The 60,948-nt window shown below is 47.7% G+C and overlaps 12 non-coding genes and 1 pseudogene across 12 annotated transcripts; 12 read left to right on the top strand and 1 right to left on the bottom strand.

Annotated features, from left to right (window-relative positions):
* The first annotated feature begins 23,506 nt into the window (after positions 1-23,506).
* On the top strand, positions 23,507-23,579 carry Trnak-uuu (transfer RNA lysine (anticodon UUU)). Its single transcript has one exon. It is a non-coding gene; the product is annotated as a tRNA-Lys (tRNA).
* A 72-nt stretch (positions 23,580-23,651) lies between these two features.
* Trnak-uuu (transfer RNA lysine (anticodon UUU)) lies at positions 23,652-23,724 on the top strand. The gene has a single exon. It is a non-coding gene; the product is annotated as a tRNA-Lys (tRNA).
* A 202-nt stretch (positions 23,725-23,926) lies between these two features.
* On the top strand, positions 23,927-23,999 carry Trnak-uuu (transfer RNA lysine (anticodon UUU)). The gene has a single exon. It is a non-coding gene; the product is annotated as a tRNA-Lys (tRNA).
* A 72-nt stretch (positions 24,000-24,071) lies between these two features.
* Positions 24,072-24,144, top strand: Trnak-uuu (transfer RNA lysine (anticodon UUU)). The gene has a single exon. It is a non-coding gene; the product is annotated as a tRNA-Lys (tRNA).
* Positions 24,145-24,215: 71 nt separating this feature from the next.
* Trnak-uuu (transfer RNA lysine (anticodon UUU)) lies at positions 24,216-24,288 on the top strand. The gene has a single exon. It is a non-coding gene; the product is annotated as a tRNA-Lys (tRNA).
* Positions 24,289-24,359: 71 nt separating this feature from the next.
* Trnak-uuu (transfer RNA lysine (anticodon UUU)) lies at positions 24,360-24,432 on the top strand. The gene has a single exon. It is a non-coding gene; the product is annotated as a tRNA-Lys (tRNA).
* Positions 24,433-24,503: 71 nt separating this feature from the next.
* On the top strand, positions 24,504-24,576 carry Trnak-uuu (transfer RNA lysine (anticodon UUU)). The gene has a single exon. It is a non-coding gene; the product is annotated as a tRNA-Lys (tRNA).
* A 215-nt stretch (positions 24,577-24,791) lies between these two features.
* Positions 24,792-24,864, top strand: Trnak-uuu (transfer RNA lysine (anticodon UUU)). Its single transcript has one exon. It is a non-coding gene; the product is annotated as a tRNA-Lys (tRNA).
* A 343-nt stretch (positions 24,865-25,207) lies between these two features.
* On the top strand, positions 25,208-25,281 carry Trnak-uuu (transfer RNA lysine (anticodon UUU)). Its single transcript has one exon. It is a non-coding gene; the product is annotated as a tRNA-Lys (tRNA).
* Positions 25,282-25,351: 70 nt separating this feature from the next.
* Positions 25,352-25,424, top strand: Trnak-uuu (transfer RNA lysine (anticodon UUU)). Its single transcript has one exon. It is a non-coding gene; the product is annotated as a tRNA-Lys (tRNA).
* A 1,080-nt stretch (positions 25,425-26,504) lies between these two features.
* On the top strand, positions 26,505-26,577 carry Trnak-uuu (transfer RNA lysine (anticodon UUU)). Its single transcript has one exon. It is a non-coding gene; the product is annotated as a tRNA-Lys (tRNA).
* Positions 26,578-48,895: 22,318 nt separating this feature from the next.
* Positions 48,896-60,948, bottom strand: part of LOC119397596 (nuclear factor NF-kappa-B p110 subunit-like) — a 13,923-nt pseudogene continuing 1,870 nt past the window's right edge.
* Trnak-uuu (transfer RNA lysine (anticodon UUU)) lies at positions 54,294-54,366 on the top strand. Its single transcript has one exon. It is a non-coding gene; the product is annotated as a tRNA-Lys (tRNA).

The following is a 60,948-nucleotide window of genomic DNA, read 5'->3' as shown; positions in this document are numbered from 1 at the left end:
GAAAATTTTCTCGCCAGGTGCTGATATTTCATTCAAAGATAACTGTCATAGGAATATTGCGCGTTTATTCTGCCGATTGTATTTCTTCATTCAGAAAAATGCCGCGACTTTCTCAATGACAGCCAGTGACACGTGTTTCGAGTTGTATCCATCCGCGTTTGAGCTGTACCCTACGCGACTCACACAAGCGGGCCACCGGGAACGGGGTAAACTGGATTCCCACTGCCGCCGCAGCCTCCACTTAGTGACGTGAGCACTTTGAATGCGGAGAGCACTCCGGCCTTAGAGTCTAGAAGGTGTTGGTTGACCCACTTAGTCGTACCTGGACGGGATAAGACCAGACTGGTGAGAGGGTCTGCACGGCGTCGCAGAGACGACACTGCAGGTGCGCGGAACGCTATTGTTTCTCCCCTCCATCCCGCTCAAAAATGTTGCTCTCAATCGCTGAAAGGCGTGGGAGAACGGCGACTGGCGTCGGCGGTCGGGGCCGGCAAGGCAATTGCACAACAGTGCATAGGTGGCGAACCGTCTATGCCACTTTGACAATAGTTGTTTTGTTAAATCGGAGTAAACCTTGTATAATCATGAATTCAACCACCTTTTGGAACATTTTTGTGCCTAAATGTCGCATGTATCCTGCACTTGCCAGAACGAAACGTCCCTGGCCAGCTGTCAAAAATGACCACCCCCTTTTTCTGCCCTCCACTAGCTGGATAATATCCTTTCATGTTCAAGATGTCCCCGCCGCAACTGCGTAGTGACAATACCGTCTCTATACCTTAGTGCCAAGCTTCCGGCTAGTCAACAATGGTTACTCATTCGCGGTAGCACGGCTCATCGTGGGGGAGCAAAGCCCGTTAATCAGCGTGTCGCTGCGTCGCAAAATGGCAATCCACGGCGCTACGCCTCTGTTTGCAGGGCATTTCTGACGGTCTTGCGCTGCGTAGCCAGTTACAGGGACGCCATGGGCGCAGCGAGGACAGCCAGTCAAATCAGCAGTGTTCGCACCTAAGTGGCTTTTCGACCGTGAAAATAAATTCTAGAAAAAATCCAGGATGACTTCAGGCACAGGTGGCTGTTTTGGTAAGCGGTATAGACCTCGAGAGTTGGTATGGTGGCGCTGCTGCTCTCGCCCTCTGTCGGAACAGTGGCGCATTGTTAGGATTGTCGCCTACGGGCCCGTCTGCATGTTTCAAGGCGGTGGCGACGGTTGCGGCGGCCGCTGTTCTCCAAGAACGGCAACCGTAGTTTTTTTTTTTTTCTGCGTATATAAGTACGCTGTGCTAACCTATGTTTATGTTTTTCTTCCTGTCTGAAAAACCTCTCAAACTACAGCCGTTTAAAGCTGTAGCCGAAAAACCAGCGTGCAGCGACTCTTGTTAACGTAAGCATTCAACGAAACTTAGTCTTCTTTTCGCCTCAAGCCAATCGAGAAAGACAGACCCACCTCAGTCCTTTTCGCTGAAAAACGAATTGCGAGCGCTACTAAAAAACGGAGAAAAAGAGAAAACACAACTGCTTGCGCCGGAAACAAGTTCTGTTCCGTCCCTTGGGAAGAGTAGACCCTTCCCCCCCACACACAAACACGCTCACAACAGTCACAACGCATACACACACACACACTTTTACAGACAGTGAGACTGCAAGCGCCCATCAGTTCGTCAGTGGTTGTCGTCTGCTAGGAAAGCGCATCGCCAGCCATGGCCGCCAGCCCGCGCGTGAACGTGAGGACAAGAAGCGACGATCCTGTGTTGTTCTGCGGTTACGGTAGGATTGAAATTGCAATAACATGTATTTCAAAATGAGTTGTACGAAGTGCACGCGAGTGGTCAGTGTGTGGTCTGAAAGAAGAATTGATGTGCGCGATGGAATCTTCGGACCTTATTGGGAAATGCATAGTGCAATGGAAACCGTGGATTACGTCACACCAGTGGAGGTGAGCTTTTGATTTGTCAATGCTCTACGCGTGCTGAGCCATATCGAACTCTTTTCGTTCCCAACGAAGAAGACGCTGCAAATACGTGTCTGATTCTGCACCTGCTACCCCTGCTCGCCGTTCTGGCTGGCAAGAAATCACGCGTGAGAGCAGAAAGACGAAGACAGGCACATTGCCCCTCTAGGTGGCTGTTGTCAGCCTGCTATCTTCCTATTTCTTTGAGCCTTTTAAGTTTGTGAATACATTTAAAATAAATAATAAAAGGCAAAAAAGCGCAAGAGAGTGAGGACACTTATGGACGGAATTCGAGGCGCTGCTTACGCGCCGCACAGCTGCGGTAGAGTTCCCATGTGAAACTTTTGCTACTGCTTCTTACTGGTCCCAGTTCAACTGGCTTATCAGCCAATTCGCTGTTGGTGCTGGGACCAGTAGCTACTGGGACCAGTTGGTGCTGGGACCAGTTGCTAGTGGGACCAGTTGCTACTGGGACCAGTTACTACTGGGACCAGTTGGTGCTGGGACCAGTTGGTGCTGGGACCAGTTGCTAGTGGGACCAGTTGCTACTGGGACCAGTTACTACTGGAACCAGTTGCTACTGGGACCAGTTGCTACTGAGACCAGTTGCTACTGGCACCAGTTGTTGGTGCTGGGACTGACTGCTGCAGCAGCCGACTGGCCATAGGCCTCAAAAATACATTAGAGGCAATGTCCTGTTTGCCGTGTTTATTGGCCTTCGGTGCGACGCTTTGACTTCAGAATATCCTCAATTTTCTCAGTCAGGAGGCGGTTGATCTTTTCCACTGTTTGGCCGACGTCCTCCCCTGTTTTGGCACCCCAATGCTTCACCATGGCTGTGAAAAGTAACACCAAATGTAAAAGCACAATAATGACAGCCCTCACAATAAACTAAGCACAAGCTTGAATGGAAATATACAATTCACCGGATTTTTTGATAACTAAACTGCCGCCACATGTGTAAGTTACCAATACAAGCAACAGCTGGTGTTTTATCAGTTGTTACCTGCTACGACGGCACCTTCTTTGTTGTAAGTGGCTCCTTCGCCGCCTCTCCATGGCGTTTCTTGCTCGGCGCCACGGTTCCAGTCACACTCTTCGTGTCAAGAACTTCCCGACCCCAGACAAGCGTTGCCTTCTTGTTCCTCATGATTTTACTCGCTGCATCAGCGAGTATTACTATCCCCATGGCCAGGTGAAACTGCAAGGAAAAAGAAAATAACGTATACATGATTTATTCTTGCGCTTCGTATTACGAGAGAGGGACTACAGGACAAGTGGTACCCTGTCTTGTCGCAATCTCAAAGCGCAAGAAATCGTGACCTACCAATTAGCCCAATTCATCGCTCTGTTAAATAATGTATACAAATTCATATCAATGTAAGAAATAAAAAAGGAAGTGAAATAAGCATTAAGAGTAGGAAGCATCAACTTTCTGTTTAAGACATCAAGATGTGTCTGTTGGAATTGTGTTAATTGGCTAATAATTTGCATGAACTCACGGTGGCATCCGCCATGTAGGCAAAATCACGGGCTGCTTCTGCATTGCTGCCACTGTCTTCTGCAAAAAGAATTACACATACAAACACATATATCAGTGGCGTACCCAAGGGGGTGGTGTTAATGTTAATGTTGGTGGTGTTCAGTTGAAAATCCCACATCCACATGCAGCATCTTCGTTTGATCAGCACAGGGAATTGTGTCCCTGTTGTTGCTTTCATCGAAGTGAAGATTGGACACAAGTGTAAGCATACCACAGATGTGCAGCTCAGCCTGAGTTCCTTCCAGTTCAGTTACCTGCTGTTCTCCAGCTTCAACACTTTGCTTTGGTAAGCTTGGGATGGACTGGGCTGAAATGCATCAATTTTTGCAGGTCAAACATACATTGAAAGAAGTTAAAGAGGCAATCGCAAGAGCACCCAGACGTAGGCGGCTAGCCCTTTCGGCCCTGGCGGTGTCAATTGACACCATCACACAACAATTGCCCTAGCACCTCGGAAATGAAACCAAAACTGCCGATTCTTGGGGGACTACTACTTCAATCATCCCCACTGCGATTGACACCAAAATATTGATATGCTTGCGGAGCTGGGAGCCGCAGAGAAGAAGAAGCTTGACCGAAGTCATGGGTGACGCCGAGGCGGGTCAGCTCAGGCGGGTGAGCGCCATTTTCGGATCGACGTACCGAAGCTGTTTCAATGAGTACCACATTGAAAAATGAGACGTGGTTCACATTTTGTGTACTCCAGTGAATAGCGGGAAAAAAGATGTCATTTTTCTCATTTCGCAACCGCTGAGCCCTGATGACCTAATTTGATGTCATGTCTGTAAATCCATTAATACTTGCACCACTGGCTCAGTTTTTCGTTTGTGGTCTTCTGAGGCCACAACTATTAGGAAAACACGCACAAAAAAGTTCCCCGACCAAAATAAAAAATCCAGGGCTGAAAGGGCTAGTAGATAGAAACGCTCAAAGTGTCAGTAGTGCGCTAAGAAATGTTTTGCACTTAATAACAAAAGAGCAAATTTTTGCCACTGCTGGGACCATCTGTGGGTGTCTCTCTTCCACTATAAGTCTGTGGCAGTCTGTTTTCCACTATAAGAAAGATAGTTATAGGATAAGCACTGCTGCACTCAAGCTTCGCTACTGAATGAATTTAGAAGTCAAATGCCAGACTTACATTAAAAAACTTGCTCATAAGGCATCTTTCAAGCCTTGTTACTCTCTCCCTGAGGAAATCATGCTCCTCTTTTATTTCCGCAGGTTTTGATCTCCACATCATCTTCTCCGTCATTTCTTTCAGTTCGCTGCGAGCACACAGAGTCCGAGTTACTGTCGGAGCTCTCTGACACCACGTGGGCAGCATGGCTCTGTTTGCGCTGAAGCAAACAATAGGCAAACAACTATACTGGTAATGACGTCATCATAAAAAAATCACAGCATATCCACGGAGTGAATGATGATGAGTGGGCGAAGCTGCGGAGGTTCATCGGTAAACCGTGAATCTTCCGTGAATTCTGCCCAGTACATCATCACCGACGTGAGATCGGGCGCGTTTATACTAAAGGTTCGATGAGTTATGACGACTTGCAGCTCACTTTAATTTTACATGTACGCTGTGAATTTTCATTGTTTAGAAAACCATTGCTTTAAAAAACATCTGGCGTCTTTTCGTTTTGCTTTAGATGTCTGGCGTTCTTTCGTTTTGCTTTTACAAAACATCTGGCGTCTTTCGTTGGTTTATTTCATCAATCAACGGCGTTTTGAACAAAATTTTTATTGTTTAATCACGCACAGGAGAAATCTCACCAGGCACTACCTTGGAGGTAAACAATGGCTGCTAATGGGAATGAGAGACAGAAGAAGTCGGCTTTTAGCTAACACTTACACTTCTACTTCTACTAACGTTTCCTACTGGAACATGCCAATGGCTGCTAATGGGGAATGAGAGACAGAAGAATTCGGCTTTTAGTTAACGCGCACGCTGCGAATTTTTTATTGTTCAACAACGCACAGGAAAAATCTCCCACCGGCACCACCTTGGAGGTCAAGATCTGGTACTAGCGTTACTACTGGTTACGCACTACTACTACTACTACGACTACGAGGGACGAACGGGTGCCGCCTTAAGGAGCTTCGCCCCTAAAAATTTAAACCAAAGAGTTAGCTTACATCTCATGCCAACTTACGCATTTTCTACTGCCACCTTTAGTCTTCCCCGTCGGACGCTGGGCCTTCTCTACGCTGTTATGCGCATCGTCAAGTGTGTTGGCTAATATTTTGTGATACAGGGCCCCTTTTTCACTTTCTCTGTTCTGCTTTTGCTTCTGTGATATGCATGTAAAGAATTTGAAAACATTGAAATTCAAATTAGATACACAATTCTGTAGCAAAATGTGCACATCACTGCAATGACATAGATATTCTGAAATTTGTTTTGCTGTACTGCAGACATACACTAACATTTTTTAAAGACTATAGTCTTTCTTGGGGAACTTAAACGCAGGAATTTTGGTCTGTCTTTCTATTTGTCGGCACGTCACTCGATTCAGCCACCCGGCAAAAGTTGAACCACTTGCTTACCGCCCACCCATCGTGAACTGGTACGGCTGTTCCTACTTGTGAACGTTGTCGATCAAAAAGTAAATATTACGCATATCTGAGGCGCAACATCATTAGGTAAGTATTAGGTGGTGTGTTCCTTTAGTAGAAAATACATAGGTACGCAATTTTAAAGACCCTACTTTCTTAAGCTGCGCTGAAACTTGTCTTCCTCCGTGCCCTCTGCACAAGCTCATGTTGTGTTTCGGTTTCGGTTCAGTATTGCATTGTACGAATGACAGGGCCAAAGACTATCGTCTTTCGACGACATTTGCAGCGAAGCACGCAGATACGCGGCCAATTTTTCCGCTTTCTTTTTTAAATGCGAAGCATTTCTTAGCGAACTTCTGCGATTTTGAGCGTATCTATCTGTTTAACTATCTACCTAGCCGCCTACGACTTTCAGCTATCCTTGTCGTTTCGTAATCGTATGTATACCAAAATTGGTGTGGCATAACATGACCTTATTACGAACATAAATAACAGGTCATGACATGAAAATCATCACATGAATGTGATGAACAGCATGATTTACATTCCACGGCCTTGGCGTTCTTGCGGCCGTTCCTTTAATTTCATTTATACCAAAATTGGCATGGCGTGACAAGAGTTCATGACGAACATAATGAAAGGTCCTAATGTGCAAATCACGACACGCGTGTCATGTGCAGCATGATTTACATGACATGGTCTCGGGGCGCTCGCGGCCGTTTAAATGAATGAATATATAAGAAAACTGGTATGACGAGACATTTCTGTATGACGAACATAACTGACACGTGGTAACATGAAAATCATGACATGCAGGCCATGTACGCCATGATTTACATGCCACGCTCATGGCGCACTCGCGGCCGTTTCGCTAGATTGATATACACCAAAATTGATATTGTGAGATGTGACTGTATGAAGAACATGAATAACAGGTGGTAACATGAAAACCATGACATGCATGTCATGTATGTTATGAATTACATGCCACGCTCATGGTGCATTCGTGGCCGTTTCGCTTGCTTGATATACACCAAAATTGGTATTGCGCAATGTGGCTGTACAAAGAACATGAATAACAGGTGGTAAGATGAAAACCATGACATGCATGTCACGTATGCCGTGATTTACATGCCGCGCTCATGGTGCATTCGCGGCCGTTTCGCTAGCTTGATATACACCAAAAACTGGTCGCGACTGTATGACGAACGCATATGAAAGGTGGTAACATGAAAATCATGACATGGAACTCATGTACGACATGATTTACATCCCACGCTCATGGTACATTCGCGGCCGATTCGCTAACTTGATATACATCAAAATTGGTATTGCGTGACAAGACTGTATGACGAACGCAAATGACAGGTGGTAACACGAAAACCATGACATGCAAGTCATGTACGACATGATTTACATGCCACGCTCATGATTAATTCGCGGCCGTTTCGCTAGCTTGATATACACCAAAATTTGTATTGCGCGACGCGGCTGCATGACGAACGTAAATGAGAGGTGGTAACATGAAAATCACGACACGCAAGTCATGTACGACATGATTTACATGCCTCGCTCGTAGTGCGCTCGCGGCCGTTTGGCTGGCTTGATAACACCGAAATTGGTATTGCGCGACGTGACTGTATGACAAACATAAATGACAGTTGGTAACTTGAAAATCATGATATGCATATCATTTACGGCATGATTTATATGCCACACTCATTGTCCGATCGCGGCCGTTTCGCTCGCTTGATGTACACAAAAACTGGTATTGCGCGATGTGACTTTATCATGAACATAAGTGACAGGTGGTAACATGAAGACCATGATATGCATGTCATGTATGGCATGATTTACGTGCCATGCTCATGGTGCACTCGCGGCCATTTCGCTCGTTTGCTATACACGAAAATTAGTATTGCGCGATGTGACTGCATGACGGGCATAAATGACAGGTCTTAACATGCGAATCATGTTATGCATCTCATGTACGGTATGATTTACATGACACCGTCATGGTGCGCTTCCGGCCGTTTTGTTAACTGGATATATACTAAAATTGGTATGGCATGACACGAGTGCGTGATGAACATAAATGACAGGTCATGCATATACATTTCAATGGCATGGTATATATCAGATTGTGCATGCATGCGTGCATGGCAAACATGCGATATATGGTGAACTAGATGCCATGGCATGAATGGTTTCATTTGGCTCAAAGACAAACCAGGCGATGTATGCAGCTCTTTGCTGGCTGCTTCGCATTACATCGATTCCCACAGTGAAAGGGACCTGCCCAATTTTTTATGTGCCGGCTCCCCTTCATCCGAGCTGCCACTCTGATTTCGCTGGATCTTTGGGGCTGGCACTCTTTTGCTCTCCATGCGCTCTTGCGCTTCAGCTTCACTTCCTGAAGAACCCAGAGAGAGTAATAGTAAAGAACAATTTATTTACTGGTTAGTTGGTGCATATCTACAACTTTAAAGCACAATAGATACATCAAAAGAAATGTGCAAGTATGAGACACTGCTATAAACTGATGTTGCATTACTGTCACATTTGCAGAAAAGCAGACGAGAAGTGCATATGCAATCATAGCAGACAAATCGCGAGAAAAATTTATTCAACAGACATTAATCTAAAGAAAGAAATGCTTGAGTAGTGCAAAGCTTAGATCGGTAAGAAACATAGACACAATCTGATCTTAGTATTGTTCCGGCAGCCACGAGTACTTTTGAATTCCTAAAGAGGAGCATCTTGGGCTTGTTGGTACATAATAAGTGGAATAGCATAGACAAAAGCCAGGCCTAGTGGGCGCCAGTACGTTTTTAAATGCGAAGCATTTTTTAGCGAACCTTTGGCACTTTGAGCGTCTATCTACGTATCTATCTATCTATCTCTCTAGCAGCCTACGTCTGGGTGCTCTCATGACCGCCTCCTTAACTTGGTGTAGACCAAAATTGGCATGGGCGGGTAAGAGGTTTGACGAATATGACTGTTGGGTCATGACATAACGTGAAAATCCTGTCGCGTACGTCGTCAAACCCTTTCCTCCAGACACGTGTGGCATATACCCGTTTACCACGGGCCGCGGTGTACGGGTACGCGCCACAGGTGATTGACAGTTTATATCTACCCAGGAACGGCGAGAACAGACAATGGTAAGTAAATGCGAGAACATTAGGAAAAACCGACATCGGCAGCGTTGAATCGACGAATGTAAAGAATGAAAATTCGGATGCCAGCAGTAATCGAAACCAAGCATTCTGCGTTTCAATCGGGTATTCTACCACAGAGCCACGCCAGGTCTATAAACTGGTTTGGAAAAACAGCCTACGCAGCTGTAATGTAGGTGCAACGTCAATTGTGCTCGTGCTGCCGGCTATCTAATTTTGCAAGAAAGCAATAAACACTACACGATAGTCTTACGATGGGCACTCCTACGATACAGGCGTCATATCAGATTAACGCCTGTGGTTCCAGTGTTGGCTCCGCTTTTATAGCAGTTTAATAAACATTACAGTTGCATTCCTGTGATCCAGCAAGCTATATTGAAGTATTGCTCGATCCCGAGGAATACATCAACGAAAGTTACGTATGATATTAACATCATCGTACCGTAAAGTTCACTTAGTCCGCCAGAACGACGCAGTGCCATCTTCATTTCTTGCGAGGCTGGGCGATGGCCTCATGCTGACCGAGGATGGTGCCTGATTGACAGACAGCCGCTTTGTAGACTAGGCCATGTAGGTCACATATGCCCAGATAGCCTACGAATACGACAAGCGCCATCCACTGATGTGTGTCTACCTAGCACTATCCAGGCCTACCAGCCTCGACGGCCTATACCTCATCAACGCGAACGGTGACTTCAGGTTGCGACATGTCGCCAGCTCTATCGACAAACAATTTGTCGACGAAATGACCGAGCCATCCACGATTTTCAACAGCTGTACTGTACCTCATACTTCACTACACATGGACCCCTCGTCATTGCGATCACGACCGAATCAAATAAGTCATGACCAGCTGGTGGTGCTCACTGACCGCGGTGATGATGACCTTGTTCAAGAACTGTCAAGAACTTCCACACATGCACTCGGGTTCGTGAAACGTGCGTGCGTTCTCCATCATAAAGCACAAGTATAGGCACTACATATAAGCTTACCGCTTTTGGTGTTGGTAATACCCACGTTGCCGTTGGCAGCGTTGCCCAATTGTAAACAACTGGTTATATAACACATATGCGGCTCTTCAACCTAAATGTGTGCGTATAAAATTTATACAAATTTTTAGCGTCATTTTGTAACGTTTCACTCAGTAAAAAAATTGGCCGCGTATCTGCTTGCATGGCTGCAAATGTCGTCGAAAGACGATAGTCTTGTACCGGCCGTACCACACGAGTTCTCCTCCTCTATGTTGAACCGCCGCATCTGGCTCGTAGCGTCGCATCTTCAGCGCAGCCTAAGAAACACTAGCATTTTCAGCGCAGCCTAAGAAACATTAGGGTCTTTAGAATTACTTATCTATGTATTTTCTAGTAAAAGAACACACCACCTAATACTTACGTATTGATGTTGCGCCTCAGATATGCGTAATAGTTGCTTTTTGATCATTAATGTTCACAAGTATGAACGGCCGTACCAGTTCATGATGGCTGGGCGTTCGGAAAGTGGTTAAACTTTGGCCGGGTGGCTGAATCGGGTGACAGACAGACAAACAAAAAGACAGAGAGACCAAAATTTCTGCCTTTAAGTTCCCCAAGAAAGACTATCGTCTTTAAAATACGCCACTGTCCCCGTCCTGCCGCATGCTTCGCATAACATCGACTCCCACGGTACGTGGGATCTGCCGAATTTTTTTCTTCTTTGCGTTAAAATGTGGCACCTCTATGTTCAACTGCTCAAGACATAAGACGCGCACTATTATGGAATCCAAAGCACGCACCTGCCAACATTATAATCTGGGCGTTGTAGAATCCAGTGTCTTCATCATCCAACGGGTCGCGCCAGAATGCAGTATTGGTAGCGCGTTTATCGAAGTCAGAGTCGTTTGCGGGCCTGAAATCTTTGATGTCTGTGACCGGAATGACGTGACGTTTCTCGTCAAAATCATGTAAAAATCTAACCACCGCAAACATCTTGACGACGGAACAAAAACCGCAAGATATTGGCAATGTAGGCGCGATCGAAGCACAACGACGTTAGGCACATGGGCACACAAAGCTCAACTGGATTGGCTAGGATTGGATTGACGCGCTTAACAATAGTGATCATACTGGGACCCCAAGTTATTTAACACAACTGCTAGGAAAACTTTATAGGTGGATGTAAAATATTTACATGCCAATAAAATAAATGAAGATGATTGGTGATACGTTTTAACAGAGCTATCCGCTTTTGCCAAATGTGGACAGGTCTTTTTCGTAATCACAATCCAACGCGACGTGCGTTTGCACGAGGCACCGATGACAACCGAAGCGGCATCAATGCTGTGCCGGCTCCAGATGTGCCTTGTGGAGACGACGACTATGTGGAAAGCGGTATTGCCGCTGAAAAATGCCGCAAGACGACAACTCTGTACCTGAGACTAACGATGAACATTCGGCTCAAGACTTGCTGTTAATGGTACTGAACTTTGCGCTGGAGTTCAGCTTGTCTTGGAAGGCTGTTGAAGCTCTGCAGAGGCTGATTGTGCATATACTTGACAGGCACGACGTTCCGACATCAAAGTGCATGCTGCGAACGAGCTACCACCACAGTTGAGGTGCAAAAACATTATAGTAAGTGCGTTGTGGTACGGCCAGTCGCATCCATGACTTTACTTCTTGAAAGCTTTGTACAGCAAATTAGAGACATCAATGCCAACCAAGGTGTGACTTGGACGGCTGGCAGCAGAACAGTGTGTTCGCAGGTGAGTAAAAACCCCATTTTAGTCATTACTCCACACCTGGGGTTAGCTAGTGTCAGGCCCAGATGAGTACTGTTTGAAGCATATCTTAATTGCGTATGCCCAAATGAAGAAAATATGACATCTAAAATGTGGTAAATTAATTGGCTGCTTTAATACAAACTTAAATGTTCTACTGACAGGGCTTTAAAAACTGTGCATTAAAAATAGAATGAGGAATACGGGTAGATTGGGCAACACGTGTGGCAAAGGAAGGAGTCACACACATGGTGCTGAACTTGCAACTGGGACGAATGTATTGTTTTGACAATGAGCATGCGCACTTGCTTTTTGCTTAAAAACTAACGTGCCATTTTTTCAATAAACCCAGGTGCAAATTCAGCGCCGTGTGTGTCATTTCTTCATTTGTCCCATGTGCTCAGCACTATGTTATATCTATCATAAAAATAGTATGTCTGTTTTAAGATGAAAACAATAGAACAACTTAAGTAAAGTGCACTGAGGGCACTGCATGGTTTTAACTACATATCTGCTTGTTGCAGCTGTACTGCGTCAGCGGTTGTCCTGATTCTCCGGCCCGAGCAGCACTGCAAAATTTCATGCAGTATAATGGCTATTATGGCTGTGGATAGTGCCTACATCAAGGGAAGACCGTGGATGGCGAGTAGAGCTTGTGACAAATTTTGCTGTTTTATGGACACTTCAACATTCAAGCACAGTTTTCACATTTTTGTGGCCAAGTTCTAATGACCTTCTAGCAAACAATTTATGCATATATATGGGCAGGTTAAATGTTCATTTGCAAGCAATAACTGTATTGTTTCTAAAATTTTGTTTATTTGGAAAAATGCTGCCTTTTGAGCCACCATGATAATAATTCACATCTTAACGTTATATGGGAAAATCCTGTGCTGCTTAGAATCTACAATGAAGAGGTTTTGGGATGTTGAGTAGTAACTGCATCCACTGCGCACTGGCTGTGGCATTTTACTGCCAAGCATGATGTAGCAGAATTAATTCTAGGTTGCAGTGGCTGCATTCTGACAAGAACAGCAAGTGAAAATGCCCATGCTTTTTATGCATTTATTTAAGGTAGGTTTTCAGAATCTGTCCGAGGCATTTATTACAGAAAACCATTCTTAAACCTTAGTTGTTAGCATATAATGAACTGGACAGACAGTTTTTTTTCATGTTTTTTTGTATTTTTTCTTGCTTTGCCAAACAGGAACTGTCAAGTACCCACTGGATCTGACAGTCAAGCATGAAATAAATGCAGAAAAGACTAAAAAAACACATGGAGAAGGCATCTATTCTACACCAAGTATAAAAAGGTGTGAAAGGCCCAGCACCTCTCGTTAACCTACCATACTTCTATGTTATTTGGGGTTTCACCCCAGATGACATGCATTGTGTACTTTTAGGTGTAGCACGGCATTTCACAGAGCTGTGGCTGTCTGCTGTGAATGAGCCATATTACGTTGGCTCGCCATAAGTTTTATCTGACATTGACGAGCGCCTTTGTGCAACTAAGCCCCATCAATCTGTGTCACGTCTACCTCGCTCTCTTTCAGTGCGAAAATATTGGAAGGCTAGTGATTGGCAGAAGTGGCTGTTATACGTTTCGCTACCATGCCTTGAGGGGCTTTTGCCGGCACAGTTTTTCAAGCATTTTTCGCTTCTCGTACAAGGCATTGCACTGTTACTGCAAGACACAGTGAGCACAGCTGAAATTACTGCTAGTACGAACTGCCTTGCACGGTTTGTTGTTGATGTGCAGTTCTTATATGGCGAGAAGCGCATGACGTACAATGTCCATCAGCTGATACACATTTCGAAAAGTGTGGTACAGCAAGGTACCCTCTGGACACACTCGTGCTTTAGCTTTGAGTCGAACATTGGTCACCTTAAAGAACTAGTACTATTGTGTCTCTTCTTTCGTGTCCTTTGTAAAAGTTGTGCGCTTCCTACCAAAATGGATCCATGCCAATTGGCCTGATATAAATTTTGTTTATTAGTATTATCAGCTGAGGGTGTGCCAATTCAAATAGTGGAAGGCATCTTGATGGAAGCAGCTACAAAAGCATATGTGCGCAAGCAAGTCCACGCACTCTAAGTTTCTTGGTAAAGCCTGGCCTCTCGAGCACTGGAGCTGTTACCCTTGTTAGCAAGCTACAAGAAGTATCTCAACCACAGCTTGGCTTTGTTAAAAATCAGCTTGACAACATCATCTGTGGGCCTGTTGTAGAGCATGACATAGTAATTGTAGTTGGGACCATGTTCCACAGCGAACAATACACAAGACCGAGCAAAGCGGACAGCACTGCCCTTGTGGCTTGGCAAGGAGAACGCCTAAAAATCACGCACATTGTTTCAAAGATGTTACAAACTCTGTAAGAATATTTATTTTTTCACATAGGTTCTATTCTGAGTGTGCCTGTAATACAAGTCATGTATTTGAATGCCAAAGAGTAAATCAGTTAATTTTAGCAGAACTGCCAACAAATGTTACTCCTTGCACCTATGTAGAGTGTGGCAGAAAAATATTTTTTGTAAGGCTGGCACAGGAAACACTGTTGGCAAACTAAATTGGCAGCCATTCATGTGTGTCGAAATTCTACACCATTTTTAAGCTGAAATAATAGCGAGGTTTTAAGGAGCACATACACTTCTTACGCAGTTTTTCTTTAAGGGACCCCTGACAACAAATTTGTAAACTCAAGATGCTTGTGTTTTTTTATAGTCCTGCATGCGTGGGCACTTCTGAACGATTATAAGTAACGAATGTTGCCTTTAAGATGTTTTAATTTGGTTTTACAGAATGAATGAGTGCTCATCTGAGTTTTCAGTACCTCGCGTCAGTGCCACTATATAGGGAAGGGAAGGCATCGTTGCCTTCACCCAAAAGAGAGGTTGAACAATATTTTGCTTCAATAAAACTCTGCCATGTTTTGTTTTCTATGTGGGCCTCTATTTAAGAGGTTGTGGACAAATTCTCTCAAATGCAATGTAGTTGTAGAATTTTGTAGCATCCTTTCTTTGATCATTTAGTGATTTCATTTGTTTGAATAGGGTATGAGAAGCAGTGTGTATTTGTTTCCTCATTACCTTATAACTGTGTAAATAGTACCTGTGTGTTAACATATTGAAGTCTTTTTATGGAATGAATGTTACACATGTGCCCTGGTCTTCCCTGTATGCCAACTCCTGCTGTGATGAAGGACTTTTAGTATGAACGTATGCGTGTTTTCAACAGCTTTGCCACCTGAAGGACCGCCAACAAAGTGCTGCAAATAAAAAGTTCTGAAACCTAGCAGTATAACCTTTTCAGCCTGGTATACCTTAAAATCTTGGCATATGTTAATAGTAAATATGCATACTTTATTATGTGTGTTACAGATCTCTTAATGTACAAACACACTGTTCCCATACCAACAAAACACAAAACAGCACGTGCCTTTAGCATTCGTTGAACACAGGCAATATTCATTTAATTGATTTACCACTTTCAAGAAATGCTTGCAATGGTGAGTGATAATCGCCATTTAGCTAAAATGTATGTTTACGAAAGTTTACTTCATACTTGATCCCTTGAATACACTAACTTCACAATGCGTGCAATCCCTCTTATAAAGACAGTAGCTTAAAGTTCTGCTGGAACTAAGTCAAGCTAGTACACTACCGTTTTTTAAGACAAGTGTTTTATTTTGCGTTGGGACTAGAGCACTGCACGGGCTCGGGCCTGCCCGAAAACCCGGGCCCGGCCCGGCCCGTGGGCCGGGCCGGGCCGGGTAAAGTAGTTTTCACGGCGGGCCCGGGCCGGGCTCGGGTCTGAAGCTCCGGGCTTAGGGCCGGGCCCGGGTTTGAGGTGGCGGGCTTGGGTCGGGCCGGGCTTGGACTTTGCTCAGTCCTTAAAGGGGCACTAAAGTGATGCAATGAATCGGTTCAGACTGATAAAGTGTACTCTGTGAATTCGAATATAATTAGTTTCACCATCATAAGGAGAAAATCAAGGTCAAAGTTCCATTTTTAAAGTTCGCGGCGAAATCTCCGCGCGTGACGTCACGGATTTCAAACTGTATTTGTCGCATTTTGGGGACATTGGTTCAGCGAAACTTCATGAAACTTGGTATGTCAAGTTTATGGCCCTCTCAGAGGTCAATGTACTTAAATTTTACCGATTAGGAACTACGTACATCCCAGTAGACGCCGTCAGAATCTATGACGTCACGGTGTTTGTTGCGCGATTTTCAAGGTGGCGTCGGCAATCGCATTTTTTTTGCTCGTGTTTCTCGTTTACTAAGACTCTTGTCGCAGCGAGCTTGGTGATTATGAAATTTTACGAGTAATTTACTGATAATAGAAGAATTGTTTTTTTAGTGTCTGTCCATTTCAAATGTGTTCCTCATACGTTGCGCGTACATATGCGTTCCACATTTTATCTGGATAAAACGATTTTTTTATGTATGTGGGGCAAGCTATTTGAAGAAGTTTTATGAGCGACAGGTACTCATCTTCTTTCGCTTTTTGCATATGGAGCTATTTGATTTATCTGAAACAGGCGAGCTGAAAGTAAGTAGACCAGGCGCTTATACAGCTAACAACTCGCTATTCCGTGCTTTATTTGCATTCATGATTACTTTATATTCCAAATATTAGTCTGTAATCGCAGTAATAAATGTAACATCATAAATTTATACCTACAACTTATCATCGCAAGTGCGATCACGGAGCTCTAAGGCGGGGAAACGTTCTTCCAAGTTCCAGCCCTCCACTAAAACGAAAAGACTGCGCGCAGTCTCGTTGCATAAAATCCCTATAAAGACATTTTTAAAGACGATAGTCTTTCTTGGGGAACTTAAACGCAGAAATTTTGGTCTGTCTTTCTGTCTGTCTGCCTTTCTGTTTGTCGGCACGTCCCTCGCTTCAGCCACTCGGCCAAAGTTGAACCACTTGCCCAAGGCCCAGCCATCGTGAACGGCTGACTAGGTTCATACTTGTGTACATTGTTGATCAAAAAGCACACATTACGCATATCTGAGGCACAACATCACTAGGTAAGTATTAGGCGGTGTGTTCCTTTAATAGAAAATACATAGATACGTAATTCTAGAGACCCTAGTTTCTTAAGCTGCGCTGAAAATGCGACTGCGCCGAAACTTGGCTTCCTCCGTGCCCTCTGCACGAGCTCATTGTTGTGTTTCGGTTTCGGTTCAGTATTGCACGGTACGAATGCCATGGGGCGCCGCTCTGGCATTCCTGCTTTACCCAGGCGACGTGAATATAAAAGAGTGTGTGGAGAGTACTCGTTGAGTGCGGACGTTTCTTCTGCTTTGGCGCTTCGCGCCAAACCGCGTGTTCGGGCTGGCTGGCGTCCCCGCCGGTCGCGTTGGTCACCGCCGGTCTTCGCCTGCTGCTGCGCCGGGACTAGCCCGCAACACAGCATTCACGTTTCCCGACGTATTGCCAGATGGCGTTCATATCTCACGCAGCGCCTCTTCTATCGTCCTTAGACGACATTTGCAGCGAAGCACGCAGATACGCGGCCAATGTTTTTCCCGTGGCTCGGTCTAGGCTCCCAGTGGTCATGTGAGGCGAGATGGACATGCACAGCCTGCTTTGTTTGCCCACATTGTTAACGTCTGAACGTTCATCTTGTTCTGCTATATCAGCGGTCTCAAACTCACCTCGGCTAACGGGCCGCATTCACGAAAATTTACTTCCGCAAGGGCCAGGACAGTGACGAAGGTAGGAGTGAAGGGAGGGGGAGGGGCAGGGGGGGGAAATCGGCTCTGCTTGATGTAAGCTAACGTTGCTATATTAAAGACCTCTTTAAGATTTCATGTATGGGTCATTTCTGAAGGGTATTTGGCGGCAAGTTTCCACCAATATATCGATACCTATCTCCAAAATGACTAAAATCTGGACGCCAATTATACAATATACAGTTTTGTTTCACGGTTATGTATCAACACGCGGTGACTGCAGGCGGTGCCTCACGGAAAAATATTTTTAGACCTGTCATGCCTGTGTAGCTCAAGAACGTACTTATAAATAAAAAATATGGGACAAAGACAGTCATGTGCGGGCTGAAGGCCGCTAGTGAGAGGTCCACGGGCCGTGTGTTTGAGACCCCGGCACTATATAGTGCGAGAGCTAAATGATACTGCCACCACAGCGTTGGAATGTGCAGGAACAGCATAAGTCCATTAAACATGTATATTCATGTTTAAAGGCAAGGCATATTAGCTTGACAAAATATCTGACTTGAAATAACAATCACGAATTCCATGCCGGGGGATGTCCCCTTATCTCGAATAGTATGCATCCAATGAGTAAGCGTCGGTAAGCTTATTTGCACCTTTGCCCCGTCACGGTGGTCTAGTGGTTATGGCGCTCGACTGCTGACCCGAAGGTCACGGGATCGAATCCCGGCCGCGGCGGCTGCATTTTCGATGGAGGCGAAAATGTTTGAGGCCCGTGTATTTATAGATTTAGGTGCACGGTAAAGAACCCCAGGTGGTCTAAATTTCCGGAGCCCTCCACTACGGCGTCTCTCATAATCATATCGTGGTTTCGGGACGTTAAACCCCAGATAATATTATTATTCGCACCTTTATTACCAAACTGGAATGAATTCCGAAAATAGATCGCAATCACTTCGTCCTATACCAATGTAGTCCAGCGTAGGCCAAATTACCAGCGTAGGCCACCTTCTACCGGTACAACATCGTTAGGAAGGCATGCACCATTAAAATATGGACAGAAAAGAGCCCTGTGCAAGCCGTGCATAACAAACACAGCTGAAAATTGCAAGGAGAAGCCCTCAGAAGCATTTATAGAATATATTGAAGAGTGGCACAACGTTCGGGAACGAGAGAAATGAAGGGATTAGCTAGACAGTTATTTTCATTCTGCAGAGGTCCAAAAAGACATTCTAAAGTAGCTCCAGTGGTGGAAGTTAAGAATTACGACTGCCAACGCCTTCACATTTCTCAAGGCAGATGTGCGCTTCTGCGGCTAGCGCAAGCAGTGCAAGAAAGTTCAGCGTGGTAGGACATGTGATGGAACAGCGCATGGTGTGCTTATAGTGGAATCTGTAATTTGATTTTTTGTACAATAACATGCGAACAAATAAGCTATAAACAATGCCACAAAAGCTTATAGACTGTATATAATAGCAGTGGTGTGATATATCAGAACACTGCTATGACAAATAGTTGCTTTTTTCCCATTCGACTTTTTATACGTATTTCCAAAGTGCACGTGGTGCGCGCGGTTCGTTATAATTTTTATCTAGGTTAGTGTATTTACAACAAATATAATAAATTTGACTTTTTCCCTCTATTTCTCTTGATGAGGCGAGGTGCTACTATGATTAAGATAGGTGCTACATATCCAGAAGGGTGCACGGTTGGCTTTATCGTTACAGCATGCTTTAAAGGGACACTAAAGGGGAAAAAACGATTTTTGGCGTGTTAGTCAATTACTCTTTCATAATTCCAAAATCACCACGGCTGCCGAGAGAAGACGCATGGGAAGCGCGAAAACGCGCAAAAAGAAATTACGGCTGGTGATGCCTCCTTGAAATTCCCGCATCAAAGTCATCATAGAATTTGTTGGTGTCTGCTAGGTCCTACGCAGTTCCTAATCGGTAAAAATGAAGTGCATTGTCTTCCGAGGGGGGGGGGGGGGCATAGACTTAACATACGAAGCTTCAAGAAATTTCGACAAGACAAAGTCGCCAAAATACGAAAAATATGCTTTGAAATCAATGTTGTCACGCGTGGAGATTTGGCGCGAAATTTACAAATGAAACCCTGACCTTGATTTTCTCTTTTATTAATGTATCTGTGTTTATGAAACTAACGACATTAGATTTCTCAGAGTGCAATTTATCAATCTAAGCCAATTCATTGTTTCACTTTCGCGTTCATTTAAATTTCAATAGAGAGCGCAATAAAAACAAAGTGAAGAGAGCGTTCTGTTCTCTGTGCCCTCTGTTTTTATTGCTCTCCTTATCAAAACCGGACTCATGCTGCAAACCACTTTTCTTCCTACAATATCTGCTACAAAACACTATTGATAATCCCGATTGTATTCCTAGAAAATTAGGTACAGTATACCACTGCCGAACAAACGTTCATCGTACCCAGTACGGTCGGCTCAACTGTTTCCACGGTGCCCCTTTTTACGAGAAAATACCGTAGATTAAAGTATACTTGCTAGCGAAGCATGCGCCAAGCATGCGTAGATATTTGCTACTTAAAAGGCCCTTGCGGTCGATTCGATCTTCGGGCAACACCACCTAGATTATTGGCTCGGGCCCCTGTCGGGCCCGATCTGTTGCCGGGCCGGGCCGGGCCGGGTAGGCGAAATTTTTTCTCGGGTTCGGGCCGGGCCCGGGTCTCGCTTTGAGTCGCCGGGCCGGGCTCGGGCGGGTAAATTTGAACGAGCCCCGGGCCCGGGCCGGGCCCGGGCCGAGAATCGCGGCCCGTACAGTGCTCTAGTTGGGACTGTATCAGGCTTCACAAGAGCTTATTAAGATCACATTGAATATCTGTGTAGCTTATACATGACTCATCAGTGCGATTTGCAATGCTGCTTGAGCACATCATATTCATGTATGTCACTCATCACAATTAGCTGCCAGATTTTCACTTGTCTAATGTGCTAAAGTTAAGATGCAAACGTGCACATCATATTCATGTATGTCACTCATCACAATGAACTGCCAGATTTTCACTTGTCTAATGTGCTAAAGTTAAGATGCAAACGTGCATACCAATCACTCAGTGCTGCACATTCATAAATAAAAACCATCAACTGAAACCAGGACAATCCAAGTTCCAAACCAGCAGCTTTCCATTACAACCACTTCAATACCTTGAACACGAGTAGCCCAACTTGAACCAATGTGATCCCAGTTCAAGACCATTAGCCTTCACTGGGACCTGTGTGATCCCAGTTGAAGACCAGCAACATCCTACTGGGACCAGTGCAGTACCTGTTTAAGACAAGCACCTTTTTGCTGGTACCAGTACAGTGCCAGTTGAAAACCAGCAACATTCTACTGGTACCAGTAGAGTACCAGTTCAAGACCAGTAGCTTTCTGCTGGGACCATTTGAAACTAGTAACAAACCAGTTCACTTCCAACTGGCACCAGCACATAGCAGTTGAAACCAATAAAAACCAGTAGAAACCAGTAAAGAAATTTTCACCTGGGTTGTCCTTCATTGTCATCCGACTTCTGTGGTAACCGGCAGAATTTCAAAGCTCGTTGCTTCCGCACGGTGTTCCTATAGCTGTTGTGCCAGTCATGTGCGCAGAAGTACGAAAAAGTACCGGACTTCTGCGACGTTTTTACGTCCTTTCGGCGAGGAGCCATGCGTTTCTACGTGACTGCGCGCCCGGGAGCAACAAATGGCAATCCCAACTTTTCCGCCGCGGGTGTCTGGTGGCGCTGCCTGTTCGGTTCAAAGCTGCAGCGCACTGACGGGGGGGGGGGGGGCTGTAGCCCGGTCAGCCACCCCCTGGCTACGCCACTGTTGCTCACCTCACAATAAACAAACGGGTCACTATAGTCGGGTACAACTTCTTTAGAAAAAAGCGGCATTTGCACCTCAAAGGCGGATGCACACGCGCTTCCACCAATGGGCGCGCGCTCTAGACTGACGTCACGAGCCGGACGGCCGGTGCCTCCGCTCAAGGAGAAGAAGCGGGACTATTTCTTTGCCGCGGAGGCAATCGGCTGCCGCGCTTCGGTCATATGGGCGGGGCCTCTCCTTTTTTCTAAAGTTGTACCCGACTATAGAAGCTTTAACGTGCGGTCATCTGTGAGAGAGGGGTGTTGTTTATCCACCCTTTTATTCGCTATATTCCTGGAGCCGCTTTGTAGAAAGATAACCAGTGATATCAGGGAATCTGGTTTTACATTTCAGTCCACAGAAGTGAAGGTACTTGCACACGCCGATGATATCGCGTTTTGTCGCGATAAAAAAAAAGTGTCAAAACCGCGGTGGAGGGGGTGCTTTTACACTATAGGATAAAATGCAGTGCTATCAATTTCGATAAATTTTTGGGTTTACGGATTGAAAGATGGGAAGATCCACCCCAGTAGGTGTGTCAACGTTCAGTGGACGCCGCGGTGTACTCGAATGCGGAAACTGACAGGGTCCGCGAGAACACACTTAAGTGGGGAGGACGTAATTTTTCCATGTTTGCCAGCACAATCTGTTTGCCGTTGCAAAAGTATTTTACGTGCTCCATGCCTTGTATATGTCAAGAGCTAGCATACAGAGATTACCTAGGGTGCTCGCGGTTTTTGTGTGGGGATCAAGTTGGGAGCGAAGAAGTCGCACTTGCTTGTTTGGATCTGTTAAAAATGGTGGGTTAGGTTTAGCACATTTGTTCTTGCGGCAGACTGTGTGAATATATGTTTGCTTACGATACCAAAAGGACCCATTTCTGTTGACAGTGCTTCAAGTAAAGCTCTGTGATGAACTACCAGAATTCATTTTGTCGTCGCAACGGTGTGTTCATGGCAGAGCGCGAGGGTTCCTAAAAGTTGTCTGGGCTTTGAAGTCGTTGAAGGTGCAGTTTTCTATGGAATACCTGAGTAATGTACCGCGGAAGCGTCTGTACAAGGATTTACGAGACGTTGTGCTAACCATGCCGTTGTATCGATCCATGTATTCAATAGGACCAGAAAGGGACGGGCTTAAAAGAGTGAAGCGAATGCCTGTTCGTCCATCGGCGAAGTCCTTTTTTCAGCTGCACAGCAATACATTACCTGTGAAACTTGGCTAGAGGAAAGAGGCATTTTCGTGCCTTGGACCGTGAACTGTTCATTATGCAGAAAACCTGAGACAAGGGAACATGCATTTACAGAAAGTTGGGACTCAGTTTTTCATTGGGATGTCCCTCAGAAGGACCTGCCGATTAAGCCGTTCGGTATTCCTTTTTTGCTAACATTTAATGATGACACTGTTCTGTATGACATGTTTATGTTAGTTTCCTTGCATTGCTTGTGGAAAAGCAAAATGGATGTGAGGCACGTGGAACCGAATCCTACGGAATGCTTTATTGAAAGCATGTGTTATATCAAAGAATTGTACAGTTTGCAGCAAGACAAACCACCTTGGTGAATGTAGTCAACAACCTTGTGAACCTGAAGCGTCTTCGCCGCGTGTCAGCCAACATAAGGCACACACTTTTATGATTGACATGTGCTACTAATACATCACTTTGTTTTTGTACGTTTTGACATGCCGGTATTGATAATAAAGAAAGCCTGGGTAGCTTTCAACGTAACGGTCGAGGGTTCGAGTCCCTGCTCGGGTGAGTGCTGAATCTTTTTTTTTTTCTCAATTGCGCTTCTAGTATGTGTCAGTCGGTTTGAGCGAGTTCCGAGCGAGCCCGGGTAGGTTAGTCGGTCGAGCGTTAGGCTTTTAACCTAACGGTCCAAGGTTCGAGCCCCTTCTCGGTCGAGTTTGTTTTTCTTATTTGCGCTTCTACTATGCGCAGGCGGGCTTGAGCGCGTTCTGAGCGAGCCCGGGTGGCTCAGTCGGTAGAGCGTTAGGCTTTTAACCTAACGGTCCAGGGTGCGAGCCCCTGCTCGGGCGAGTGCTCAATCATTTTTTTTTCGCATTTGTGCATCTAGTATGTGTCGGTCGGTTTGAGCGCGTTCTGCGCGAGCCCGGGTGGCTCAGTCGGTAGAGCGTTGGGCTTTTAACCTAACGGTCCAGGATTCGAGCCCCTGCTCGGGCGAGCACTCTTTTTTTCGCATTTGCGCTTCTACTATGTCTGGTTCGCACGTGGTCAAGTGCGTAAAAAGGAGCCTTTATCGAAGGAAACGCGCTCTTATACACATCCTATCACAGGGGGCCGGTACCGGCAACCAAGCGCGCGTGTACATGACTGTGCATTTCGTCACACCACGTGTCGGTCGGCTTGAGCGCGTTCTGCGCGAGCCCGGGCCGCTCAGTCGGTAGAGCGTTAGGCTTTTAACCTAACGGTCCAGGGTGCGAGCCCCTGCTCGGGCGAGTGCTCAATCATTTTTTTTTCGCATTTGTGCATCTAGTATGTGTCGGTCGGTTTGAGCGCGTTCTGCGCGAGCCCGGGTGGCTCAGTCGGTAGAGCGTTAGGCTTTTAACCTAACGGTCCAGGGTGCGAGCCCCTGCTCGGGCGAGTGCTCAATCTTTTTTTTTCGCATTTGTGCATCTAGTATGTGTCGGTCGGTTTGAGCGCGTTCTGCGCGAGCCCGGGTGGCTCAGTCGGTAGAGCGTTAGGCTTTTAACCTAACGGTCCAGGGTGCGAGCCCCTGCTCGGGCGAGTGCTCAATCATTTTTTTTCGCATTTGTGCATCTAGTATGTGTCGGTCGGTTTGAGCGCGTTCTGAGCGAGCCCGGGTGGCTCAGTCGGTAGAGCGTTAGGCTTTTAACCTAACGGTCCAGGGTGCGAGCCCCTGCTCGGGCGAGTGCTCAATCATTTTTTTTCGCATTTGTGCATCTAGTATGTGTCGGTCGGTTTGAGCGCGTTCTGCGCGAGCCCGGGTGGCCCAGACGGTAGAGCGTTAGGCTTTTAACCTAACGGTCCAGGGTGCGAGCCCCTGCTCGGGCGAGTGCTCAATCTTTTTTTTTCGCATTTGTGCATCTAGTATGTGTCGGTCGGTTTGAGCGCGTCCTGCGCGAGCCCGGGCCGCTCAGTCGGTAGAGCGTTAGGCTTTTAAACTAACGGTCCAGGGTGCGAGCCCCTGCTCGGGCGAGTGCTCAATCTTTTTTTTTCGCATTTGTGCATCCAGTATGTGTCGGTCGGCCTGAGCGCGTTCTGCGCGAGCCCGGGCCGCTCAGTCGGTAGAGCGTTAGGCTTTTAACCTAACGGTCCAGGGTTCAAGCCCTTGCTCGGGCGAGTGCTCAATCTTTTTTTTTCGCATTTGCACTTCTACAATCTGTAGGTCGGCTTGAGCTCGTTCTGGGCGAGCCCAGGTAGCCCAGTCGGTAGAGCGTTAGGCTTTTAACATAACGGTCCCATGTTTGAGCCCCTTCTTGGGCGAGTTCTTTTTTCTTATTTGCGCTTCTACTATACGTAGGTGGGCTTGAGCGCGTTCTCAGCGAGCCCGGCCAGCTCAGTCGGTAGAGCGTTAGGCTCTTAACGGTCCAGGGTTCGAGCCCCTGCTCGGGCGAGTGCTCAATCTTTTTTTCGCATTTGCGCTTCTACTATCGGTCAGTCGGTTTGAGCGCGTTCCGTGCGAGCCCGAGTAGCTCAGTCGGTAGAGCGTTAGGGTTTTAACCTAACGGTCCCAGGGTTCGAGCCCCTGCTGGGGCGAGTGATCATTCCTTTTTTTGCATTTGCGCTTCTACAATGTGTAGGATCGGCTTGAGCTCGTTCTGCGCGAGCCCGGGTAGCTCAGTCGGTAGGGCGTTAGGCTTTTAACCTAATGGTCCAGGGTTCGAGCCCCTGCTCGGGCGAGCGCTCAATCTTTTTTTCCCATTTGCGCTTCTACTATCGGTCAGTCGGTTTGAGCTCGTTCTGTGGGAGCCCGGGTAGCTAAATCGGTAGAGCATTAGGGTTTTAACCTAACGGTCTCAGGGTTCGAGCCCCTGGTGGGGTGAGTGCTCATCCCTTTTTTTTAAATGCGGATCATTTCGTAGTCGCACCTGCGGCGTCGGCCGCCGTCCACACCCCCACTGCGCATGCTCGGCTCGTCTCGTGCCGGCAGCAACCTTCTCCTCTCCCTCCCTCCCTCCTCTCCGTCCCTCCCTCCTCTCGATCGAACGCGGGCGGTGTGTATATAAGCGGCGGAGCGCGCGTTCGGAATGCAGTCAAGGGCGTCTTGGCTTTCGCTGGACTTGACGCTTTGCTTGACTCGTGTAGATGCGATGGAAGCAACAGCACCTTCAATCAGCGTACCACCACTCGTTGAAGGCAACGTTGCCCCACCCTCACCGTCGTCGGCGTCAACAACAGCAAGCAACGCAGAAGACAAGGCTGCGAAGAGACGAGCATACGACGCTGAACGCGAGCGTTTGAAGCGAGCTGCGGACCCGGAACTTCGTGCACGCTGGAGCCGTTCAAGTCGTACTTGGTGTGCGCATTTTGTAACAATTAAGCATTCCCAAACCATACCCAATTACGCAACATTCACGCGATACCCCCACCACTCTGCGAAGCATTTGCTCGAGTTCCCCCCGTGGGAAGATGCGGGCGACGTTTTTTTTGCATTTCCGCTACCACAATGTGTAGGTGGGCTTGAGCTCGTTCTGGGCGAGCCCGGGTAGCTCAGTCAGTAGAGCGTTAGGCTTTAGCCTAACGGTCCAGGGTTCGAGCCCCTGCTCGGGTGAGCGCTCACTCTTTTTTTTTTCGCATTTGCGCTCCTACTATTGTGGTTCGCACGGGGTCAAGTGCTTCAAAAGGAGCCTTTATTGAACGAAACGCGCTCTTATATACGTCCTATCACAGGGTGGCGTTACCGCCAACCAAGCGCGCGTGTACATGACTGTGCATTTCGTCACATCATGTCGAGGTCGACCTGAGCGCGTTCTGCGCGGGCCCGGTTAACTCAATCGGTAGAGAGTTAGGCTTTTAATCTAATGATCCAGGGTTCGAGCCCCTGCTCGGGTGAGTGCTCATTCTTTTGTTTTTCGCATTTCCGTTTCCACTACGCGTAGGTCGGAAGAGAACAGCGCTTTGTGAGAGATAGCGAGGCACTAGAATTTGTAAAGGACATAGGCCAGATAGTAATCGCGGAGCCGAACCACGAGATTGCACTAACTAGGATAATAAGGGTGGGATGGGGCACATTCCTCAAACATTCTGAAATCATGAATGGTGGTTTACCACTCTCACTCAAGAGGAAGGTATGTAACAGCTGCATCTTACCGTTACTCACCTACTGAGCAATAATAATATCTGGGTTTGAATGTCCCAAAACCTTGATTTGATTATGAGAGACGCCGTAGTGGAGGGCTCTGGAAATTTGGACCACCTGGGGTTCTTTAACGTGCGCCTAAATCTAAGTGCACGGGCCTCAAACATTTTTGCCTCGATCGAAAATGCAGCCGCCGCGGCCGGGATTCGATGCCACGACCTTGGTGTTAGCAGTCGAGCGCCATAACCACTAAAGCACCGTGGCAGGGTAAACAAACGGGTGTTAAGGCCATCTTAGTCGAAATCAAGAAGAAATAGACATGGGCAGGGTATGTAGCCCGTAGGCAAGATAACCGCTGGTCATTAAGAGTTACTGACTGCGTTCTGAGCGAAAAAAACCGGGAGGGGGAGACACAAAGTTAGGTGGGCACATGAGATTAAGAAGTTTGCAGCTATAACGTGGCAGCAGAAAGCACAGGACCGGGTTGATTGGCGGAACATGGGAGAGGCCTTTGCCCTTCAGTGGGCGTAGTCAGGCTGATGATGATGACGCGTAGGTCGGCTTTAGCGTGTTTTACGCGAGTCGGGGTAGCTCAGGATTCCACTTCCGGCCACCGTAGTGAACGGATGCAGAATGTCTTGCTCCTCGAAAGGGGCGGTTTCAGCGGCGCAGCTGGGTCGCGGCATTAGATTCACCGATACGCCGACGACACAGGATTACCAGCTTATTTTACCCCAGTTACCTACAGGTACGACCGTAGCCACCACTGTATTTTTGCATGCTGATGTGAAGGCAAGACCTTACCGAGTTAAGCATTTCCGCGATATTTCAACTAGTCTACAGCGTATGCCGGAGATGGTCATCCTTGGGGCCTATCAAATGAACCACGTGTGGGTGATTACGTTCAAGGACGAAAACGCCGAAAAGAAGATTCTATCAATCACTGCCTTAAGCGTTAAATATAACAGTGTTTTGTGATAGACCCCTGTAATTAAGATATCAGGATGAGGCTGTACTGACTTTTGCATACTACTCCGGATGAAGATGTAAGAACCACCCTGCTGCCTTTCGGCACCGTGAGCCAGTGTTGTAGGCGTTACTGAAAAAAAGTAACTAAATACCTTACTCGTTACACTATAAAAAAAAGGAACGCGTTACCGCCCTACGTTACCTACAAAAAAATTTAACGCGTTACTGTTACCGTTACCGAAAAAAAGTAACGGACGTTACCTCTGCCGTTACTCCGCAATCATAAATTTTAATCGATGTGTCTTTGCTTTAGGAACCCACAAGAACAATAAATTAAATCTGAAATTTATGTTTCACATAAAACTTCTAACCCAAACAACGAATATATCCAAAACGCTGATTTAACGAGTGTTACTTGCACAAATGTACCGCACCTTAGCAATGTTATTGTGGCTTAAAGTTGCCTGTAGAGTTATGTGTGATGGCTTCTGACTCTGGCACATGGAGCCATTTTTATCAATGTGACATTATACACAATATGAGATTCAATAATCAACGTTATTCACAAAGAAAGTATCAATGAACTCTCAAGAAATTTGCAATAATTCTGATGGCGTGCTTCCACTAGCAAGATAAATGCGAGAATTTTGTAGTAGTCAAGAAATGATTTAATGTGCTAGTCACGTAAAAAATATCTCTGCATAAACATTTTTTGTTCACTTTAACCTGTATAATTACGGCAAAAATTGCGAGCGTTTATGTGAGGGTGTTCAAGATCAGCCTCACTCGCTAAGGAGTTCAATAACCAGAAACTTCGCTGCAGTTGCAGATAGAAAAAGCAAAATTTATTTTTAAAACAAAGTTGATAAGCCTTATCAACTTTGTAGCTAATATAAAATGTCACATATTTAGACATTTTTTAAAAACAGTTTCCTTGGCTCTACAAGTTTCAAACAATGTTACTTTATCCTTTGTTGCGCATACATTTAATACACAAAATATGTTCTTTGTAACGATAATATTTGTGTTTTACAACGTCGTGAACTTTCGAGAACGACAGGTAATGAAATTGGCCCTCCTGATTGAATATGTTTGATATTTTTTTCCCTCGTAAATTAGGCAGTTAATAAGGAAATTAAGTTCCTTTTCGGGCTGCTGGTATGGGACCATGCATAAAATATAAAATACTCAATCAAATCTATTTTCGGATCTGTGTCGATCTCTCGTGGAATCACCCGTTTGCAATAACCACGATTAGTACACTAACTGCGGTAATGTCTGCCGTGTAGCTACCTGTAACCGTGGTTAGCCGTAACCGTATTTAGCTTAACCGCGGTTAAGGCTGCTCGTGTGACACCGGTATTAAGGTAGTGAGTAAAAAAGGAAAATTTTTTTTTGCGTTACAAGAAAAAAATTCTACGTTTCGCGTCCCGCTCGCATTCCTTTTCAGGGTTTTCTTCCAGCCGGGGGTCACGCCTATTCTCCACAATAAGGCAGACTTTCGATCGGCAGCGCACCTGTAGACCACGGTTGAGGTTACCGGCTGTCGCCTAGATGGGCCAGAATTCCACAGAAAGCCGCTTAAGTCGACGACGAGGGAGTTGTCGAAATCGATGTGGTGGTCGTTTACCATGCTATGCTCAGCGAGTGTGCTCCTTTGTCACGCGAACTTGCGGACATCGTTTTTATGTTGTCGCAGCCTAAAGTCCCTAGATTTTTGTCGCAGCCTCTCGGGGGAGTTCTTCGTTTCCCCCACGTGAAAAATTTCACGATCAGCACGTGGTATGAAGTAAACCAGCCGTTGCGCTTTCTCTTCGGACGGCCTGTCTTTTGGGCACGAAACGGCGCAGGTGCCAGCAATCCATCTGTTACATCCACTTCCACAAGAAGCATGTCCGTACAGTTTCTCATGGCGAATTATGCGGCTTTCATCAAGCTTTGTGTGGCGATGGCCCAAACCTCCACACAAGGAGTCGGCGCGTCTTAAAGGAGCACTGCCATCAAATTTACGCATCTAAAAATTTTTGCATCCACGAGTAGTTATCTTCCCCTAGTAGCGATTGGCGACCGAAAATGCAACTGAGGGACGAATAGCTATCTGTTTTATTTATCCATATCACCGGTATCTAGCACGATTCAAAACGGCCTGCAAGCCCGCCATTTTTTAGCGCTGGCAGCGCTCCTTCGCGCTCAACTCCAGACCACGCCCCAGCTTGTCCACAGAAAGGAGTGACGTGAGGATCAGCTGCTCAGCTAACATTTCGTCTGCTAGGCGCGCACGTTCAGTCATGCCTTGTCATTAGCGTCGCCGTCAAAAGTATCGACTTGCGTTGAAGACGACATTCTTAAACTTAGAATCGCCGCGATACGCGACGTCGCGAATCATTTCCGCTTCGACCCTTTGCAAAACAGCGATTCAGAAATGGACGCCGTTCCAAGCAGCAACGAGGAGGTGCCCGGGGACGCACGCTTGGGTCATACTCGCTGGTGTGTCTCAATTAGCTATATCAGAGAATTTTAGCGTGCACGGCATTCCGGTATACGCAAAGGGGCCTATGGAATATCGGCATAGCGAATGCACACCAGCGGAGAAATAGAATACGATAGGTTTCTACATTAACAATTCTGCGCTTGTCAGGTTCTTCTTTGCGCCGCCAGATGGCCCCACCTATCCGGCCTCTCACGGTTACGGCTGCAGTAACCCGGTATTACGCTAGCGCAAGGAAGTCTACGGACGAACTAACATTCACTATTAATTAACACTACATGCGTGTTACTTGTTAGCGATGTTACTTATCTATAGGCTACTCCACTTTGATAGCTTGTAGTCGTGTTGGCGTGTACCGTACGTGTAATGAAACTCCACGCACTTTCCGCTTTTTCCGCGCCTCGACGAGCAGGTCCGCACTACGCAGCGGTTCCCCGACATGCTGGCACGTAGTCGCTCCGATTGATCGCCCTCGCGCTGTGGAGCACACGACAAATCAGTCGATGCGACACGATGAATTGCAAGCACGGATCGGGACAGCAAGGAGAGCCACTGGCTGGGAGTGAGAGCGTCGCCTGGCGTCGGCGCCACAATAAATACACTGAAATGTACGACGTCACTGTTACTAGCGTATCGTCACTCAGGATGGTATTTGCGGAATGTATCACACCTTACACGTAGCACTAGTGTCGATGTCGCAGCGTGATCAATCTTCCGTTGAGCTTTTGTACGCTGTTTGCCCTCGAAATAAATATACTTCCACGCGACGGACGCCATTCAAATTTGGCCAAGGAGACCTATGCATACCGAGCAATCGAATGAATGGCACATCTCGACTTTAAAATTTGATGTCAGTGCTCCTTTAAGAAATTGGTCCCCACAATTTCCACAAAAAAACAAAGCGATTACGCCCGCGCTTTCTTGTTCAATGCCTGGCAGGCCGACAGCAGTCCGACGCTGCGACAAAAGAATTTGTCGGGGCGAGCTCTGAGAAAACGGCACCCCCAGGATGAAAAAGTAACCAGTAACGTGACACCACACGTTACCGAAAAATGTTTACGTAAGTACGTTACCCGTTACAGTTTCTAAATTGTAACGAGTACGTTACTAAGTTACCGAAGAAAGTAACGCGTTACCGGTAACGCCGTTACTTGTAACGCGTTACCGCCAACACTGCCGTGAGCGAAATGTCCCGGGAGAACTGGCGTGTACAAGGCTGCGCAGACAAAGGGTCTCATACGCGTCTGGTGCCTCTGCGCTTGAAGGCAGGATATACGGTCGAAGACTTGCCGCTATAATTTCGCGTTGGAGAAGACCATGCACTCGTGCACATCCCAGGCAGACCACCGCTCTGCCTCCGGTGCCGCGGCACCGGACACATACAGCGCGAGTGCCGAGTACTACGCTGCGGGCTCTGCCATCGCTTCGGCCACGACGAAACCCAGTGCGTGCACAGTTACGCCAACGTGACAGGTTCCGGTCTAAGTGAAGCTATGGAAGAGCATGTCATAGACGAGGCCGACGTGGAGCCACCCGCCACGGGGGGCGGTGACTCGGCGAAGACCGAAAGAAAACAGCAGGCGGAATCCTTCTGTGAGGGCGAGGAAAAGAAAGAAGGTGCGGCTGTACCCGCCGCCAACATAAAGGAAGCCGCGGAAGGGGACAAGGCTGCTGAGAAGAAAAACATTCCCGAGGCAACCAACGAGGCCTGTCCGGGCGGAACAGCTACGGACTGCACCGACATGGAATGCGAGCAAATTACTACTCCAGCGGTCGTAAAGAGGCCGCTTGAGGTAGATGAAGGAAACGGCAACCGGAAGCTTCTACCGGCGAACCACCCCCGAAGGCGCAGTTCATCAGACGTCCAACCCTGAAGGTACAGCCCAGGGTGCCGCCTGATGGGAGGGCGACACCATCAGCAGAGAAGGCACCACCAGCAGACCCGCTTTAGCGGGTATGTTCATTTCAGAGACTTCCCAACTGAGATGGGGGCAGACGTGCAGTGCTGAAAGATATGCGCCGCCAGAGGAGACACTTGGGCTTCGCCTGAGAAGACTAGGCCACTTCAAGCATAGCGGCAGGATGTAAGTCTGTTACCCGATAATATGAACTAGGCGCAATACGCGAGACTTGTCTTATCGCTCTCGGGTTCCTGGGATTCGGCATTTGCACTGAAGATAGGCACTTTAAATATACCATGCTTAGCGGCGCAAAAAAAAGCAAACTCAGTTGGAGAATGCTAATCGAAAACGACGTGAACTATTAGCCTTGCGAGAATTAAAGACAGAGCGAGGAGCAAGCGGATCGCATGGTGAATCTTTTTAAAACAAATTATAATGTATGTGTATGCCATGCCGTTGGGAGGTCTGGAAGGTGTTTATTTTTAAAGAGTTCTATTGGTATCATTGAAGAAAGGGTCGTGACTTCTGATGACAGGCGATTAGTCCTCTGTGCTTTTTCTTTATGTGGGGAAAAATGGCGAATTGTTGGAGTGTACGCGCCAAACATAGCGGCCGACAGAAAGCGTTTTTTTATTATGTAGGCACCTTTCTATAGTGTGACCGAGTTGTATTGCTCGGAGACTTCAACTGTGTTTGCATGACCGAGGATAGTGTTAAGAACGCACAAGTTTGAGATAAGAGGGCCTACAGCCACAGGCGTGCGCAGGGTTCCCCTTCAGGGGGGGGGGGGGGGAGGTTCATCGCGGCCCCCCGCCCCTCATTATTAAGTCTATGTATGAGCAGACTTTGCGCCCCCCTCTTCTTAGGTGACTAGGGGGGGCGGCCGCCCCCCTGCCCCCCCCTCTGCGCACGCCTATTCCTACAGCTTTGTGCAATGACTGAAGAGTGTGGCTTAGTAGACATTCGTGATGGTCTCCGAAGCAGCTATGTTCAATACACATTTTCAACATCAAAGCCATGCTAGACTTGATCGTATGTACGTAGCTGAAAACCTCGTGCTTTTATGCGCGAATAATGCCGTGAAACATGCTAGCTGCAGTGATCAGAACCTTGTAATGGTCGAAATTGGCAGGAAAAAGAAAAATACGAAGTTTAACTGGGATCTATGGAAGTTAAACGAAAAACTCTTGAAAGACGAGACTTTCGTGAAAGTCGTGAGCCAGAAGGCCAAGGACGCTCTTTTCAACGAGAAAACGAGCATTATAGCTGTCTGGGAGCAATTTAAAAATGAAGTGAAAATGTACGCAATCGAGACAGCAGGAGTCGTACGATATAAGGAAAAGCATAAAGAAAAAGCTGCAGAGAACGCTCGATTACCTACTGAATGCAGACAGCACAATATCTGGATTGCTTAGCGAAAAATTGAGGATGTTAAAAGACAGACAGAACGCATAGTGAAAGAACAACATATGGTTGCAGTGACAAGAGGGCGTGCAGAACGCCTTACGACGGGTGAAGTGCCCACAAAACGTGCGCTTGCAGAAGAAAAGCGATATGCAACGAAAAATGAGATTAAATAAATACAATACGAAGGTGTGCTTTCTTCGGAGGAGGATATTATCGAAACGGCATTTCTTAAAAGATTTCGAAGATTGTTGGGCTCAGAAATGAAAGCGAAAGATGAATTTATAAGAGAGTTTTGATCACTGATGCCAAAGCTGGAGGATGGCATTAGGGAGAGTCTTGAGACGCCGATAACGATAGAGGAAGTTGGGCAAGCAACCGATGACCTTAAGACGGGAAGTCGACTGGACCAGATGGCATAGGGGCAGGATTTTATAGAACTTTCAAGAATGAAATGTCCGAGATGTCAGAAATGTCAGAGATGCAACGAGTTTTATTTGAGGCATATGATGTGAAGCAACTACCTCTATCGTTTAGAACAAGTCACGTTATACTCATTCCAAAGACTGAAGACGCTGAAAAGTCGCAGTCGGTGGAAAACTATGCGACCACACAAACGCAGCCTATACGGTGTATATGAAAGTTTTGACCAAAAGACTTCAAACAATGATTACCAGCGTTGTCAGTTCGCACGAAACGTGTGGAATAAAGGGAAGAAGCATTTTTATTAAAATTCATACGGCAAGAACAATTTTGGAGTGTTCCGATGCGTCATATGAACGTATAGCAATGATACAGTTAGACTTGGAAAAAGCATTAGACAGAGTAAGCATAAAATACTATTTGCATTGCTGGATCACGTTAGTGTGGGAGCGGTAATAGCAGATTGGGTGAGAATGGCATACGAGAACTGCACTGCCAAGCTAGTAATAAACAAAAAAATTAGCGCGGACATACACGTAAAATCTAGTGTGCGCCAATGATGCCCTTGTTGTGCTCTATTGTTTGCAATCTACTTAGAACCTTGTTTAAAAGTGTTGAACAATACAAAGATAACAGGATATCGGTTCTTGTCACATGAAATAAAGATGTTAGCGTATGCGGATGATATCGCGATATTTTGTCATCATGAGAACAGTGTAGAGGAGGTTGTGAGGGATGCACGAACCTTCTGCAGTCTCACCGGAAGTGCAATCAACTGGCACGAGTGTTTAGGTTTCTGGCATGGCGAGTGGGATGAAAAACCAGAACAAATGCAAGAGATCCCATTTTCAAGTACGCCGTCCAAGTATCTTGGAGTTCCTTTGCAGTATTATCAGAAAACCACCAAGCAATGGGCCGCGGAAACCGAACACGTTATATAGGACAAAAACGACTAAGTGGGGTGGGCGTGAAATTTGGATTTTTGCGCGCGCAGCGGTTTATAATGCGTTTATTGTTGCGAAAGATATTTATATGCTGCAGGTATTATGTATGCCACGAGCGTGTGTACAAAAGTTGCATCGAATATTTGCCGTATTTATATGGGGATCCACTTGGGAGCGTACTGGCAGAGTTAATATTTTTAATAGGGTAAACATAGGGTAATAGTTTCCATAGGGTTTCTTGGTTTGTTGCACTTGTACCTCAAAATGATTGTTTTTTTATTTAGGACATCAGAGTGATGCTTTCTTACGCGCTGTGATTCAAGTACGACTGCATGACAAATTACCGGAGCACGTTGTATTGTCATATGGCTCGCAGTGCGGAGCGGTGAAGGGTATTTTTCAGAGAAGTTGTGTATGCTTTTCAGTTTCTTCAAGTGCGTTATTCTTTTGATTATATGTCCTTAGTAACAAAAAAAATAACTGTATAAGGATTTAGTTAATATTACATGACTTGTACCTTTATACCGTAAAATGTATGTATTAGCGTAAGAAAAAGATGCTCTTACAGAATGCCTATCAGAGCATCAACTAAGACATTGTTCTTTTTGTTACACACTGGCACGTTCTCTGCTAAACCATGGCCGAAAGACAGAGGTTCTTATTTTCCCTGGAGTGTGATTTGCAGGAAGTCCGAAACAATCGAGCCCATTTTTCTAGACTGCTCTGATTCTCTGTTCTCGTGGGACGTCCTTCAGAGGACGATAAGAAGGATTTTCAGCTCCCGTCATTTGGAATTCGCTTCTTGCGATGGGAACAAACAGATGGCGTGCCATGGAACCTGATAACGCTTATGACTATTCACAGCATGTGGAAAACTAGAATGGATGTCAGACATGAGCACGAAGATCCAAAACCGGCTAAGGTGCACATACACGAATACCTTTATACGTTAGAAATGCGTTACGTGAATTGCACCAGCCACCTGACTGGTTACCCATGATTGATAAATTGCTGACAGCAAAATATTACTCTGTAGCACGGGACAAGCCGTCGGTCGCGTTTTAGGGGCGAAGCTCCTTATAGCGAGACCTGGTCGGTTGTCGATCGTCGATCCATCCGGCGTACCCCGTAGTGTTCCCTTATCGTACAATAGAGGGCGCTGTCCCATAGAGATGCATGCAAACTGCAATTGGGTGACGATATACTAGATGGCGCTGTCCCATAGAGATGTGTGCAATATGGCGGTTGGGTGAATGCACGCTAGATGGCGTTATAGGTGCCGCTGCTCTCAGATTGGCTGCTGCGCCCATTATCTCTCATTCTCATTGATCGTCGCCGTACGTGGAGGAGTGCGCTCGCCGGATCGTGCTGCTGGGCGGACCATGGACGACGAGGAGCGCCGGGTGCGGAAGGCCACTGCGTCTCGTGCTCGTCGGCAGGATCCAGAGGTGCGAGCTCGAGAGGCTGCCGCCTGGGGCCGCGCGCGCTTGGCGGCGGCTTCGGGGGCGCGCAATGCCTCGAGATCCGCCTGGCGCCGCGCTCGCTTGGCGGCAGCCTCTCGATCCCGAGAGGCTCGCTTGCTTGGCGCTCGCTTGCCAGGCGGATCCCGAGACGGTGCGCGCCAAGGACGCCACTGCGAAACGTGCTCAACGAGAAGCGGACCCAAGACCATGATTGCTTCAGGAGCTTCGCCCAAGCTCTTCATCATTCACCCGTGGATATGCTGTAAATTTTTTAGAATGTATAGGAAAGTGTGTTGTCAAATGTGAATTCAGGGACATGAATTCTTGTGCAATGTGTATTTTGTTCTAATAAACCAGGAAATAAAGAAAAACGGGGTCCACTGACCATCAGGGGGCGCAAAGAAAAATAACGAAAACTGGAGTCCCCTGACCATGAGGGAACCCCAACAACGCCTCCACCTTAGCAGAGAAGACGATGCAGAGGCCTTCCACGAGAACCAGAAGTACCCCACTTCTGCGACGTGAGTAGGACACCCGGCCAAGCAACGCTCAGAAAATGACGACTAACTTTAAAACCAACATGCACGTTGCGACGTTGATCGTAAGGACACTGTGTTCACGCAGGAGGCAATGCCAGATTAGTCGCATTCTTTTGGAAAATGACGCAGACCTTTTGGCTGCAGAAGAAACTAAAATTGAAAGTGAAGAACAAAGGGAGCAAATTGGTCGAATTTTCCGCTCTAGATACAATGTATGCGTTTGTGATGCTGTGGGGCGGTCAGGAGACTGCGTCATTTTCATTCGTAGTAGCATCGCGGTTGTTGAAAATTTGTCCGCCTGCTATAGTGGTAGGCTGGTTGTGTGTGATTTTATTTATTCTGGAATGCCTTGGCGTGCTGTGTGCATTTGAGAACCAAACAGAACGTACGAACGTCAGATTTTTATTGCGGTTCAGGGGTTTTTGTAAACAGAAATAAATGTAGTGTTTCTAGGAGATTTTAATTGCATCTGTAGAGTTGAAGATAAAACGACGAGCCCCAGTGTGCGTGATAGAAGCGCTGAGTTGTTGAGTGCAATAGTGACTGAGAGAGAGCTAGAGGACGTCGGTTATGTAATGACGCGATTGAGCCAATCACGACGGTACACACATTTCCAAGGTCATTCGCATACGAGGTTAGACAGAATATATTTGTCTGCGAAGTTGGTACCACTATGCTCCTCCTACGAAACTCAATATCTCAGTTTCAGTAATCTTTGTTTGGTAATGGTTACTATTGACGAGAAGTGAAAAGCTGTGACGTTCAATAGGTTTCTGTGGAAATTTGGCGAAGAACTGTAAACAGATGAAGTGTTTGTCACGAAAGCCAAAGAATGTCTTTCGAATGCCCTCGATACGGAAACCGACAACTTCATCTCAGTGTGGGAGCAGTTTAAGTTTGACGTAAAGAAGGTTGCCATCGACAGAGCGTGTGTTTTACGTCAAAAGGAAAGGCAACAAGAAAAGCAATTACAACGTGAACAGATAAATCTTGCATTCGTTGAGTTTTATACTGAACTTCATAGCAATAAAATTAATGACCCCGAGTGCTTCAAAGCGGACTTTCTGGCCCTTATGCCAAGATTGGAAGACTCTGATAGGCAGTTACTAGAAGCAAAAATTACTGTGGCAGAAATTGAAGCAGCTATAGATGACTTAAGTGATGGCAAGCCACCAGGGCCGGATGGGCTGGGTGCTGCCATATACAAATATTTGAAGAAAGAAATGGCAGTGGCATTATATAGAGTGATCACTGAGTGCTACGAGAAGAAGCAGGCGCCTCACTCATTTAGGACAGCGCACGTAGCACTGATCCCCAAAACTGATGGTCCTGCAAAGTTACTTTCAGTGGAGTCCCACTGGCCGATTAGTCTGACCAATACCGACTATGAAATATGCACTAAGGTATTAACTAGATGGTTACAAAGTGTTATCACATCCCTTGTCGGCTCGCATCAGACATGTGATATTAAAGGCAGAACCATCTTCGCAAATGCACACATAGCCAGAAGTATTCAGGAATGCACTAACGCAATGCATGATGGCGTAGCCATGATTCAGCTAGATCAGTTAGAACCAGCTAGATAGTAGTACACGGAGTTTTGTTTTTATTGCTGGAGCGTGTGACTTTTGGATCGGTGATTACTAAAGGTGTTAAAATGATGTATCATGATTGTATGGCCAAGGCTGTAATCAGCAAATAACTAAGTATTTCAGTTCCTGTGCGCTCGAACGTGAAAGAAGAATGTGCTTTGTCGCCTCTCCTTTTCGCGCTTCTCTTTTGTTTACGTTTGCTTGCAACTTCAAGTATAAGAGGGTATTCGTTTCTGAGCAGTGAAACTTGAATTTTGGTCTATGCTGATGACATTGCCGTGTTTTGTACTGACAAAGGAAGTGTGCAAGCAGTTGTGAAAGTAGCTACGAATTTTTGCGCAGCAACGGGTAGCGCGATCAGTTGGCCGAGGCGCCTTGGCTTTTGGCATGGCCATCCGCAGAGCACACACGAGGTATATTGTAATATGAATTGGGCATTCACGCCGGGAAGGTGACTCGGCGTTCCTTTCGATTATTACCCCATGCTTCGGAGTATTGGTCTGCGGAAAATAAACCCGTCAAAAGTTCTACCGATAAGTGGGGTGGCGGCAATTTTTCACTGTTTGTAAGAGTGACCGTTTGCAATGTATTGACGATTGCCAAAGTTTTCTATGTGCTACAAGTGCTGACCATGACCCGAAGTTCAGTTCAAAAAATGCACCGAGTGTTCGCGCCCTTTGTATCGCGATCGCTGTGACGCGCCGCCGGTGCAATTTATTTCACAAGGTCTGTGGAGATAGGTTTGTACGAAGCTTACCCTACGAGGCGACCGTGAAGGGACGCGACGTTCTCCACTGCTGCAGCGAACAAAGACGCTACGGCCGGGTTCGTCGACTCTCCGATACGGTGTAGAAAAGGCACTCGAGGCAAGTTGTCAACAAACACTGGTTTATTAACGCGAGATGCACCACAGTGCGACAATCACGGGTTTGCGGGCCGTCAGGGTACCTCCGCAAGACCGATCGAGTACGCTTGCCAGCGGGGCTACGACTATCACACAAAGGGCAGCAGTCGAGCACACGGACGAGAAGCCGCCTGCCAGAGCAGCGCGTGAGCCTCTCGTGCAGACCTGAGAGCATCTGACGCGGCAAGCCAGCGCCAGACAGAAGCGAGCTCCTCTGCTCCTGGGAGAGGGAGTGGTCACTGGCGGCCAATGAGGACCGGCGAAGCACAGTGACGTGTGCAAGCGTAATGTGCGGCGAGCATTCGTCGGACATGTCCGGACAAGTGGCTCGTGCGGGGAAGACCGACGCATGGTTCGCACTAATCGAAAAGGCCTGGCGGCGTAGCCACGGTAGCCTTGTCGCCGAATAACGGCGGTTCCCCGCGTTCGAGCCGCGCGGGGCCACCACACGCGTTAGCTGAGGAACAAGGCGCCAAAGAGGAGGGCACGCTCGATTCCCACTGGTCATAAATGGGGGTCTAGGGCTCTTACATCTGTTCTTCAAATAAGTGGGAAGCAGATTTGTTTTTGTCCGAGATCTGACATTTTTTTCAGAACTGTGATCCAAGCACGATTGCAGAGTTCTGTACCTACTTTTGTTGTCAATTTTTCTTCGGAAGTTGGACCACTGAGTTCTTGTGTACGTGAAGTTGTTACATCTACACGCCTGCTCTAAGAAAGATTCTTTTGAACACTTGTCTGATATCACCAAAAATAAATTGTATCGTGATCTTCTTGATGTGTTTTGACCATTACCTCTCTGTCGAGCTCTGTAAAGGCTGGGTCCTGAGGGCGATGTGTTAAAACATGCTAACAAAATGCCGGTTAGACCCTCAGACCAAACGTTCTTATTTCAGATGCATACCAGCACTCTCCCTGTATTGCCATGGTTACAAAGGGCTCTTTGTACCTTTGTCAGTGAACTGTTTATTATGTGGGAAAGCAGAAACAATAGGGCATATTTTAGTCGACTGCCACGTTGATGTATTCTTGTGGGACGTACTACAACGGATCATAAAAAAAGAATTAGCGATAAGCCCTTTCGGAATTCGCTTTCTTTCATGTGCAGGTACAGAGGAAATGCCGAGTGGCACGTTGCTTTGCATGCATAGTGTATGGAAGACAAGAATGGATATCCGACATGCTCATACAGAGGCTCACTCAGCAAGAGAGTTTTGTTGAGAGCACACTCTAAGAAAAAAGGGTGTTAAAAGGGTGTGTGGTTCGTCCCTTTGTGGACTAATGGGGCTGCCACAACCATTATTCTCTTTAAGGACTAACGGCACCAGGTCTAACAGTTAATCCCCACAGATTACCTCAATAATCTAACATTTAGGCCTTACCGGGCAACAGTAAGTCCTCACAGATCACCTCAGTGGAGTGACATTTAGTCCTGACATTTACACCTTACTGGGCAACTGTTAGGCCCCACAGATCACCTCAGTGGGTTAACATATAGTCCTCACATTTCTTCTTGCGTCCTAGGTTCGTTACCTTCTTGCGTACTGGGTTCGTTACAGGACAGCCCACTCGAGCGTCCGGGTCCTTCAGCCGTAACAGAGGACGTCAACCAAACGGTTATTCTTTACATAACAGTAGTGATGGTGACACCGCACTGATGATGAACTCCCTGCCCTTTGGGGCCGTTGACACGTAGCAGAGCGAGGGTACAGATTGTGAGGCTGATGGCCGTGTGCGCTCAAGGGCCGTGCCCGCGGCGAGTGCTTAGTGTCGGCGGTTCGAACCACAAATGAGAACCTTGGCGGCGGGTGAGCGCTTCATCAATCAGGCACTGGCGGCGGTGTACCCCTCACGGCCATCAAAAGCTTGCGCAAAGACAAGCGTTACTGAGAAATTTTGGCCAAGGAATCCACATCGGCAAGGCAGGATCCAGATGTACATCCTTCAGCAGAGGACGCTGCCTCTCAATCGGAGAATGACGATGCCCCCTCGGCCTCCATGGCCCTTTCGCATGCACAGGTTGACGAGCTCTTTCAGTCATTTGGAATTAAAAACTCGGGGCTGGCTAAAAATTTAACACAGACACCTCTGTCAATGGAGGACCTCCAAGCTACATATCAACATTTCGGTGTCAGGGTGAAAAAAACCAAGAAAGGTAGACGTATACTTACCAAACCAGTTCAAGGCATTAATCAAAAGGCCACAAGCTTTCGATGACGCCTTTATAAACACCACCAACGCCTCTACCGTTTCGGTCCCAAGGTGCTTCTCCAGGATTTAATCTGCGAAACTACTGGGGTGGGGAATACCCCGCTTGAGGATATACATGACGTTTTTGATCCTCTTTTTTTCTTCATCTCCAGTGGTGAATAGCGTGAGTATAAAGGATGCGGCTCTCAGCTCGGATGCCTCTCTTTTTGTAGAGCAGAAGGTACGGTGTGCTATGCGCAGTGCAACACTAAGCTCCGCCCCTGGTCCGGACTGTTTAACCTTACGGGAGATGCGAAAGGTGCCTATAGGCATACGGACTGTGGTTTTCAATAACCTTTTGAGTTTTCATAAAATGCCTAATGAGCTACGGATGTCCCGCACTGTTTTCATTCCCAAAGCCTGCAATGCCTTGGCTGCAACAGAGCTAAGGCCAATTACAATCTCCTTGGCAATAATTAGGACTTTTTCAAGATTAATTCTGGTGCGTGTACAACATGTTTATCAGTTTCACCCCTTACAGAGTGGATTTTCTCCTGATAGGGCTGCTCAGTCTAACTTACTTTTATTGCAAGGTCTCATGAAACATGCAAAAAATATCATCGCTGCTTCTTCAGTGCTTCATTAGATCTAAGGAAGGCCTTTGACTCGGTCAGTAACGTAGCCCTCGTCACCGCCCTTAGGGAAGGACGTTGTGATAACTACTATAAAGACGTGATTGGCGACCTCTATGCAGACCAGGCGACAACTTTCAATTTCAGAGGAACAACCGATGGAGTGCGTGTGCGCGTGCAGAGGGGGATTAAGCAAGGTCACCCTTTGTCTCGTTTTCTTTTTAATTTGACTCTTGACCCGCTTCTGCACGGGCTCAATGCCTCTGGATTCGGGTACTCCGTTAATGGACAAACTACCTCTGCATTGGCTTACGCAGATGACTTAATCCTTGTAGCTTCATCCTATGAAGAACTGCAGAGGAACCTGGAAGCGGCTGAGGATCACTTTAAATTATTCGGATTGGCTTCAAACCCATCAAAAACCCAATATATTGGGTGGCGGTTCGACGCTCACAATCTGAAGTGGTTTGACTACGCTGTGCCCTCTTTAAGAGTTGGTAATGTATTAGTGGCACCAAAGCAGCGTAATGAGCCCATCAGATACTTGGGCGTCGATCTCTTTGTTAACAAACATCCGACGGCTTCAATGGCATCAATCCGGCGAGACATTCATATTATCACTTATCAATTCGGCGCAATTGAAGCCATTTCAGAAAAAAACAATGCATTTCTACCTTATTGGTACCCAAATTGATGTATGCAGCCTCCAGCTCCCTCACAGTTCAGTCATGCTCTGCCAAAACTGACAATGAAATCAGGCTGACAATTAAGCGCATATTGCATTTGCCAGATTCATTTCCAGACATCATCATTCAGACACCTCATCGCGCTGGAGGTTTGGCCGTATTGGAGCTGTCACGAGTAGCTGCAGAGGTTCAAGTGAAAACCTTTGCCCGATTGCAACGCCTAGAATACCCCAATGTGAACTCCGTTCTGGAGGGTGCTCTACGCGGGGATGGGGAGACGCTGGAGGAGAGGGTGGGCGTGCCCTCTGGTCTGGTTGAGACAGCATCCGTAAATTCGGCGCTAAAGGAGGCACGATTGGTACACCTGGAGGAATAGAGGCAAAAGTATTCAAACAAAAGCCTTTTTGCTTTCGAGAGTGATCCTCTTGGAAACAGATGGTTGCGCCCAGACGCACGGTATATGAGTGACGGTGACCAGATAAGGTCACTTAGATTAGGTACAAATCTATTTCCAACCAGGACACTCTCAAATCGGCATGCTACTGATGAGTCTGCTAAACTTTGCAGACGATGCCATCAGGCATCGGAAACCCCTTACCAGGTGTGCCCTTCCGTCCACGAGCCGCGTTGCGCACGTCACAACTTCATTTCTCAATCCATCATCACTAAACTAAAGAAACATCATAAGCATGCTGACATCACGAGCTAGGGCTCCTAGTGATTGGGGATGGTGTCCGGTTACGGCCTGACATTGTCCTCCGTCTCAAGGATAAGACATTCATTTTAAATGTGGCCATCGCCTGGGATGCCAGAATGGAGGCTCTGGAGGCCATGTGTGAGGCGAAGCAGCAGAAGCACCAACCATTGGTGCCGGTTCTTCGTGCGAAAACCCAGAAAAGGAGGTGAAGGTACTCGGGTTGGCATTTGGCGCACGTGGTCTCCTTTGTCCCAGTACTAAGAGGGCAGCGAAGGAGATTGGTTTAAGGGAATGAGAATTAGCCTGGCTGGGGGCACGATTATTGGTAGGCAGTCTAATGTGCCTAAATAGGTTTTCTAAAAAAATTGTCACTTGACTCAAATAACAATGCCCTCCTGGTCCTACCTCCTTCATATCCCCCCCCCTTTTTTTTTTCTCTCACCTTACATTTACGTAACTCTGGCAAAACCGTATTTTACCTTGATTTTTGCCCTATCTTACGTGTATGACTTATGTATGACTTATGTGATATATGTGACTTCGCGTTCGCGCGGTGGCATTCCTGACCTGTCCTCTTTATTTTTTTATCATGGCTATATGTCATAAACATTTTTTCTGGCCGGCTTGCGGCCTCCACTGGGCAACTTCGGTAAACAATATTTAATTCGGCCCTCCATATGCGCGTGAGGGTGAACTCGTATGGCAAGAAATCCCACTTATGTTGTCCTTAGTTCTTGCATGCATTTCTTTTTGTCTTTGTGTCAATTTTCTTTTTCTTTTCAGTCAAGCATAAGGAGTAGGCTACACACAGGGCTTTCCAGATGTATCGGCATGTAGTCTAGGAACTATGGCCCGAAGGCCGAGCATAAAAAGAGCATGCGATAATAAACAGGCGTCTTTTGCCGTGTCAGCCTCCCGCCCTCTGTCGTCAGTCGAAGCATGGTGTCAGAAGTGGCTCGCCGTAGATAGGCGGTGCGCGCGCAGTTGCGCAGTGTTCTCGTCGACCAGCGTCGCCCGAGCTGCCGAGATGGAAACACTTCCGCCCCCCGACCGACTCGTCCTCTCGGAAAACGCCGCCGAAAATTGGAAAAGGTTCAAGCAGCGCATCCAGCTGTACTTCAAGGCGACGGGCAAGGACAGTAAGCCGAGTGCGGAAAAAGCTGCTGTATTCCTACACGTAGCTGGCCAGGAGGCCATAGAAGTGTACAACACATTTCAGCTGGCTCAAGCAGAACAAGAGGACTACGACCTCATCGTCAAGAAATTTGAGGAGTACTGCACGCCACAGTGCAATGAAACGTATGAAAGGTATCTTTTCCGTTCCCGCCTGCAGCAAAAAGACGAAACATTCGAACAGTTCCTCAGAGACGTACGAATAGCAGCGCAGACGTGCAACTTTGGAGACCTGAGGGATTCAATGGTGCGTGACCAACTCGTTTGTGGCACGAAAGATAAGAAGCTCAGGTCCCGCCTCCTAAGGGAAAAAGATTTGAGCCTCTCCAAGGCTATAGATTTTTGCAAAGCCACTGAGCTTGCAGCCAACCAAGAACAACTGTGGGACAAGGAAGAACGCACAACGGAGACCTGTGTCGTGGAGAAACGTGACCGAAGTGAAGCTCGGAAACAGTCGACCCGTCCATGCACCTACTGCAACAGGTTCCACTCACCTAAGAAGTGTCCAGCGTGGAAAAGGACGTGCGGAAACTGCGGTAAGCAGAACCATTTCGCTGTTTGCTGCAGAGCGAAAAAAGTTAATGAAGTGCAGCGTGAAGCACACGAGGAGCACGAAGACTCTGATCATGACTTCCAAATTCTGGCTGTGCAAATAAGTGGCGTGAAAAGTACCGTGGGTCGAGACTGGACAGTTGATGCAAAGGTGGGCACGAAAACTGTGACATTCAAGGTCGACACTGGTGCGCAGGCAAACTTGCTGCCTCATTCTCTTTTCGTAAAGCTAAAAACAGCTGCGAAAGTGCGCCCAAGCGAGACAACGCTTACAAGCTACGAAGGAAAGGTGATCGAGCATTTCGGCACAGCATCGTTGCCAGTACGGCTGGGCGACAAGGAGCAGCAGATTACGTTCTTTATAGTCAAGAAAGGCAAGCAAGCATTGTTGGGACTGTCAACCTGCGAGTGGTTCGGCCTAGTGAAACGCGCCCACGCCATTTCAAGTCAGCCAAGTCTGGGAGAGCAGATAACAGAAGAATTTCCGCAGTTGTTCAAAGGACTCGGCTGTGTCAAACGACCTTACCGGATCACAATGAAAGACGGAGCCAAGCCGGTAGCGGTGCCTGCAAGGCGCGTGCCTCACGCGAGGCAGGCCCCTTTGCGCGAGGAACTGGAGCGCATGGAGGCCGAAGGCATCATCGTGAAGATGGAGGAACCGGCAGAGTGGGTGAGTCCGCTGGTCATTGTTGAAAAGAAGGGCGGAGGAATTCGAATCTGCATGGATCCGCGGCACATAAACGAAAACATTAAACGCGAGCGGTACGAGCTTCCGAGAAGAGAAGACATCGAGGCAGAGTTAGCGGGAGCCAGATGGTTCAGCAAGCTGGACGCAAATCGAGGGTTTTATCAAATACCATTGGACGACGCATCGTCAAGAATTTGCACGTTCAGTACACGCACGGGCGGTACAGATTTTTGAGACTACCATTTGGTCTAAGTTCTGCTTCGGAAATATTTCAAAGAGAAATCAGCGCCGCATTAGACAGTATTCCTGGTGTACGAGTCTACATAGACGATGTGCTAGTGTGGGGAACCACGAAGGAAGAGCACGACAAGCGTTTGAGGGCAGCACTGGCAGCGATAAGTTCAGCCGGTTTCACGCTTAATGCGGAGAAATGCATATTTGGCTCGCAAGAAATCAAATTTCTTGGAGACATAATCTCAAGTGAAGGAATCAAACCAGACGAAGAACTCGTGCAATGTGTCGCCAGTATGCCAACACCCGCATCAAAGCAGGAAGTAAGAAGAATGTTAGGCGCAGTGAATTACTTCGGGAAGTACATCCCTTGTTTGTCTGAAAAAACTGAGGCGCTGCGCAGTCTAATGCGTGAAAGTGTGTGTTTTCAATGGAGCGACATCCACGAGAGAGAGTGGGAAAGTATTCGCACGTTGCTAACATCAGCACCCGTCCTTGCAGTCTTCGACCCACACAAAGAAATCAAGATTAGCACCGATGCCTCCAGGAATGCGCTGGGAGCAGCGCTGATGCAGCTTCACGATAAGGGCTGGCGGCCAGTAGCGTATGCGTCGCGTGCGCTCACGGACACCGAAAGTAGATACGCCCAGATAGAAAAGGAGGCGCTGGGAATCACGTTTGGGTGCGAGAAATTTGGCGAGTTCATAATTGGCACAAAGATAGCAGTAGAGACTGACCATCAGCCTCTATTAGCGATCGCGAAAAAGGAACTCTGTGAAATGCCTCCTCGTCTGCAGCGATTTTTCTTGCGTCTGATGCGTTTTGAACTTACCTTGCAGTTTGTCCCAGGAAAGAAACTACTGTTGGCCGATGCACTCTCTCGGATCCCTGCTCAAGACAACATGCGGACAAAGGAAGATGAGGACGTCAGCGTACACGCCGCCCAAGTCCTGGCAAGCCTCGTGAGCGACAAGATGAAAATGAAGCTGCAGGCAGAGACGCAACGAGACGAAGAGCTGAGGCAAGTCATAACGGGCCTAGAACAGGGTGAAGTGATTGGTCCATTCGCGACTGTGAAATCGGAGCTGTCATATGTGGAGGGAATATTAATGAAGGGTTGCAAAGTGGTTGTTCCAAGGCAACTGCGCAGGGAGATGCTGGAACGCCTGCACGAGGGGCATCTCGGCTTCAGCAAAACGAAAGCAAGAGCACGGCTTCTAATGTATTGGCCGGGCATGCAGAAGCAGATTGAAGAGTTACGTGCAAAATGCAGCAGGTGCTGCCAGTTTGCTTATCGCCAACCATCTGAACCGGTAATCAGCAGCCCTGCCTCAAGCTTTCCGTGGGAAAGGGTCGGAATAGATCTGTGCGAACACTCGGGGGTTTCGTACTTGGTAGCGTACGATGCATATTCGAATTACCCGGAAGTGGAGCGCCTGGTGCAGACGTCGAGTGAAAGCGTCATCCGAAAACTTGAAATGATGTTTGCAAGGCACGGCATTACGCTGGAGATACACACCGACGGGGGTCCGCAATTCACCTCCAGTGCTTTTCGTAATTTTGCGCAAGTGTGTGACTTCTCCCATGTGATTTCCAGTCCCAGGTTCCCGAGAGCGAATGGTCTGGCCGAAAAAGGGGTGCAGGTGGTCAAACGCCTCCTGAAGAAAACGAAGCACGCCAGGGAGGCGTTCTGGGTGGCCCTCCTGAACTATCGTCTGTCGCCCCTGGAGGGCGGCCAGAGCCCGGCTGAGATGCTGATGGGGAGGCGACTCCGCGGACGCGTACCAGATTTCGCTGTTCAACCTGCAGCAGAGGTGCAGAAGCAGATGCAAAAACCCAGAGCTGGCACCTCGCTCCCAGTCTTGGACAGGGGAGACACCGTGCGCATTTTGGATGACTCCGGGTGGACAGTTAAAGCCACCATTCAGGACCGCGTCGATCCCAGGTCTTACGTGCTCCGGACCGAGGAGGGGCGCACCCTAAGCCGAAACAGGCAGCACATCCGCAAAACAAATGAAAGATTCATGCTGCGTGACACGGAAGAAGAATATGAAGGCAACGGCCTTGCGCGGGATGCAGGGAAACCACAGCCAGCAGAAGACCATCCCCCACCTAGCAGTGTCGTCCAGCCAGGCTCAACCAGAGAAAGCATGCGTGACCGTCTAGAGATGACGCCAGCTGCCGAAGATGCCACGTCAGCAACCGCTGTTCACCATCCGACTCTGATGCAGGCCATAGCACCCGAGCAAGCTGAAAACCAGGCCAACAACCAAGGAGCAGCTGAGACGTGCAATGATACAGGACAACGTATTAGAAAATCGGCTCGCAACAAACGCCCGCCAGTGAGGCTTTCATACGCAAAGGACTTTCAACAAATTGTGTAGCTGTTGGTGTGTTTTTTTTCGTTTTTTCTTTCCTTTCTCTCTTGTTGTTTGCTGTTCATTTGCTGCGTGATGTTTTGTTGTTTATTTTGCCCTAAGGAGGGATGATGTATCGGCATGTAGTCTAGCAACTATGGCCCGAAGGTCGAGCATAAAAAGAGCATGCGATAATAAACAGGCGTCTTTTGCCGTGTCAGCCTCCCGCCCTCTGTCGTCAGTCGAAACACCAGACACCCTCTTCACAGCACTCAGTCGTGAAGCAAATGCGGACGAGGTTCAAATTCAGCTCAACCGCTTCTTTCATGGCTTCAGTATGAAGGTGCCGTGCTTCTTCTTGAGAGGGTTGCAATCTCTCAATCTTACGTCTGTATACAGGATATCAGCAACTGTCTTTTTCTACTGAAACACGATAGACATGTTGGGGAACATGGCCGAGCCATTTTCGCAAGCTGTGACGTAGCAGCAGTCCTCGTCGTCGCGGCCTCGCATGGTGATGCTATGCACATGTGGCCGCGCCGTGTCCTCAGCGGTGACCAGGCTTGCCTTGAGGCGATGGGGTAACTGTACATTGTAGTTTTCCAGCATGACGGTATGAAAGGTCTTTCGCTGCTGAGTGCTCGACTGCCCGACGAGAGGACCATGAGAGCCACTTTCACTTTTGTACCGGTAGCGCGTCTCCTTCATGGGCTGCTCCACAATCACTAGCCGGGGACCACCAGCCATGTGCATGTTCTTTTCTTCATAGCTAGCGCAGATGGACGTGCCGAGGTCCTGGTCTTGGGGCTGGTTTGGCTGGAAAAAGCGCAGCAACAGGTCTTGGAAAGAGCGAAGTTGCTCTTGCTCCGCAGAAGAGGAGGATGAAGCTGCGCAACCTCCTCTCCACTCACTGTGTAGGCCACATTGCCTAGGGGAGTGCTGTATGGGTCGTCCTGTACGGCACAACCAAACGGCGAAAGAAAGAAATAGAGGACCAACAGTCGCAAAGTGAACGCTTGTATTGTCGCGGCAGCCGTTAGTCCCCGCAGTTGCAACTCACCGGACGAACGGTCGGTCCACTCAAATACTCCATTCGGGTGAACTTTTTATCCCCAGGAATGATTTTCTGCAGTTACTCTCCGCAAGGCCTAATACCTTTTTCGCGTGTTTCTTTCCGCGGTGAGTAACAAATGCCACGGAAAAGAAGAAGCGAAAAAATATTTAGTCATGCGTGTGTCACTGCTTTCTTAGTCAATGCGACAACGAAAGACAAAAGTGAGACAACGAAACGTTTCATTTTTCTATATACATATGAAGTTTCTGCTTTCTTTCATTGTATACACTGAAAAATGTCCAACACAGATCTAGCCGCATTGTCATATCTTGTAGAGGCCCCTTTTTGAGGCTGCTCCAACGAAAGCGATAGATGACTGGCATTGAACGTGCCAGCGCAAACAACAGACAGCACGTTGTGGACAACGGCTGCGTCCTGTAAAGCACAAAAATATTTCTAATAGTTAGTCGCACGTGACAGAGAGGATGAAGATGCGCGCACATGGCAAATGCGTGCATTGTCAAATAAAAGAACACATTTTAAATATGGCATGCAAATTTTACTCCTGCAAAGCACAAAAATATTGCAAGTAATTAGCGTCATGTCACAGAGAGGATGAAGACGCACGCACATGGGAAATACGAGCAAGGTGAAATAAAAACACACGTCTAAAATATGTCATGTAAATCATTTCACCGTGATGTCATACATCATCAAAGACACATTTCGAGCCACATAGCGCAGCAGTTCAAGTGCGGCAGCCGCAGTCATCACGCCGAGGCGCGCCAACCGCTGTGCCGCCAACGAGTCGGTGTGTTTTGTGCGAGCGATGTCGTACAGCTCGAGCAAGGCCGTCAGCCGCCGCTGCCGCCAGCGAATCTCCAGCAGAAGAGCGAGCGAACGCGGGGCCGCCGCCACGAACGGCGCTGGGCAGCTTGCGAGCGAGCGACGGGGAAACCGACGGTAACGGCGTTGTTGTGTTCCGCTCCCAAGGACTAAGGGTACGTACTCACTAGCGGCAAAAACGCGTGCGACACGCCGCTTGCGGCAAACGCGTTCGCGGCAGGCGTGTGCGTTCGTGTTCCCATTCGCGTTTTATGTGACGCGGCAGCGATGCCTGTAGTCTCGAGTTGTCTCGATGCGTTCGATACTTTCCGTGACAACACGCACCCGCGCGCGGCCTTCGTTCAGCCGATTTCGTTTTCGCACGCACGTGTATTTTGCCGGAGGGTGTACGTCGAAGGCTTTCGTCGGCTGTGCTTCTTTTCCGGCCACATTCAGCGATGTTGAATCCTGACGAGGAGCTACTGGTGACTGTTAATATTATAGTGCTCGTTTGTTCTTTGCTTCTGCGACGCCGACGTGCCCGAGGCGGCCGAGAAGGTTTTGGGTGCGCCCGATCTGGCGGTACAGGGACAATGACGCCCAGACTCAAGCTCTGCTTCCGTGCCTGCGCGTGAGTCAAAAGTTCTACAAAATGCCGCATGCACGTGATGTTGCCGGATGACCGAATGGCCCACGCCACCAGTGCACGCCGCCGCGCAGTAAAGGCGGGCAACGTTGGGCACGGCAGCAGTGACGTGAGAAACACCGCTTTCAGATTTGAAGTGCGCTAACGCGATGCGGACCACAAAAACATGATTTTATTTCAAAATAAGCACTTCCTTGGCACAAAAGTAGCACAACGAGGTTTCTGGACTGTTATTTCAACAATCAACGTTGACTTAATATTTGCCTTTAGTGTCCCTTTAAGTAAGAGCCTTTAGTGTAAACAACGCTCTTTTCGTTTCTCAATCACATATTCAAGTACGTCCGAAATGTGATGCATTTCCAGCATCAATAATAGAAATTTCCAGCTGTAATCGAAAAAAAAGCAAATAAAAATTGGGGCCCCCAAGCTTCACCTTTAAGAATTGAACGCGACAGCGACATCTTGTCCCTTGTGGGTACTTCAACCACTTAGTGCATACTTTTTATTGTATGATGTCACTCGAGAAGTGTAAATTGTGGATTACTAATATGTAATAGATACATTTTGAAAGCGGCTTGTGTCAGTGAAGTGTCTTCTTCTCATCTCACGTGGTGTTGATGAAGAATGGAATAATATTTAAATAACCCTTACGCATTCGTTTGTTTAATATAATATATTTCCATTCTTAACACAGCGCGTTGTTTGTATTTATTGTTTCTGGTATTTTTACTTCCGGTGCTTTCTTATCACTGATTATTACTTTGAGTGACTACGTATTCACTCATGCCCTGCTTATGAATAAATACTCGTTCATCGCTTTCATTATTTGCTATCCGTGTCTGATCTTCCGTTAATTATTCCTCTTAACGTCGCTCGTGCACTTGCACGGGTCGACCGAACCCTGCAGCGAAGTGTGGACGAACTGCCTTGTCAACGGCCTATTCGCTAGGCATGACCTCCGAGATTTTGCGGCGTACGTGTGGCTCTCCAGTCTCATTTTCGATGGAGGCAAAAATTATTGAGGGCCGTGTGCTTAGATCAGAGTGCACTTTAAAGAAAACCAGATGGGCGAAATTTCCGGAGCCCTCCACTATGGCGTCTCTCATAATCATATCATGGTTTTGAGACGTGCATTATAATCATTTGCCATTTATTATCATCATTTGCTTGCAGACAGGTAGCGACTCGAATACACGGCTCACTTCTGATTGGTTGTCATTTTGCCGCATGCCGCGAAAAATGGGTCTCGCACCCATTTGCGCGTTTGCCGCGCGTTGCTGCCGCTTTTCGAAATTCCTGCCGCTCGCGACACCATCGCTCGCTGTGCGCGACGTGTCGCGCGTCTCTTTGCCGCAAGTGAGAACGTACCTTAAGTCGGGACGGGCGCGCTCGCGCCTCAATGGCGGGCGTCCCAGTGGCGGGTGCCCAGGTGGAGGGTGACTAATGGAACTCGCAGCTCTATGGAATGCGGTTCTTCTGAGAGCGGACCCTGGCGTCCATGAGAAACCTCGCGGAAGAAACCTCGCCACTGCACTGGTCAACTTTCCAAAACGCAGTGCAGGTACTCTTCGACGCGAGGGGAGAGCCGGTCTCGAGCTTGATGACAGAAGCTGCTCTGACGCATTGACCCCTCTCGTGCCGCTAGCGACCCCTTTTTTTGTGAATCGGCCGGGACGGTGGAGTGAGAGGTGGAGAAAAAGCGGGGGACGGCAGAGAAGACGGACAGCAGAGGTCGGAGAATGCGGGTTCCCGAACTAATGGGCCGACTGAAGTTTTCTCGATGTTAATAAATTAGTTTTCCTTAGTTACTACCTCGAAGTCATAACTTGACCAGCATGGCCTAATCTTGGTCAACGCACCAGAATAACGTTACAGCGTCCTACTTCCACGAAGCTCCTCGAGCGAGCGGCATTACAGCGAGTGAAAGAGGGGCCGCCGCCACGAATGGCGCCGGACTGCTTGCGAGCGAGCGTCGAGGATGCCGATGGTAATGGCGACCAATTTCTCTAGAGTTCCATAGCACAGCTAAAGTCGGCTAGCTAAAGCACCCGCCAACGCGTGCCAGTGCATTTCAAGCGCGCGACATACACCCGAGCTTGTTGCCTGCGAGCACATTGCCTTTTGGCCAAGTCGCAGAACAGCGGCGAGGCCTCTGCCCAATATCGCGAGCTCGCAGCTCATCACCAGGGCCAATCCTCGGTGAGCGAGCGTCCGGGCGGCCCACGACACACTATCCACGTGGTCACAAAGCACAAGCGAGCTGACGCCCAAGCCGGCCCTGGCGGTACATTTCGTGCGCGCGATATACAGCACGATCGCGTCCGTTACCGGCAATCGCGATCAATTTCGTGCACGCGATAGGTACGGGATAATAAAGAGCGATCACATACTTGTGAAAGAATCCATCGCCGATTTGTGCCCGGAGTCATAGGACTACTGTCCTCTCGGCTGCCATTCCAAGCCGGTGGCGACGCAGTGCCGTGACTACGCCGGAGATATACAGCGCGGCGTCGTGACGTGTCGAGACCAGCTCCAGACTTCATTTGTGCGGCGATACGTAAAACCAGCATCACACGCTCATCCGCGCATACGTCTATATCGAAGGCACCGCGGCGTAGTTCTTAGGTTGTCGAACTCTCAGAGTGCGACACAACCGCGAACACGAAATCAAGTGGGAAGACTGACCCAAGAGCGAGGAGGACGGTTAGTTCCCTTGACAACGGTTTGCACACGGAACGTATCTCTGCAGACGGCCTGCATCTCGCGCGCGGTTGATCCCTTTGCAGAAGAGCTGGTTTGCACTCGGTACACATCTCTCTGCGGTTCCTCCTCAACGGTATATCCGTTCACCGCGCGCGCCTATTGGGATCCGTTGCTCCTCTTTCGGGTAATTTTGCGTTAGAGTGTACGTTATACACATGAGACCTGTTTAAAGCACAGCATGAACCCCCCGAGTGGCTACCTGTACCTGGCCAATTGGCTTCTGTGAAGCCTTTTTAAACCATCCTCTCTGGCCAAGCTGAAGCTGGTGTTTATATAATGTATATATATATTCTGTATGAGTTCTTTTCGTTTTCGCTTGTGCTTATGAAAAGGCCGTAAAGAAAAAAAAACCGGGTAGCTCAGTCGGTAGAGCGTTAGGCTTTTAATCTTACGGCCCAGGGTTCGAGCCCCTGCTCGGGCGAGTGCTCGCTACTTTTTTGGCGTTCGCGCTTCAACTATGCGAGGTTCGGCTTGAGGCCTGCGCGAGCCCGGGTAACTCAGTCGATCAGTTTTCGAAAGTATAGCGTTCACCGACACCTCATCAATTACCTGAGCGTACCTTTACAACATTACCTGGACACGAAGACGCAGTGGGTAGAACAAGCTGACCGGCTTCAAGCACAAATAACCATGTGTGGAGGCAGGAGGCTCTCAATATTTGCGACAGCTATAGTGTGTAATGTGTTTCTTGTTGCCAAAGTGTTTTATATGTTGCAAGTATTATGTCTGTCCTGAATGTGTGGGCAGAAGATGCTGTTTTCGTGTGGGGATCTAAATGGGAGCGTACAAGTCGTTCGAATTTTTTTTTTCATTCGATGAGCAAAGGTGGCTTTGGATTATTGAATCTGTTTTATTGCGATAGCAAGTATATGGACAGTCTCGGCTGGAAAACGTCTGTCCCCGTCGCCGTCATTCACCGTATATGTATAAGTATGTATATATATAGAAAGGCCACAAAGAAAAATAATTAAGAAATTCTTTCGAACGCGCGGAATCGAACGGACGACCTCTCGCTTTGCAGCCCGCCGCGTTGGACGTTAGGCCACGACAGCACCGTCTCTCAGCCTGCTAACGGCGAGCTATTTATATACACCATGTAATTCAGCATGCTTTCTTAGTGGCCGCATAGATGGCGCGACGTGCGCGCGTGTTGCGCGCTTTAAAGATCGTCGCCCCACCCCTGCGAACGCCGTTGCTCTTCGCTCTACAGGGCGTCGTCGCTTTCGTGCGCTTATCTCAAGGAAAGAAGGGGCGGCCGGTGGGGTGCTTCGCTTCGCTCGCTGCAGCGGCCGCGTTTGCGAAAGGAGCGCGCTGTTCAAACAGAAATAAGTAACAACTGTGACAATTAGTTCGCGCTCGTCTTGTGTGTACCTGTTCGTTTGTTTCGTGCGTCCTGCTTTATGTTTGAGCAGTGCGCTTCAAGTGTCGAGCTGTGACGCATTAGTTCGCGCTCGTCCTGTGTGCGTTCTTTTCGTGCGTCCTTTGGGCTCGAGCGATGCGCTGACAATTTCGAGCTGCTTTCCGTTCTTCGCGTTACATTACAATTTATTGCTATCGCAATCATTGCTTCGCCGTTGCGGCGAAACTGTGACTTTTTTCAAACAGAAAGTGGCTCGATTCATGTTCCAGCGTGACGAGATTAATGGTTTCTGGCGATGTGTCATCCAGACGCGACTAGCTGACGCACTGCGAGATTATGTCGTTACGCCATGTGCCGCACCAAACGTCTCCGTGAAAGGTTTTTGGTTTGAGATAAATGCTTATCGGTTGCTGAAAGCCAGTTTTCTTGTGAATATTTGAGTTCTCTTCGAAGTAAGCGATTGTACAGAGATTTAGTGGATGCTATGTGTCCTGTTCCAAGATACCGGGCAGTATGTGTATTGGGGAATGAGAAGAATGTTCTTCAAAAGGGTACAAAGAATGCCAGTGAGGGCCACAGCAAAAAAATTTTTTCTTCATGCTACATACGGGCACGCTTCCTGTCAAACCTTGGCTAAACGAGAAGGGCATATTTCCACATTGAACTGTGAACTGCTATAGCTGCAAAAAACGGAAACAATAGGGGATATTCAAAATGTACAGCGCCATCTGTCGACGGTCCCATAAGCTCATCCCGCCATGTTTTGATGGGCAGGAAAACGAAAACAGTCGCATGTGGCAGCCTTTCAGGTGCTAGCTACTGGTTTTTTATCTTCATTCTGCGATGACTTCCCAATGCTTCGTGCGCTGTTCAGGCAACGAGGAACCCCTGGCTATTTAGTCGAATTTATCACACTATTTTAATTATCACACTACTTTTAGTCGAATTTGAATGTAGCGACGCGAACTTGTTTCGTCAACAAGGTCGGCACTGGTGCTTTGGTTCAGAAATGACTGGCGCGCGGAAAAGCTCTTGAACCTCAGTTCTTATTTCACCGTGCAATTTAGTTGCTCGCCTGCAATATAAACTCGACTTGCAGAACCAAATTTAGGCATTCACATTTTTAAGCACACGGTTGTCGCACACGCGCGAGAAAGCATGATTGATCAACATTTGCTTGTCGACCGGTGTTGCAGATCGACGAAAGCGATGATTTACGTATATAAACGTGTTTAGACAGTGCCACAGTCGCTGCTGCGCGCGTCCGCGGTAAATCATTGCCGCCATAGGTGACTCGATCGGCGCACAGATTTCCAACAGGCATCTCTCTGCAAGCTTCGCAAGGCAGTATGCGCCTAAGTAGTACGTAGTACACCCCCTTATTCCTTCGCTTTTATTTTTCTTTTGCTTTCTTCGGTCAGCGTGCGCTGAGAACGTGGGGCATGGCCTCCGAGACTGCGCGCCGGCGGGTTTCTCTCCAGCCGTACCAATAGCACGGAAAGGGTGTTATTTCAGAGGTGGGCGTGGCCCGCGCTTCCTCCGCACCGCGCGCTCGCTACTGAGGGTCGGAGGGCTGCCACGCTGTTGGCGCGGCTTACGTGAGGCAAGGAAAAAATGGTTTTGCGCTTTTATATGACCTCCCACTGATATGGAAACGTCAGATCAATGTGTATGAGAGGCGAATTGCATGCTGAGGTCTATTTTTTCTCAAATGCGCTTTTTTTTTTTGCTGTAGATATGCGCCTCCTATTTTAGAGTACTTAGAAGTGCGATGCCTCTGCAAGTGATCCGCGATGTATTCACAGATGCAACACGAGTAATAATCGTAACACAAAGAGCACAAAAACGAATTTGCATGTAGCATGGTGCGTGCACAGCGGCAACACCGAAATTTGCTCTACTTTTCGCAGAACGCCCGCGACGCAACCACGCAAGGTGACCGCGCGAACGCCGCAGCATGAGCGCGTTACAAAGAAATAAGGTCTAGCGCACGCTGGAGCGCTAACCGATCCGACCAAACTCGGCACTCGGCATCAGCACTTGACGTGCTTTTTCCTTGCGATTTCGCCGGCGTCGCCGGGTCTGGCGCGAAAGCTGCGCTCGCGTAGCGGACAATGCTTCGCAGTAGCCCGCGAGGTTTCCCTTTCCAACTACCTCCTGTCGCACCGCAGAAGCAAGAGGCAGGGAGGAGGGTGGAGGCGGTCGCCATACGTCTAGACTGAACGTGGCCGGTGCTGTGACGGCTCCGGACAGGCTACAGGCGCGTTTTATTCATTTGTGTTCCCCCATTTGCATTGCTAGCTTTACGGGGATTAGTAGATAAGTTGGGCGTTGTAAAAACGAACATAGAAATCTTTTGCTTTTTCTGACAGAATGCTACACGCGTTGAAAGTTTGGTGTACCTGATATAAAAGACTGGGCGTTACACAGCAGTCACAATTTGCGCTTTTTTTTCAGTTGTCCTCCTGGATGAATACTTAGTTTTCCTTCAGAAGGACGCCGTTCCGTTGCTTGTGCGACCCTTTGGATGCAGTCGAGAGTGCAGTAAACGAAGACGATATTGATATTACCATTGTGCCACCAAAACATAAGCAAAATAGAGACGACGAAAAAGGAGACGATGACGTCTCAGGCACTTTCACTGTGAACGGCGTGTAGTAAATGTAGGTCGGCTAATCAAAGGCTGCAACAATATTCCGGCAAAATTATGACGCTACTTCAACGACATGACCAGAGCACTCAGTTGTCTTGAGCGTTTCTCCCTAGAGCATAAGCATGCTTGGGTTGACCACCTAATGAATATCTGTACGCGATCAAATAGTAAAACGACGTGTAAGGATAGGAGGACAGTATGATTCACCGACGAAAATTAGCCCAGTTTCCACCCATACACGTTTCGTGAAAGGAAGGGTGCTAGAACACCCCTATATTTTTCAAATCGGGGTATTTCGCGCCGAGATGAAACGGACCGTAATAATAAAAAAAAAGTAATACTACCATGAGACGAATTGATACGTCCTTACAATGATCTATATAAGGAAAATTGAGCACTTCCCGTGCTTTCGTTCGTTAACTGGGCCAAACTAAATGCAGGAACAGAAAAAAATAATTGATTTCAGTGCATTCGGAACATCCGGCCGTTGACCCTTCCTTGCACGTGAAAAAGTGCCAACGTGTACGTTGGTACGCCGTGCGCTCTGCTTCCTGGCGCGGTCTCCGCTGCCGCCGGAAACCTCACGAAACGCGCCCTCTCGCGGTAGTCGGGCGCGCGAGGCTCCGAACACTTTTTTTTTGCTCGGGAGCGCGGCGATTGGGACGGCCGGAAAGAAACCCGCCGGCGCGCAATCTCGGAGGTCATGCAGGGAGCAAGGAGTTACAGAGCCGTACACTAGATGGAGCTGCTTGTTCGGTAGATCTAGGGTTACTGCATATGCTACCTTTAGGTAGCAGAGTTGCGCATCCGTCTTTCAAACGCCGCTAGCAACCATGTGTTGCGAAGAAGCAGTGCTCGGGCCAATTCTTGTATTTCTCGATCGCGCCGCTGCAGCGAACTGGATTGGCACTAGTCATTCACAGTAATGTTAATCACCGGTCTTCGACACGCCAAACTTGCCCATCGGTGACCCGGTAGGCATGTCGCCTGCAAAAACGGAGCGCGTCTTCGCCGCAAAGCTGTTGTTGCTAGCCAGACCTATGCGCAACTCTGCTACCTAAAGGTAGCATATACAGTAACTCTAGGCAGATCTAGAGTTACTTATATGCATATACAGTAACTCTAGGCAGATCTAGAGTTACTTATATGCTACCTTTAGGTAGCAGAGTTGCGCATCTGTCTTCCAAGCGCCGCTAGCAACCATGCATTGCGGAGAAGCTGACGCTCGGGCCGATTTTTGAATTTCTCGACGCCGCCGCTACAGCGAACTGAATTAACACAATCATCGACAGCCAACGTTTATCGCCGGTCTTCGACACTCCAAACATGTTAATCGGTAACACGGTAGGCACGTCGCCTGCAAAAACCGAATGCGATTTCACCACGTAGCTGCGGTTGCTAGCCAGACCTATGCGCAACTCTGCTACCTAAAGGTAGCATATACAGTAACTCTAGGTAGATCATCGCACTAATCTTTCCGCTTGTCGCAGGCACTCGCGCGCCTCCGTGCATAACCACGGATGCGGGATTATGCGCCCTTCCGTGGCATGCGAAAGCAAAGAACGCAATACTTTAAAAAGATATATCGATGAACACACACGTAGAGCGTTCAAGAAAACCAGAACGATAATACTAAATCCGCGCGACAGATTAAGACCATAAAACATCATAAACAACCAGTGTGCACTAAAAGAGCATTACTCGGGCCGCCCTCTTTGTATACCGTTGAAACGCGCGATCAGTACTTCTGTTTGGTTTGCGGCGCAGCGCTCATGCACATGTCCGTGTCTTGTTTATTTCGAAAAAAAAAACTACAACACACGCTACTGCGGAGGGTGTACAGATACTTGTAGATAAAGAAATGAGTCGAGGAAAGCAGCACAGCGTTGCACGGGTCGTGCAGGAAGAACGTGGTGTCGATATCTGACGAGACTTTGTGACGCGTGCATAGAATCAGTGGCAAATACAATGGAGATGTATTGCAGTGCAACGTTATCTTCAAAGTTTGACAGTCACACCTTCTGTGCAACGAACACTTTTCTTGAACGCCTACCTCCGATCAAAAGCGCACGCCACTAGAGAACAGCAGTTCGGCTTTGCGAAGCGGTGCACATCTTGCAGCTGCCATCCTGATGTATTTTTAAGCGCGCAGAACTCCGATATTGAGTTCTCGTCGATTTATGGAAGCACAGCGAGGTCCGCTGACCGTTCGGCGCTGAATGACGAAAGAAACAGCCGCATTTTCTTGGTCCGCAAGCTTCGCCAATGACTGCTGCTCAGCCTCTCCGTGGCCTCTCTTTAGGGAGACGCTAGCAGACGATTCCGTGACGGCGCCCAACAAAAAATGGCGGAAGCGCCCAGTGTTGCCGGAGCACCAAGCATTATGAATATCCCCTATTGCGCACATTTTTCTAGGTTGCTTGGACTCAGTCTTCCTTTGGGATATTCTACAAAGGACACGTAAAAAGAGTTCCCATTAGCATCATTAGGACTCCGGTTTTACCATTTGAAGATACAGGATGTGGGCCCTACGACGGTGATGCTACTTTGTATGCACAGCATGTGGAAAACACGAAGGGCTGTTCGAAATGAAGATGCAGATATAGGGCCTGGTATCGAATACGTAAAAGAAAATATTCTGTTTATTCGAGAAGTGTATAAATCTGTTAGTGAATCACCAGAGTGGTTACCTGCCCTTGAGGTATTGCCTGGCATTGAATATTATTAACTTAATTCACCGACAAGATACACTCGCACATTGCACATTTTGTTTTTTCGGTGGGGCCGATAGCGTCTGCGCTGTATAAATGACTGTATCGCTATGAACAGGTTTTCAATAAACAAAAACGCCCAGGAGGCTCAGTCGGTAGAGCGTTAGGCTCTTAACCTACGGTACAGGGTTTACGGTACAGGGTTCGAGCCGTGCTCAGGCGAGCGCTTAACCTCTTTTTCTTTTCGCGTTCGCGCTTCAACTATGCAAGGTTCGGCTT

The sequence above is a fragment of the Rhipicephalus sanguineus genome, chromosome 1 (genome assembly GCF_013339695.2).
Source record: "Rhipicephalus sanguineus isolate Rsan-2018 chromosome 1, BIME_Rsan_1.4, whole genome shotgun sequence".
In the NCBI taxonomy this organism is placed as follows: domain Eukaryota; kingdom Metazoa; phylum Arthropoda; class Arachnida; order Ixodida; family Ixodidae; genus Rhipicephalus; species Rhipicephalus sanguineus.
Note: the sequence above shows the minus strand (reverse complement) of the source record. Positions and strands in the feature narration are given on the sequence as shown.